General features: G+C 44.4%; 2 long non-coding RNA genes across 6 annotated transcripts; one reads left to right on the top strand and one right to left on the bottom strand.

Moving 5' to 3' along the window:
• Positions 1–22055: 22055 nt before the first annotated feature.
• LOC310698676 lies at positions 22056–27430 on the bottom strand. 3 transcript variants are annotated; one of them, XR_014521688.1, is made up of 3 exons: positions 26838–27430; positions 25848–25903; positions 22056–22303 (listed from the first exon to the last, which is right to left on the bottom strand). It is a non-coding gene; the product is annotated as an uncharacterized lncRNA (long non-coding RNA). The 3 variants fall into 3 exon arrangements; XR_014521689.1 differs by having other exon boundaries at positions 25848–25925; positions 27008–27430; XR_014521690.1 differs by having other exon boundaries at positions 25848–25908; positions 27008–27430.
• A 5831-nt stretch (positions 27431–33261) lies between these two features.
• LOC310698644 lies at positions 33262–65707 on the top strand. 3 transcript variants are annotated; one of them, XR_014521652.1, is made up of 5 exons: positions 33262–33481; positions 54827–54970; positions 58060–58141; positions 61028–61207; positions 61647–63038. It is a non-coding gene; the product is annotated as an uncharacterized lncRNA (long non-coding RNA). The 3 variants fall into 3 exon arrangements; XR_014521650.1 differs by lacking the exon at positions 61647–63038 and adding an exon at positions 64320–65707 and having other exon boundaries at positions 33263–33481; positions 61028–61141; XR_014521651.1 differs by lacking the exons at positions 54827–54970; positions 61647–63038 and adding an exon at positions 64320–65707 and having other exon boundaries at positions 33265–33481; positions 61028–61141.
• Positions 65708–72089: the final 6382 nt, after the last annotated feature.

Below are 72089 nucleotides of genomic sequence, written 5' to 3'. Positions count from 1 at the left end.
CCAAATTACCCTGGGAGGTTGAGAGAAGGGGTGGAGCAGCCAGCTTCTCTTCTGTTTCCCTGGCAACTGGTTGCTCCAGACCACTGTCTGGAACATAAGAACACCAGGAGAGCCCTGATGGATCAGCCCAACGACCCATCTAGTCCAGCATCCTGTTCTCATAATGGTCATCTGGACACCTGCACTCTCCACATTCACAGAAAGTGATATGCAGAAGCATAATGTCTCCAGACATAGAAGGAGAACATAACCATTTTGACTAGTAGCCACTGGCAGCTTCTAAATTGGTGGCCATTTTTATTTTAATTTTTTATTTTAGAGTGAATTCCATAGTTGGCTTTAAAGCTGGAAGGCTTTTTGATTCAATCAGTGGTGGATAAGGCTACCTATGGCTACCAGCCATTATGGCTATGTTCTCCCCATACTGTCAGAGGCATTATGGCCCTGATACCACACATTTTTGTATGTCCCCCCCCCAATATTTGCATTTTGATGTACAGTTTCCTCTAACATATGCTTTTTCTGTACCTATTACTTGGCTGGAGAACTGCATTGCAAAATCTGGAAAACTGAATTTCAAAGGAAGGCTGTGTTGTGGTTCATGTAATGGTTCAATGAAGAAGAAATAATTATTCAGTTGCATTTAATGGCAAACCTACCTTTAAATGTCATTCATTGGAGTTTTTAAAAGCAGAGGTTTGGTGGCCACCTGTCATGGATGCTTTTAACTGAGATTCCTGCATTGCAGCAGGTTGGAGTAGATAACCCTCAGGGCCCCTTCCAAATCTACAAACTCCATATCTAAATCTTATATACACTTTTGTTTTGCTGCATTTATGAAATTCTCCATCACTTTTGAACACTGAATCTGTTTCTTTGTATATCCATTGTTTTTATGTATATATTGAAAACCACCTAGGGAACTTGGGCCACATTCACACAATACATTAAAAATACTATGATACCTCTTTAAACAGGCATGGCTCCTCCCAAAGACATCTGAGACCTGTAGTTTGTTAAGAGTGTTAAGAGTTGTTAGGGGTGCTTGGACATCAAACTTTAAAATGCAGGACCATACCTGGAAAGAGTGGAGGAAAGGTAAGTGTGGATAAGCTCAAAGCTACAATTCCCAGAATGGTTCATCAATCAATTCCTCTTCATAGGCAAATCTGGAAATTGTAGCTCTAGAGAGGGAACTCCTAGCAACACTTGGAACCTTTAACAAGGTGCCAATTCCCAATTTGGGGGAAACCATGACTGCTTAAAGTGATATCATAGTGCTTTACATGCATGATGTGAATGTAGTCATTCATTCATAAATACTTTCTTTAAGTTGTGTAAAACAACACCACTGCAATAAATTCAATTTGGTTCTCATTTCATTGTGAACATACCTACTTTATATTTCTTGGAAAAGGATGTGAACACACATACATGCTTCAAAAATTGCACTTCTCTGAATTTTAAGTTGCAGTTTGCCTACCAAAAAAAGTATCCAGAATTGCATATGTTAGGAGAAAGTGTGCATATAGTGCATATATTATGGGAAATCACAAATGTATTAGAGGAAATAGCTTATAGAAATGCATGTTTTGAGCTACACTGCATATAAAAAATGTGCAGATTAGAAAAGTTGTGGGGTTTTTTTAATTGTCACACATTGATTTGGATCTGTGGTGAACTGAATTTAAGAGTCAGACAGGGAGAGAAACTGAAATTGACAGATATACCCATCTTTAGATATCACTTGCTGTTCTTTTCCATTTGGGGGGAAACACAGATACTGGAGAGTCGCATAGGGGCAATTTTGTTTGCAGAAAATAACCAAGAAGGGCTCTAAATGCTGGTCCTCCAAATATTGTTGAACTGCAACTTCCTTTATCTCCAGCCAACATGCCCAATGACCAGGGATGATATAGCCCAGTCGCTAAAAGACCTGTTTTCTTTCTCACTGCATTGAGCACTGGCTGTGAGTTTCCTCCTCTGTGGTCCCAATGTTACCCCTTGTAGAACACAGCAGGAAGGAGGAGGATATGGGCAAAATTAAAATTACTTTGCTCAACCTCTCATTGGTTCTCTGCTGTCTGCCCTACCAGTCCCAATGGGCACCTGCCACCACTGAAGATGCCTAGTAGTTTAGCCCTTAGCTGGGGCAAAAATACAGGCCACAGAGAGCTGGGAACTTATCTCGACCCTGCTGATACCCGTGCTTTTAGCTACAGATTGCAAGCTGCCCTTCCTTGGACCTTCCAGGGCACTACTGGATGTGACCTTTGGTTGGGAATATTATTGCCGTTATAACCCAAGGTTGTGTACTTGTGGCCCTTTACGTCTGCAACTTCCATCACCACCCCTGTCATGGACTCATTGGATGCAGAGGAATGGTAAGAGGAAGCAGCTGGAGAACCACCAAGGGAAGAAGGCTCAGAGCCTAGAGAGTGGTGGTGGGACAACGACAAGTGGTTGGAGAGAGAAGAGTGGAAAGAGGAGTCAGCAGCTGAAGGAGTAACAGGGCTTAGTGAGACAGAGGGGTCTGTGGCAGAGGGAAGTCCAGAATCCAAGGCAGAAGCTGGCAAGTGTCAGAAGGGAGGTCAAAAAACAGAGATGAGTCTGCTTGGTGAGGGTGTCTGCCCCTCCTGCTGTGACAAGCTCCCCTCCATCCTGTCTCCTAGAACCAGGAGAGGCATGCAATGGGCAGAGGAGAGACTGGCCACATACCAGCACAGTCTCTGATTGCTTGGGGAAAGCCCTAGAGAGAAGGAGACATAGGCAGATGTGAGGAAGCAGGGACCTTTGGTCTCAGCAACTGATTTCACAGAAATCGGTTTTCTATGAAACCGATTCCATAGAATTCCATAGAAATTTCCACGGGGAACGAGCTGCTGTGCTCATTAGGCCTGACACTCAGCCAAGTCTGTGGAGATTGTGTTTTTGCTACTAAAGAGTTAATTCCAACCTTGAGCTAAATGATGTACTGTCTGACATACTCTGCGACAACCCCTAACCATTGATGATCTTGGGTAGCACTGATAGGAGTTGGAGTTCACAATCTGGAGGGCCACAATTTCCTCATCTCTGCCCTAGTCTCTATAGCCTACAAACTCCATGATGCAGGGATGGGAGACCTGTGGCCATTGGCCCTCAAGATGTTGCTGGGATCCAGCTCCAATAACCACTGATCACTGGCCATGCTGGCTGAGGCTGATGGGAGATGGAGTCCAACAACACCTGAAGGTCCACAGGTTCTCCACCTGTGGTGTTAAAATGTTTACTGAGCTGGGTGGACTAATGGTCTTGATCAATAGAAAGCCAATTCCTATGTTCCTTCCTGTGTCTATCCCAGGTTAGGACCTCCCCATCCTTTTACCCTTTTACCTCCCTATACGCAGGTTCAGGGCCTGTAGAAAATAAGTTTCTATCATCATGACTGGAAGTGGATGCTTTACACAATCCCCTGTAGCTCCATAGCTGACTCCCCCGGCACATCAACCCTTACTAGGACTAAACTGTTGTGATCCAAACAAGCCAGATTCCCAGACAGCTGCACTGACCATATCCCAAATCCCAGCCCCAAACCTTGGATCGGATCGAGCAATATACAGAAGTTCTTTTGTTTGTTGTCCTGTTTGTCTTGTATGCAGCTGCCTCTGGGCTACAAACTTCTCCTCTAACAACTCAAACTGAAAGGGATACAGTATGTACAGCTCAAAAAGACAATGCCCCCCTAACAAACAAATTTCTAGACTTCCCGAAGTGGTTAAAAGACAACATTTTCTGCATATCGTTGTCTCCTCCTCCAAACCCTGTCTTCATCCCTGCTTCTTCTTTCTCTCTGCCTTTCTCTATTTAACTTTTCCCTTTGGAGAGAAGAATAAATTGAGCTGCAAGATTCTCAGACTCTCTGTTTTACTGATCTGTGAACTTCTTCCTTCTCCTGGATGACACATTCAGAGCTGATGAGGTGGGCAGGGTGAGGGATAAATTTTAGAAATGGGGGCCTCCAGCATGAAGCACCGAGGACTCTGCAAAGGCCAAGAAAATGCTTGCAGCACATGGGGCCAAGCAATGTACAGCCTTAGACAGATGCGCTGAGGCAAGAGGGTGGGGTCAAAAGAGTTCCCCCTTCCATCAGTATGGAGGGCAGCCAAACCGGCAGAATGGACCCTTTTCTGGACCTCAACTGTTAGGGAGAGCCCCAGAGGCTGTCTTGGCCATAAAGTAACACACACACACACATGCACACACGCGCGCGCACACGCACACCAGAACACTTCAGCAGCAATCAGAACCCAGGAGACGCAACACTTTTGTCTTAATTCAGAGCATATTTTAGGCTGCAGTTTGTGTGCACACACACATAACCCATGTACTTTTTTTCAAGCCAAGCAAACTGTGTTGGGGAGGGGTGGATGAGAGGGAATTGAATGTGGAGAGGAGTGAAAGTATTGCCCCCAAATGAAATGCTGAAACAGCTAAGTTTGCAAAGGGGGGGGGGGCAGAGAAGTCTCTCACCACCCACATATTTTTAGGAGTCTCATGCTAGCTTTGAAGAAAGGGTAGGTTTGGCAGCCCCCAAATGCATCAGCAAAAGTGGGGATGAAAGAAGGCACAGGTTTGGCAAAATTCTGCATGTGCTCATTTATAGGTGAAAATTTAGAAATAATGCAGGCAATTTAAATAGAACTCTGCAGTACACAACAGTGAGAAAGACTTTTGACCAAGTGAACTGTGTGCCACTCCAGTCTGATGTCCAGGTGCAAACTGGATGGGCAGCTTGAAGGACCCTGATGTTCTCTCACTTCTGATGGTAATTTATTTTTAAATCAGATGAACTAAGCAGGTATGGGAAACCTTTGGCCTACAAAACATTGCTGTGCGACAATGCCCATCATCCTTGGCACTTGGCCATGCTTGGTGGGGCTCATGCGAGCTGTAGTTTAGCAACATCTGGAGGGCCAAAGGTGCCCCACTTCTGAAATAAAGGATGCCTTCAGGGGGGACTGTCTTCTGATGGCCCTACGAAGAGAGGCTAGTCCTCTGTACAGTATGACATACTGTGGTTACCCTAGGGGAGTGGGGGAATGGGGGGGAAACCACTCAAATAATGACAATGGAGAGGAAACAAATATCACCATCCAAAGCTAAATTGAGTTGAAGCTAAATTCCAAGATGATGAAGGAAGGTGCTTTGATTAATAATGTGCCATCATTGTCCATGTCCTTTACGTTGCAACATGCATATAGTGCCTTTAATTTACAAACAAATGCCTTTAATTTACAAGCAAATATTAAGATGGGATATATTTTAATTTTTTTAAAGAACTAATTATAGGTTGTAGCCAACTAAATTTTACCCAGAGTAGACCACTGGAAATTATTTCACCTGATGCAGTCATGTTCATTAATTTCAATGGGTCTACTCAGAGTATGACTAACACTAACACATCTCATTGTTATCCCACTTTTCTTCCAAGAAAGATCATATGCTTCAAGGATAGTCAACACAGTGCTCTCCAGATGTTTCTAGACTCTAATTTCCATAATCACTGGCCATTGGCTATGTTGACTAGGGTTGATGGTAGCTGTAGTGGCTAGCCTTGGCATTCAATGTCTGTCCTCTCCACCCCTCCACATAATTTATCCTCAAAATAACCCTGTGATGTAAATGAGGCTAATAATTCACAGTCACTCAGTCTGTGCCTAACACTAACCACAGCATCACACCAGCTCACAAGAACTTGGTAAGGGTAATTAGGGGAAGATTACATAATTGATATCTAACCACAGGGTTTTTTGGGGGGCTGTCTTTTTATTGAGCAAAGAGCATCCCTGTATAAATAAAGTTTCTTCTTCAGTAAAATGTTTAAAATTCATTTCCTTGAGTAGAAGTGCCAAGACAGAGAACATAGATGTTCTTATATGCAACACCAGGGACAAATATACACTACCAATAGGTTTCACTACTGACATCTAATTACACCATGACTTCAGGGTTTGTGATGAAATTTGTAATTTCACAGCGATCATTTTACATTTCCACAAATGAAAACAATTATCAGTGTCTGTTAACATTATGGCAGACTCTTTCTTTCTTTCTTGTCTGCTTTGTCATTAACATTGACATGAGTGCTATTAAAACAAACATTTTAATCATTTTTAATAACTAGGGATCTTTTCCCAGTTGTTGCATTCCCTTCTGTGCACCTAGGGAAAGATATCAGAGCAAATGGGGTACTACTCCACCAGGCTCAGTCTGTCTTCAGCTAGCCACCATCTCGGCTAGCATCCACCTCCCTGCCTTTTTCCCCACTTACAATCAGCCCAGAGGCTCTGGCTATCAGTTTCTTCCTCCTTAGTCTCAGATTTGCACTTGTTGAAGAACTCTGCAGGGTTGAGAAGGGAACAAAATCAGGATTAGTTAGCTCCTTCTGTCATTGGCTCTGACTCCACCAATCATTGACTCTGACTCCACCTACTGTTGGCCTCTCTGTCTACCACATTATCAGTACCAGTGGGCACTAGCCACCACTGCCTGCACTAATACCCATCATAAACTTATTATTATTTGCTTTAGAGGCAGGGGTGCGGAATCGTCAGCCACAGGACTTCATTGTATAGTGCTTAAAAAAGGGATCAACAAGACCTGACAATCTAAGGTCACCTGGTGTCATTGTGATGACAGGTGATATGACACGTGGCTGGCTTCACTTGCCTACCAAATGGCTGAGGGAGATAACAGTTAGTCTCACCAGCCAGATCTGGTTCACCTCTCCTGCTTTAAAGGTATTCATGGCTTGACCCACCTTAGTTACTTACTCATTTTTAAAATTTCTATTCTGCTCTTCCTCCCAAAAGAGCCCAAACAACAAACGAACAAGAAGATACAATTTTTAAAAAATGCAAATATATTTAAAACCTCTAAAATGTAATTAAGAACATCTAAAAATACCTAGGTAGGGGTGGCGCTGTGGTTTAAATCACAGAGGCTCTTGCCGATCAGAAAGTTGGCGGTTCGAATCCCCGCAACGGGGTGAGCTCCTGTTGCTTGGTCCCTGCTCCTGCCAACCTAGCAGTTCGAAAGCATGTCAAAGTGCAAGTAGATAAATAGGTACCACTCCGGCAGGAAGGTAAAAAAGTATTTCCGTGTGCTGCTCTGGTTTGCCAGAACCGGCTTAGTCATGCTGGCCACGTGACACGGAAACTGTCTGCCGACAAACGCCGGCTCCCTCGGCCAGTAAAGCGAGATAAGCGCCGCAACCCCAGAGTCGTCTACAACTGGACTTAACTGTCAGGGGTCCTTTACCTTTACCTTTTTAAAAAATACCTAAAAACAATCACATACCCTCCCATCTGAAAATTTCAAGGTTACTAGGGACAATATTGAATACCTGGATGAATAGTAATGTTTTTAGATTTCTTCTTAAAGTTAACAATGAGGGAGCCAGATGCATGTCACAAGGGAAGACATTCTACAGATAGGGAACCACTACCAAGAAGGCCAGGTCACAGGTCAGTTCCTTGCCACACCACCAAGATACCTTGACCCATATTGCCAGCTAAATTCATGACACCTCTGCCCCTCCACATCTGTCCCTCTCTACTAACCAGAATGTGACTGCCCGTTCTCTCTAGCTGCTCTTCATGACCTGATTAGGAAACATGAGACACTTACAGCTTTATGCTTGGTTATATTATTGGTCTGTATACTTTCAAAGGCAGCAGCCCTCTAGAGCCAACAGCAAAGAATGGTGCTCCTCATCAACTGATACCTGATTCAGAGTTGCCAGGGATTGAAGTTGGGACCTCCTAAAGTTGACAAGCTACCACTAAGCTAGAATTCTCTCTCTGAAAAATGCACAAAGCATCATCTCTGCCTCCAAAGCCCTCTTTAAAAAACCCATAACCCTTTTCACGATGCCTGTGGCTTAGCTCCACAAAGCAGGAGTTCTTTTGAACGTGAGGGCTTCATTACCTTTTGGGAGTGGTAGTTACATGCTAATGGTGGGTGAGGCTAGAGGAAAAGTGGGTGGCGCAAGACAATAAACTTTACAATTGTACAGTAGCCTAGTTTCTACGCCCACTTGCACACCACTCTTTATCTACCATCCAGACAAGCAGGAGGCATGATCACAGTTCAAGGGCTCATTCTCATTGGTCAAAAGCACTCAGGGTGTGCAGCCAGTACAGTGAAGAGTGTAGCCTGCATAGAGAGGTCAGAGAGGCCTGGGGTGCCACATTCAGCCATCAACCCCCGGGCCTGAGGTTCCTCAGTCCTACTTAGCAGGAAATGTTGAGAATTGAACCTGGAACCTTATACATGGAAATTCTTTGATCTCCTGCTGAATGATGACTCATCTAGGCCAGTGTTGTCTCATCTGATCTCCAGAGTAAATCTCCAAAGACTTCGGCAGAGAGGGGACTTTTTCAAAATCTCAGGCAGGAGGACTGAAGGAGCCTCCAGAGAAGAGCCTCTGGGCATGGGAATGAACAATTGTTGTCTAGGTGGATAAACAGTCCTGCTTTCCTATGTTCTTGTATGCCCAGATGGCATAAGCACAGCCTGCTGAAAGTGCTTTCAGGGGTTAGATTTCAGGGAAAGAAGGATTTTCTTTTGCTGGCTTTCCAACACCAAAAGTGCAATTGCCATGGGAAGATGAATGATTGCATCATTTTGCTTCCAGAAATAGCTCTCAGGCCATTAAACACACACACCAAGAAAACAAAATATGCACTGAGGAATTAGTTGAAATGTAAGCTGGGCAAAAAATGTTAAAGCTTCCCAAGATACCAACCCAAAGCCAAAGTGTGAAGGTGGCTTCGTTTGTTATAAAAAATCGGGGGAAGAATGCATTTGTAAGGCTGGTCTCTAAAATGTCCACATCTTATGATTGCACAGCTGGGTTTTTGAGTATGAAAGCAAAAATAAAATAAAAAGTACAATTGAAGGAAGGAAGGAAGGAAGGAAGGAAGGAAGGAAGGAAGGAACTGGGGTGGGCGGGGAGGAAGTGTATGGAATCACAGATTAATTTCTGAAAGCAAGTCCCTCTCTTTACTTAAGCCAAAGTTGGCAAGCCTTTGACACTGCAGATGTTGTTGACCTACAAGTTCCACCAGCCCCTGCCCATAGGCCATGCTGGCTAGGGCTGATGGGAGCTGGAGTCCAAGAATTTCTCTTGCAACATAGGCTTCCTACCCTTGTTTTATATTGAAATAATAATACTTTAATATGAACATTACTACTAACAATTTGTAATATGAAGTTAAACAAAGTTAGTAAGAAGGAAAAGAGGACAGTGAAGAATGTGAAGGAAAACATTATAGTGTTTCTCCATAGAACAAAAGTGGGGTGAACCTTTGGCTCTTTAGATGTTGATGGACTACACCTCCCATTGATCATTGGCCATGCTGGCTGGGGTCTGGAACCTATCCAAGGGTTTTGGAACTTATCCAAGAGTTTTGGAACTTCCAAGATTTAGAAGTGGCTGTGAAGTAACCCATGGCCTACATCCATCTATCATCTATCTATCTATCTATCTATCTATCTATCTATCTATCTATCATCTATCATCTATCATCTATCATCTATCATCTATCATCTATCATCTATCATCTATCATCTATCATCTATCATCTATCATCTATCATCTATCATCTATCATCTATCTATCTAACATCTAGTGTGGGAAAATGAACCCCTCAGGATGTTACTGAACTACAACTCCCATATGCCCCAGAAAGAAGGGCCAATGGGTAGGGATTATGGAAGCTGTAGTTCAGCAATATATGGAGGGCCCAAGGTTCCCCATCTCTTATCTGTTAGGTTGAAATTGACACTTCTAATTTGCCACTTTGTACATAGGGGGAAACTGCAGACAGGCATTTGTGGGGGGGGGGGCATGAATCAACCCGAATTGACCATTCACATTGCATATTGGTTTAGTAAAGGTGGTTGGGAATTTACAGAGAGCTTTGTGGTTGGGATGAGCAGTCTTGGGGCTTTTTTTAAAAAAGGAGGGACCATGCAGCCCCCACCCTCTGCAAGAAAAACCTTCCAACCACTTCATCTACTCAAAAAATTCTACTCTCTTGCAAACTTTGGTGAAATTCAGTCTTTGAGAACATTTCTCTCTCTTTCTGCCACTGTCTGCATTTAAAACAGCATCGTGCCACTTTGAATAGGCTCAGCTTCCCTACAGAATCCTGGGACCTGTAGTTTGTTTAGGGTGCTGTGAGGAGTCTGGGGGGCTTAGGAGACACCCCTGTCACCCTCATAGAGCTACAATTTCAGAGTTTGCTGGCAAGAGGGATTGATTGTCTAACCACTCTGAGAACTGTAGGGGAATAAGAGTCTCTTAACAACTCAGTGGTCTGATAACTGCTTTGAATGTATAGCACAAATGGGGCCTTACTTCCCCCACTAGAGGTCAATGGACAAAATAAGCTGCATTGAAAGGTTTGTCCTAACTCTAGCACTTGTTTAGTATTAAGAGTACAATATAAACCTCAAAAGCCACAGCACAGGAACCATCAGGCTGTGCACTCTGGGTTATCTGAATGATTTTGTGCCCTTAAATGCCCTTAAATACATGCACACAGGAAACAAGAGCTTAAATCAAAGTAAGTTATACTCAGAATAGTCCTGCTGAAATTCACTGACATAGTTAGAGCAATATATGTAAATTCTAGTGGGCCTAGTCTTAGCAGGACTAATGTTGGATGCAACCCAAGATGTTGGATGCAGAAAAGGGATGTTCTCTGGTAAATCAGGTAAATTCTCTGGTAATTTGGTAAATCTTGGAAATTCTGCGGTAAATTAGGTTGGGTTTTTTTAAGGGTCTGTCAGGATCTCAGGAAGGCTTTCCAAGCTCTGCTAACTAATATCTTTCTAGCTAGAGATTGTAGAAATAGAACATGGTGCATGTAAGGCAAGGATGGGGAACCTCTGGCCTGCCATTCCCATTGGCCTGCAATTCCCATTGGCCCTGCCCATTGACCACACACAGTGTTCCCTCAGGACAGAGGAAGAACCATTTTGTAACAGCCCAAAAAATCCATCTAATCGAGCATCTTGTTGTCCCTATTAGAAGCCCACAAGCAGGATCTGCAATAACACTCTATGCACTTGCATTTCCCAGAAGCTGGTATTCTCATGCATACTGCCTCTGATACTGGTAAAACATATCCACTGTGGCTGATAGCTTTATTCCTCATGAATGTGTCTGTTGGCATCTGTCTGTCTCGAGAGACAATGGTGTGTGCCTCCGGGGGTGACAATCACAGCGGCCACTATGGCTGCAGAGAACAGTAACACATAATTGCTGTCTCCCACGTTGTTTTTGTTGCCCTCTCTGGGGTGCAATCCTAGGCAGCATGTTTGGAGATTCTGGGCTGCTGAGATGACAAGACCCTGCTCTCAGCCTTGCTGATATGGTCCAAAGGAAAGGAAAGCAATACATTTGGCACCAGCTTGGCTGGAAGGAGTTGCCGGAAGGAGGCATACCAGATGCCAGCCAACTGCCATAGGGATTCCAATCCAGATTTGTGTAGGGTTTACTCCTTAGCCTTTTCATCTCCTGAAGATGTCCCACAAGGCAGCAGGTACAGATTTTTCCTCAGGGTTTACTCTCAAAGCCTTTCTCATGAATGTGTATAACCACAAAGCCGAGGAGGTTTAGGATCAGAGTTTTCCTTCTCCTATATGGAGAAGCCCACCTGCTCCTCACTTCCTTCTACAGCATGAGGAGAAACCATGTTCTTGAATCTGTCTAATCCTCTTTTACAGCCAGTCAAGGTGGTGGCCATCGTTACTAATTCTATTGGAATCAAATGTTTGTTTGTTTCTCCTGAGTCTTTCAGCATTCAGCTTCTTTGGATGACAAGGGGTGCCATCTAGGGGGGCTGGGGTCCGCAAAAATTTCAAGGAGGGTACCAGGCCCCATCAAAATTCCACTGCAGCCATGCATGAATGCCATGGGGCATGCTTGCGTCACATGCACAAGTCGCATGACATGTGCATGACACATCAGAACGCCCTGCAGCATGCACAAGTGACATCAGTGCCGCTCCTTGCATTTTCTCTTAACTAAAAAGCCCCAAACGTGTAACCTTTCCTCACAGAGGAATTTCTCTAGCACCTTGATCATTTTGGTTGCCCCTATCTGAAGCTTTTTCAGCTGTGCAACATCCTTCTTAGGGTGAGGTGATCAGAACTGTATGCAGCATTCCACAATTCTAACCCTGAGCCATGGCTTTCCACAAGTTATAGGCCTATCTGGCCTATCTCCACTAGCTGTTAAGTGCTAATATGACACCTAGGCTGTTCTTGAGCTGTTTTTGCACCAAGCAGCGGTTGGGACCCAATTGTCCAAAAAGACCCCTTCTAAATCCCTCCATGATTGTCAGTTGCTCTTCAGAGTAAAGAAACAGGGAAGTTTGAGCAGATTTAACAGAGTTACAAGTCTGGCCTTGCTCAGAAGACACAGATTATGTAAGCCTCCAGAGATGAAGGCCTACAAACAGATTCAACATCTGTGCATGACTCTTTCTGTGTGTGCGTGTGTACATGCAGACCCAGCACCACAAAAGGCAATTTTCAAAGTCTCGTTTGCTCAGCGTATGCGTTCTACGTGCAAATATCTCCCACAAAAAAGTACAGTTCCCCACAACAGGGCCCAAGGTATAGCATGGGTTGCCAGATGTTGCGTCTGTAGAGTGGGGGTGGGTAACACTACTGCATCAGCAAGTGCTGCAGTTGATAGATGCGAGACAGGAGCATCATACAGTTGTACACATAATCACAAACAAGAAGATACGGAGCTGCACACTTGCTACTGAGGGTCAAGAAAGGTGAGCTCCTAGTTACCTGGGATCAAGGAATCAATTAAGTATCAACTAAGTTTTACTCAGAGCAGACCCACCAAAATCAAAAAGCATAACTGAGTTTATTCCATTAATTTCAGTAGGTCCATTCAGAGTAAACTTTTGTTGACTACTGCCCTAGAGTTTGAGAAGGCCTTGTAGACCATCAACTCCCAATTTGATGGTGGAAACTAGAGAATCCTCAAAAGACACTAATTTAGCATTTGTCCGAAGACCTCTATAGAATATTCCACCGGTCCTCTTAGTCAAGTAAGGGAACCTCAGGCCCAGATCCCAAATACAGTCCTCTTGGCCTCTTTATCAGTTTGGTTTTTTATTTTTGTTTTTGGATCTCCCCAGGCCACACCCTTTACTGGCTTCACACCCTCCCTGAGTACCTTGCCTGTCTTGAATCTGCCCTTGAATCCTGATAAAGACTCATTTGCCTAGAACAGGAACAGAGAAGGTATGTTAGTGTGTGCAAAAACTAGTCTACTGCACAAAGGTAAAATTCACATTCATTGCTCTGCCCACTTTTGCCTCTGGCCCTGCCCCCCCCGGGCTGTGGCCCCCATAAGGTTGGCAAGATAAGAATGTGGCCCCGGAGCTGAAAATGGTTCCCTACACCTATACTTGGTAAAGGTCTGCTTTGTTGAACTGCTCTTACTATTGAAGATGTTTAGCATCTTTTTGACTATGGCGAAGATCTTACAGAGGTAATGAGCCTGCCCCTGGGCTGTATCATTTCCTGGGCAGATGGATGGAGACACACACAACTGAATGCTGCTCCATGATAACAAAGGCATAAAATCAATGCACATTAAAACAACAACAATGATAATGTCAGGGAGAAAATTTCAGTCTAGCCTTCTCCATGACCAATGGTGACTGTTGCCCACTGGGACTGGTAGGGCAATGAGCAAAGAGGCCAACAGTAGGTGGTGCCAGAGCCAATGGAAGGCAGAGCCAGCTCATTCTAGTTCTATAATGGCAGCACTGAGGGCTCATCCACACTTTCACTTGACCCCTATTTTGATAATATTTTGTACATTGCTGATTATTCCCCCTGGGTCTGAGAACTTCTCTGCAGCTGTGCCTTGCAAAAAACCAATCTTACCAACTTCAAATGTTGTTATCTATCATTAAGGATCAGGCACATGTACTATAAAACAAAGAACTTTATTTACTCCTAACTCTCTGGCCCTCCTGCTGCCTCCACATGCTTTTTGTGCTGAATCACTTTCTGGTAGCTGCTCCCTTAACCAGTGCCTTCCCTCTGTGTCACTAAGTTTCTCTTCCTGACCATTGTCCTAAGCTCTTACTTAGTTCCACATACATTAACCGTTCCTTTTATAACTTTAATAAAAACGAAACAAGAACAAAAAACTGGCTATTAAGTTGACTATATAGTTTCAAAAGTCTGTGTGCCCACTTGAATTTAGACAGAGTCTCAGGCAGTGGTATTTTTCTAGAAAAAAATAGGTGCAAGAACTCACCATGAACACCTCCCTTGTTCTCCTGTAAAGGCAATGGCACCCACCTGAGAGGTGCCGGAACCGAGTTCCCTCAAGTTCTGGCTTGAAAAAAGCCATGGTCTTAGATGATGGGGTTTCTATACTAGTTAACCTGTCAGAGTCTTTATCTGTTTTGCTGCAGGTGACATAATTATTTCCCGGCGGTGATTGCAATATGTGGTATCCAAACAGGATTGAGGTGAGTGTGAGCAGTAGCGGACCTTGGGCTCTCAAATTTCAGTGTGAAGCCAAAACTTCGACACACCACCGTTCTAAGTCTTAGTTGCAGCATCCCCTATGGAGCCCCTGAGACGCTGCGCCCGGTGTGACTGAATCAGTCATGCTCCCCTAAATCCACCTCTGGTGTGAGCTGTCATTCACTTGTGCAGGAGAAGCTGGGCACTCTCCAGGATATGGGTTTTCACTATTACTATGGCTCTTCTGGCTCCTGAAGATGCCTCTCCTCCATCATCCATCAGTTCTGAGTCTATGGGCTGCCCCTTAACCCATGGCTTCCTTCTATGTCACTAAGTTTCTGTCCTAACCCTCTTACTTAGTTCTATATACACTGATACATTACTCATTACTCATCTGAGGCTCATTTAAGCAAAATATCCCTTTGAATTTTCTGTGCACCTGAGAAGATCCAATTCAGCAGGTAAGATTGGATTTTCACAAGGCACAGCTGTGGAACAACAGTTAAAATGCTCAAACCCTGAATAATTATTCGCTACACAATATGAGCAAAATACAGGTCAAGTGAAAGGGTGGATAAGTCCTGAGACTTACACCCCCTGTACGCAAGTAAGGTAGGCAGATGGAGATGCCTGAAGGCAGACCTGAGGTTGATGGGGCAGCTCTCCATTTGCCCTAACAGTCCAGCCTCCACAGTGGACCATGGCGCACTATCAAAGTGCGCAGGAATTGGTTTGTCTGTCTTAGAGAGAAGTGGAGGTGTGCACCTAGGTGTTAGACCAGATGTTCTGATTAAAACCAACTGCTTCATTCCCAGGAACTGGAAGGCTAGATTGTGAAATATCTTTACCTGAGGCCTTGGAAATCAGTTGCTAGTAACTGTAGCTGGACTGGGCCAGACAGGACAATGCTTTGACTGAAAATCAGGCATCTCATTATGCATCCCTCAAGATTTTCCCTCCGAAGCGTTTGGCACGTGCAACATGTTCTGCAAACTATAATGGTAAAGGGTGCCAGAGCATCATCTGTGGGGGCAACATCTGGCAACATAGCAGTCTTTAGGAGGGCTGTACTTTTAAAACATGTGGTATTTGCACGTAAAATTCATATGCTGAGCAAATGAAAATCCAAATTTGGACTTCACAGGGCTCTTCACAGGCAGACTCCTATGTCTTTTACTAGCAACATTATAGGTTACTGCAGTTTTCTGACTACCGATACTAATTTTTTTATTTAAAACACTAAGTTTGCAATCTTATTAGGCATGGGCAAAACTGTTAGTTTCAGTTTCGCTCAGTTTCTCAGTTTTCCACATTTTTATTTTTTTAAATTATCATGAAAATTTATCAGCATTTCAGTACTATTTTCTCTTAATTTGCAATTTTTGTATACAATTTCCCCATACATACTCATTTCTGCAAAGCAGATTTTGCTAATATGATATGTTTTTGCATGCTATTAATATTAATAGAGGGTTGTAGTGGTGGGAAGCCCCAACAGCAAACTTAAAGCAAGCTCCATGTAGGGGTGGAGGGTTTGACTTGGTTAAGAAAAGGGAGGGAAAGAATCTGCCCTTCGCAATTACATCTTTCTTCATTTTCGTCTGATTTTGAACCTCTTCCTTTAGAAGATAAATACCAGCAGCTGGAGCCTTGTTAAGTAAAATCATAATCAAAGTCTCTTGTATATAAACTGAACTTTTGGAATAATGAATTGATGTCAAACTTTTCTGTGTGGGAGAGATGTGGGGGAACAGGGCTGGGATGGGGGATATGCTGTATCTCCCTACCACTTTCCCCCTGTGTGTATGTTTTATTTAATAAGTTCAAAAGCCAAGCCTTCAAGATATGCACAGGCATGTCTGAACATGCCTGAACTTGCCCGGAGTGGATAAAAGCCATAGAAACAACTGACTCCTCTTATTTAAGGCAAGAGTTAGCTGTACTGTGTAAACTGGAGTGGTGATATCAGAGGAAATGAAAGTTTAAATACAGGGTGGGGTGTCAGAGTGCTTCTAAATCAGTAAAGAGGCTTACATTTTGCTACCTACAGTGATACAGCCCTAACACCATCACTAGATCTAATGGCATCGCTTCCCCCCTCCCCAGAGTTTCTCTGGACATTTTTTTTTTGGGGGGGGGAGGTTATTCCGTAACATGTCATTGATTCAATAATAGGGCATTAGTGGTGAATTTATACTGGTGCATCCACATCATTCCACTTTGTTAGTTATTCTGAGATGCTTCCCCAGTGTTATTTATTGTGGTCATGCACATCAAAAGCAGGACAACATACACACCAGGAACATTTGTGGTGTTATAAGTTACAGGATTGCAGTAGGAAGTCATGGCATACATGCCGCCTGCAACTTGTGTGACTATAAGGCATTGTGTCCAGCAATGGCTACTAGCCACAATGGCTATATTCTACACCCGCTGTTGGAGGGAGTATGCCTCTGAATTCAAATTGCTTATTTTACCTCCACTTCACAGGTGGGGAGATGTCAGGGAATGGTCTGAAGATGAGTACTGGGGAATGCATTCAATGGCAGACCAGCTTCTCTCCGATGGAAGAATCGCCCCCCTTGCCCACAATGTATTCAGAAGCGGAGAGAGAGGCAGAAACTGAACAGCTTTGAGGGGAGTTACCCAGTTATGAGATAATGACAACAGAACCAGAAGGGAGGCAGCAGCTAGCTGAGACATCTCTTCAGAGCGTGGAGGACCTCCCCTTCCCTTGGACTCAGAGGTCTGAACGTATCAGAGAACAATGGAGTCAGAGGGAGGGAGGAACTTCCTGTTGGTGCTCAAAATGCTGCGGAAGTCGGAAGGATGATTAGACCAGGCAACCATTCTCATTGCAGACAGCTGTGTATTTGTGCTTGCAACATGACGCTGCAATAAAGGGACTATAAATCTATGAACTGCTTGTTAATTCTTACCTGTGAAGTTACCGAAGGGAGGGAAGGACTCCCCATGCTTGACAGGAGAGCACTGTTGCACTCAAGTTCTGCTTGTAGGGTTCCCAAAGGTATCTGGTTCGCCATGGTGAGGACAGGATGCTAGACTAGATGGCTTTTGGCCTAATCTAACAGAGTTCTTCTTCTGTTCTTAGGGTGACTTCTGGAAGACATGCCTCAGCCTTTATCTCATTAAGCCTTATTTGAAGCCAACAAAACTTCAGGACTGTCTATGTAAGTTTTATTAAAGGCCGTTTTCAAAGCAGCAGGAATGCCGGTACACTTCACGTACAGATATCACATATTGCACAGCTATTTTAGCTATTGCTCTCTGTGAGAGAGAGAGAGAGAGGGAGGGAGGGAGGGAAAGAAACATAGGCCATAATTCTATATCCGGTGAAGCAACTTTTTGGAGGCAGCGATGACACCAAATTTCTATATACACACATATATAAATAAAAAAAATGTTGAAGGTGTGATTATATATAACTGCCCTGAAACCATCACGAGAAGAAATAATCATGAAAGCACAATAAAAAGAACACCTGGAGAGCCCTATCACATGAATTCACCATCTGCCAAAGGGGATTAGGATAGTTCATACAACAGTTTTATCCCACACTTCCTGCTGCATTTTTCCATCATCTTCCTTATCAATTTTTATATTATGATGATTATTGTTATGATTATTATGCTGTATTTTTGTGCAAGATCTCCCAGACAATCTTAACTGTGCAAGCTTCATTTGCTGGTGTGTAACTGAATTCCACCTGAAAATAGTTACAGTGTTGAAAAATATGTAAAGCCTGTGGACCCTCTGGACCAAGACTGAACCATCTAAATTGTTGAAGGGCAGAACATGATCCATAGCAAGGGTCCATGGTGCACTCCATGGTGAAACTACAGCTCTCACTATCCCTATGATTGACAATGGTGGCTGAGGTCGATGGGAATTGTGGTTCACCAACATCTGGAGGGCACCATGTTGGCTACCCTTGATCTATAAGAAGAGACCTCTTGTCCACTTGTTGGAGAAAGCGCCAGTAGAGCTGAGTCACAGCCTGCAAGCCCAACATACGTATATATATTATTTTATGGTTCATTATTGTTTATATTTTAAATTAGGTATGTATGATGGCAATAAAATCTTTTAAGTGCTTACGTCCTCTAAAGGTCTTAATATAGTCCTAGGTCAACTATTTGTGTACACAGATAGTACATTCACTGAATATAATGTGTGGACACCCTGTTGTGTCATGGTTTTCAAGAGAGCAGAGTTCTGAAGTAAAAGTGACAGGAAACAGAGAGAAAGACTGCAGTGGCTGGGAAGGAGAGAGGTAAGGTAAGAATTGTATAAACCTTGAGCTTTTGAATGCCTTAATTCCATTATTATCCTTCTCTTCTTTCTTTCTTTCTTTCTTTCTTTCTTTCTTTCTTTCTTTCTTTCTTTCTTTCTTTCTTTCTTTCTTTTAAAGCTTTGTTGACTTCAGTAGTTCTAAGATGAGTTAAGCTCATAGCCCTCAAAGCACTTACTCACGAGTTGTCCTGTCAATTCCACAATTAAGTCATCTGCATTAAGTGGCTTTAGGACTGCTGCCAAGCTGAGGCAATAGCTCCCTGCTGGATATGAAAAATAGAGGAGATCAAATATGTAAACCTTTTCCCACTCAAGCTACTTTGATGAACAGGCTGTAACTTTGACTAAAGGCCTTCTGTATTTACAGTTGGCTAATGACCTGTATAAACAAAGCATCTGTATGCTAATTGTGCTAGTCACACAAAACTGTTTTGCTTAGAGAGTCTTGTAAAGAATTCCTTGCGGCTTGATTATCAGCACTGTAGACTGGAAAATGCCACAGGTGGAAAACTGGGGGGGCCAGTGGCATGACTGGTGCCCACTGGGACTGGTCGGGGAAGGCAAGGAAACTAGCAGCAGGTGGAACTGTAGCGAATGACAGGCAGAGCCAGCTAATTCTAGCTCTGTTCTACAAGGGCAATCTTGGGATTAAGGAGGAAGAAGTTGACAGGCAGTGCCATCCCTCCAGTGGTTGCAAGTAAGAAGGCAGGTAATGCTGGTGGGGCAGTGCCCCATTCACTCTAACAGAGAACCTTTCACTGTGGGAGACCTGCCATAGGATTTCTTTGTGAATCCTTTTCTTGCTGTGTATATGCCTATTTTATTGCTATGACTGTATTAGAACATGTTTCACTGAGTGGGGATATGATAGCAGTCTTTATATATCTGAAGGGCTGTCACAAGGAAGATGGAACAAGCTTGTCTTCTGCTGCTCCAGAGGATAGTACCTGTACCAATGGATTTGAATTACAAGAAAGGTGATTCTGACTAAACATTAGGAAGAACTTTCTGGTGGTAAGAGCAGTTCGAGAATGGAATGGGCCATGTTGGAAGGTGGTGGGCTCTCCTTCATTGGAGGATTGTAAAAAAAGAAGTTGGATGGCCACCTATCAGGAATTATTCAGATGCAATTCCTGAATTGCAGGGGTGAACTAGATGGCCCCTGGTGTCCCTTCCAACTCTACTGTTCTATGATGTATATTTATCTTATAAGTTTCATTATATGTTTTTGGCACTAGGACAGAGGGCGGGCATTCATGTGAATAAGGAATGGGCCGCCCAGATTGGGCCTGACTCTCAGGAACCTACGGGTATCACAAACAGGGCAAGAGCCATTGTATGGCGAAGGGGCCAGCATTAGGGTTGTGCCCCTCAACAGTTTTGGAAGAACTAATCAGTTTCGGAAGAACGTATTCTGAGCTTCAGAAAATGCCATGGAAATTTATATGCTTAATACTCAATCCAGCATGGGGCGATGATGCTGCGCCCCCAGCGCACTCGCCAATACACAGGGCCCCAAGGAAGGCCAAAGAATATGCAGCTTGGAATAACTGGACTTCAAAACTGGACCAACAAATACTGCACAACTTGCCCCAAATCAGCTGCAAAGTCTTGACAGTAATAGACTTTCTTGTGTCTGGCAACACCAGGTGCACATGACGCCAGCCAGTGATTAGCTTTTTTATGTGAAAGGTATTACAGGGATCAGGTATCCAAAGACGTTTGCTAAAATAAGAGATAGCCGCCCTGTGGAGGCTCATGGTGTTGATTGTCAAGCCTTTCCATTTAACGAAAACCAGGTGTTTTAGAACGTCAGATTCCATAGCGGAATGCCTGTGAGATGAGCAGAACTGGGCTCTGAACCCTTCAAAGGATGACCATGCTCTTGTGTAAGCCCGCATTGTGGAGGGTGCAAGGACCTGCAATAGTCCCTGTGTCACTTCTCTTGTTCAATTTCCCAAGGCTCCTTCAGGAAGGCATCTGGTAGCTGGGAAGCCTGGGGTGCCAGGTCGCAAAAATGTTCCATCTGGAAACAAGACAAGGCATCCACAATGACATTATTAAGGCCAGGAACAAACATAGCTAAGAAGGAAATGTTACCTCGAAGGCATTCTAACACAGAGGCAAAGCACCCGGATAACTTGTTCCAGTTTGGTTGACTGCTTGGCTATTATTTTTACCACTATCTGGTTGTCAGACCAGAAACAAACCCTGTTGTTCTTGAACTGATGGCCCAAGTGTGACTAAAATTGGGGGGGGGGGGGACTCAAGAAAAGTTAGATCATGTGTGATGTCTCCAGAATGCCACAATGCTTGCCATGGATGGGCACACTAGTGGCCCCTGAAGTAGACTCCAAAACCGCAGTGAGCGGAGGCATCAGAGTGTGATTAATGACTCCTGCCAAAATGAGCCCAATAATTATTGAGGAACGTCAACCATATCTTGAGATCCTCTTTTATGCTGTGTGTCACCCTAATATGATGGTGAGGAACAACTCCCCCCGCCATGAGATGCGCAAGAGAGGCACAGAAAGCTCTACCAGGCCAATGACCTAACATGTAAAATTGAGGTGCCCTAGAAGGGACTGCACCTGACACAGGGTGGTCTTTTTGAGAGAAATCATGGAATTTAACAAACACCTAAGAGTATCTAACTTAGCTTGTGGTAAACGAGATGTTTAGGCTCAATGCCCAAGTATGACAAATTGCTGGCCAGACCCTCTATTTTTTCTGCTGATAAGGGTATGCCAAAATCGGTAGCAATTTTGATAAATGAAGCTAATGCCCCAGAGCAAGCATCTGAGTCCGGAGGACCCATTATCTAGCAGTCATCCAAGTACTGAATAACATAGGGGCAGCCTGACTTTACCTTCATAGCCCAGTCAACAAATGTGCTAAAAGTCTCAAAGTTGGCACACACTATGGAACAATCCATGGGCACGGCCTTGTCAAAATACCACTGATCCTGAAACTTGAAACCCAGCAACCAGAAGTCATCCAGGTGAACCGGGAGTAGTCTGCGGAATGCAGATTCAATGTCACAATTTGCCAAGATGGCGCCAGGGCCACACTCTTTAATTTATTTGATTGCATGATCCAATGATGCATATTTAACAGAACACTTCTCTTGCGAGATGATGTTGTTTACTGAACCACCTTTTGGGTAAGAATCATGCGGAATTCACCCAGGACCTTTTGGGGTATAATCCTGAGGAGTGACACTATAAATTTGTTAAAAGGCGGATTTGGAAACAGATCTGTGACCCTGCCAAGGTCGCACTCCTTTTCAGTCTTCTTCTGAGTGATGTGTAGCATTTCCCTCACTGACTTCTGATTTGGTGGGTTAGTCGTAATCAGAGTACTTTCCGCTGGGATATGAAAGCCTTCACGAAATCTCTCTTCCAGGTATCTCACCGCCTTCCTGCTGGGGTATACGCGCCAGAGAGGTAACATAGCTGCAAGAGAGACTGGGGAGGGGGCTAGGGAGAAAAGCATGTCATTTTTGAGCAGATCCTTTTGCTGACTAGGAACCCAAAGTACCAGCAGCCACTCTAAACCCCTTCTCTCCTGAGGTGAGTCCTGAGTTCCAGAAGCTATGAAAAGAGGTCCTGGCATGAAAACATTTAGAACAGGGATGTGAACCACCACAGCACTCACATTCATGAGGTCTCCGCAGCAACCAAAGGGAGGGGAGGGGAGAAGCAATGGCCACCGAACGGCATGGATTCGGGAAGATGGCCACCACTCGGACCTGGTGAGCTGGCATTATTGATATGTCATTGGGATCTAAATATTCTGAGCAGGTATGAATAGTATCGTATTTATTATTAACATTAGAAAGAGACCACACATTTATTTTATATCCCATGTATAGATTTTTAACTGGTCCAACCCTCATGGGAGGGAGGATTTTTCACTGGGGCCCAAACCCAGGCACTCCCACACACAATTTTTTAAGCAGGACACTCTTTGCATCCTCCTGACGTGTGGCATCCCTTAACAGCTCCTCTTCTCTCCTAATGTCTTTGCAGTGCATCAGGCAAGCTGGGGAGCCATACACAGATTGGCCATGCCAGCTGAGTTCCCTTCACAAAGAGAAAGTGAGAGAAACCAAAACTGAGATCATTTCTTCCCTAGCTGGGACTTCATTCATTTCCTATGGGTCTCCTGAATTACTAAGGTTGTGTTTCCAGTAGATAGCTGGGTGACAGCAATGAATATTATATGGTGGTGGTTCTTCCAAGTCATTGTTCCATTCCAACGTCTTTTTTCTCCCCCCCCCCCCCAGATCATAGAATCTCTTAGTTATTTTCAGTGTAAGACAATGTTGTATCTAGAATAGGATTTAAGGAGAAGAGAGGTGGGAGGTGAGAGTAGTGGAAACGGGGTGGTAAACTTGTATATTATTTTTACTTTTTTTCAAAATTGGTATATGATTTCCAGCAGTTTGTGCCAAAGTGATTCAGTAAATGGACCGGGCTATCAAATAATCCTTTAGCACTTAATACATTTTTTGTGATACCAGAATGATAATGTTTGGTTTAGGGTCTTTATTTTCCCTTATTTTAAAGCATTTATGTAAATCTTGAAAATTAGCATTTCATCTTTTGTATTTAGAGCCCCATCACAATCCGAGGTCCTGAACTAAAGCTTATTTAATTTGTGCATAAATACAGACCTGTATGTTGGTGAAACAGGATAGTTGACAATTAGATATATAATGATTACTTATTGCATTAACAGCCCAGCTTTCCTCTCTGAGGATCTCAAGGGAGCATACACTGTTTTCTCCCCCCCCATCATATTCAATCCCCACAACAACCCTATGAAGTAGGTCAATCTGGGAGGCAGTCACTGGCCCAAGGTCACTACTGCACCAGCACTGGCTATATATAAGAGGAGGAGAGGAGATAGTAACAATAGAGCAACTATAGAAACCAAACAGTTGGAGAACACGTGTTCCTCTCTTTCTCCTTTTCCCAGCTCTTATATTTTTCTCTAAAGGATGCCTATTGGCCTGGCTTTCTGTTTTAAACCAGGCCTGGAGTTTGGGGATCATATCATGTCTACTGAGGTGCAATTGGTGATGTAATGGTTTGACCTTCCCCAGAACCTTGGAAGCTAATGGAGGGTGTGGAGATGGGGAGAAAGAGACAAGATTCTTGTCTGTTGAAAAAGAACAGTCTGTTTCTGTGCTTATGAAGGGCACAGTGTACAACAGTTAAACACTTAAGTGCCATCCATTAAATTTGTAATAATCTCTAGTGGCCAGAGATCCAAGAAATGAATTTTCTGCAATACTCTCTGTTCTTAACACATTGTGATAGGTTAGTAGAAAGCTCTCCAGAGAGCAGACCACAAAGATTAAAATAGATAGGGATGTTTCCAAAATGATCCCAGTTTCTCCTGATGTTGTGGAGTTTTGAATTACCTAGACTTGTTTCCAAAGTGGAAATGATGCATTAAGCAAACCTCCATTTCATTTTTTTTTAAATGAAAAAACTACAAATTTGTTACAGCTGCATTGGGGAACTGGTGGTTCTCCTGATGTTGCTGGACTATAAGTCCCACAGTTCCTGACCAATTACAATTCTGGCTTAGGCTGATGGTACCTGTAGTCAAATAATGTTGATGTGAGACCAATTTGCTGCATCTTTCAATTCATTTGTGCTGGTTTATTCCACACACCCCTCCACTACTGTATCAATCTTCTTGCATCAACTGATGAAACATGTCACCTACCAAATCAAGCAACATGATGGTATGTGCATCGATAACATTTGCACACATTTTTTTATTCGGTATGTGAATCAGTAAAACAGGAATGGGGAACTTGTGGCAGTCCAGCTGCTGGACTCCAGCTCCCATCATCCCCAACCAGTATGATTAATGGTCAGAGATGAAGACCAACATCTAGCAACATCTTGAAGGTGACAGGTTACCCACTCCTGTACTAAAACACTGTACAAAATGAATCTTGATGAGTGATTACCCGTGTGTGTGTGTTTTATTCAGCAAACTAGTAATGTAGGTGTATGTAAATGAGGAGGGAATGATGCAGTGGAATGGAAAACCGTGCATGTGCCAAGTCTGGAATTAATCTTAGAAATTCTCCTATCTGAACTGGAATTTAAGAGGAGAAGAACCCCAGAAGAATAATCAAGGAAAGGAATAGGAGAAACCCACTGGTCCATTGAATTACAAATAAAGCCCCCTGCACCCCCAAGTTTACTGCTCCCTGTACCGATTATATATAGACACAGATCGCTATGGGTTTGGTTGGATTACCCAGAGGGATCTGGCAAGAAGGAGAGTCAGAATTTGTGTTTCCTACAAAGGTCTGAGACCTACCTGACCTTGCTTCTGGAAATGTCCAGGATTTGGGGGTTTCTTTTGGGGTTGGGGTTGGGCTGCTCCACAAGCCCCAGCCGCTGCCAGCCCAAGGAAGGAAAGAGGTGCATGGCTGTGGGTGCTCTGTATGCTTTGACCACTGCTAGCCTGAATCAAGGAAAGAGGCACATGGATACAACTGTGGTGGATCTGTGCGCTCATGCCTACATGCCTCTTTCCCTGGCTCAGGCTGTCCTCTTTTTTGCTCTTTAAGATATGGCAACCCGACATTCATGAGTACCATTAGGCAGTTCTGTCAAGCTATGTGTTTGCCCTCCAGAATCTCTCTAAGTGATGCTAGGTCAGGGCATTACACTGTTAAATCCATCCACCTATCCATGGCAAATCCACAATATGGGCAGGGAACAGTCTTGGCATCTGCCCAAGGATGCCAGGCATTGATGCCACTCGCAGCATGGAGAGCTATGCTTTGGGCTACACAAGCAACAACACTTGGAGAATTTTAGATCACTAGTAGTTATGAACTAGGTCACCAATGTGGCATCTGCACATGTGCCAATGTGCCAACCAATATCTCCTTTGGCACCTGAGAAAGGTCTCAGACAAAAACCGACCTGGGCTGAGAAACAGTTCACTCTTCTGGCTCAATTCCTGCTTCCATTGTCTCAGCCTTTCCTAAATTAAACACACACCTTAAAAAAGAGACAATGAATGTACTTTTGTAAACCAAGAAAATCTTTAATAATATTTTTATTTATTTATTTATTTATTTATTTGGTTATTTGGTTATTTTAAAAGGGCCAGGAAAAAACCCATCAGATGTTCCTTCTAATAAAGCATTGGAAAATGAATCAGAAAATAAAGAACCAGTCATTGTAATATAAAGAAAAAGTGTACACATTTCTCCACGTGTCAGGATTGGACACGTATTCGAAACAGGGGAGGTGCAAAGAGAGTCTCTCTCTGAAAAAGTGTAGCAGTTGGCAGGGCCATCTTAAGCATATCCAGCGCCGTGGTGCAAAGCTCCCTCCGACACCCCCCCCCCCATTTCCCAGAGTGTTTTAGGGAGGACGGCGCTGGAGGAGGCAGGCAGAGGCTGGACGCGGCTCTTCCCAGCTCAGCTGGCCACTTCGTGCCGTGGTGGCAATGGCAGGCAGAGGCTCTGGGCGCAGCACTGCTTTGGCGCAGCATGGCAGAGGTGGGCGAGGGCAGCGAGCTGATGCCGGGAGGTGCTGCGTCCAGCCTCTGCCTCTTCCCTGGCACCCTCCAGAACTTGGTGCCCTGGCGCCCCGTGCCACTATCCTCTATGGGTAAGACGCCCCTGGCAGTTGGAAATGTAGATAAGAATAGCTGGTGAGGGTGAAGAATATTGTTTACACTCTTTTTTCAAAACCCCTTTTAGATGTGGCAGTCATTCTGTGTTATGCTATGTACCCGACAGCAGCCACTTTGTGACTGGCACCCACAGCACTTCCACAACATTCCAAATGTTCCCAATGGCCTCAAAAAATTGGCAGCTCCTGCTGCCTCCTGATATAGCTCCACAGACAAGTATCATGGCATGCGTCTTCTGCTTTTCCAAGGAAGCAACAGAAGAGGCCCACCCACCTGAGAAAATGTATGATCCTGAAAAGAGCCTGCAGACGTTTGTGTTTTATGACTTCATTGTAGTGCTGTTGTAATGCCAGATGACACTGATTCACAGTGAACCAGTAAATGAATAAGTAAAGTATTTTGTAAATGTAATGAAGTCCTAAGAAATACGAGATCTTACTGAAGTGAGTTGACTGTTAAATCTGTGTCGGGAAGCTGTCTTCTTCTGCCAGAATCTTGGGGGATAACAGTTATTAGACTGGCAAACTGACAAAGTGGAGAGGAGTCAAAATCTATTACTCAGGTTCTGATTGCTTCTAGGTGGGCAACTAGAGGATGTGGGGGGGCTGGGAAGTACCCCTATAAATTCTATGTCACTATAAACACTGCAGCTCTGCTGATGCAACAGATGGAGGTCTTCCAATGGGGCACTTTAATTGGTCCCCCCATGCCCCCTGAGGTACAGATGGCCTGTACCAGAACCCAAGACTTTTGCGTGGCTGGCCCTGTGGAACTCCTAGCCAACAGAGGTTCAGCCGGAGCCTATCCCTGCTTCTTCTTAGTCATCTTCTTAACATGATATTGTTCAGATAGGCCTTTCAAACCTGAGATTATTTGATAACCATTTCGTATTGGTGTGTTTGGTGTACTTATTGTAACAGTGTGTTTTTTGACTGCATACTGCCTTGTGATATTTCATATGAAAGTATAGTTTACAAATATATAAATAAATATAATGGAATTCCGGAGGGTTGGAGGCACCCCAGAACAGATTTTGGCAGAGACACTGGGGGTGGGGAGGAAATGTGTCAGTGAAACTATGTGCAAGGGGCACTGGATATATAGCACATTGTTTTGTGCGCCCATGCACAAGCTGACAGTGTGTGGGGAAATTAATAGAGGTAATGGGGTTTAGAGAGAATTTGAGTAAAGGAATTAAGGCAATATATTTGGAACAATTTGCAAATGTTATAGTAAATGATAATCTTACTGAAAAGTGTTCAGTTTTGAAAGGTGCAATACAAGGTTGCCCATTATCGCAATTGTTGTTTATGTTGGTATTAGATGTATTGACAAGACGAATAAGAGAGAATTGTAAGAAAAACACTGGGGCCTAATTTGAATAGTAGAGTGCCTGGTATCTGGTGGGCGGGGCTTGTGTGCTTTGCTCCAGAATCAGCCCCTCTCTTCAGGGCGTGTTCAGTTGAGAGTGTCAGTTATGAGGGACAAACTGCCTCTTCTTGTTTCTTGCCTCAGACTTGCCTCATGCTATATTTAGCTCCTCATTTCATGTTATTTTGTTGTAGTTTTCTTTATTACTAAAGCTTAGTTTACATTTACATGAGTGACTTATTTTTCTCAAAGAGAAAGAAACTGCTGAGGAAAGGTGTGGAATGTCCTAAATTGCACGACTGAGGTGATATACCCAGTTTGCCAGGAGGATTGATTTTGTTAATCATCCCCCGCTGCACAACAATTGGGTTATGGGCCCCGTCTGGCAGAGAGAAAAGAAATTATGGCCACGTATATAAAAGCTGTGGAAGCCCTAGAGCCTGCTGTGCCTGTTCTCACTTCAAGTAAGTATCCTTTATGGAAATCTAGAATGGAGAATGAGGTGGTGAAGAAGGATTTGTGGGAAACAATTGAAAAATCTCCACCAGCAGAAGAGGCAGAGAAAGTGAAGTGGGAAAAGCAGGACAGAAATGCTAGGGCAGACAGTTCAACTCATGTGAGTGACTTACACCACATAAGCAATTTTAAGATTGCCATGGAGTTGTGGCAAGGTCTGAAAGAGTTGTATGAGAGGAACACTCTGAATGAGAGACTGTATTTATCAAGAAAGCTGTTTAGTATTAAATTGAAAGAAAATGGAGATTTAGAAAAGTCAAGTGATAGAGTTGATGGATCATTTAAATACTATAGGCAAGAAATTTGAAGAAGAGGACAAAGTGATTTTAATTCTGCAAGTCTGCCTGAAAGTTACAATTCTTTGATATATGCACTAGAGACTAAAGATAAACTTGGCATAAAAGTACGTTGTATCAAGACTTAAAGAGGAGGCTGCTAGGAGAGCAGAAAAGGCAGGAGAGGGTGAAACGCAAGTATTTGCTGTACAAAAGATTGGTAAGTATAATTTTAAAAATAAAAGTGCTTTTCAAGGCGCAGACAAAAAAGAAACAACCGGATGTTTCTCATGTGAGAAAATGGGACATTTTGCACAGAATTGTACAAAACAAAGTGGCACTAATAAAGATAGGTTCCAGGGTGGTACTATCAGAACTATCTAGCAATCTCAGGTTATAGGAAAACAGATGCTATTAACAGTAACTCCTCTAGTTGGTTAATTGATTCAGTATCTTCATTGTACATGACGTGTGATGCTAATTTTTTCAGAGAGTTAAATGAAAACGCATCAGAAACAGTTACAGTTGCAAAATTTCTGTGCAAGGAAAAGGAGCAGGTTCGGATAAGTGTGTTGAAGGCAGAAAAACTGTTTGTAATGAAGTGAGAGATGTAGTTTACTTGCCAGAATTAACAGACAGTTTGCTGAGTGTGTCAACTCTGACCAAGCATGGTTTTGATGGAAATTTTAATCACAACAGATGTGCAATTACCAAAGATGGAGTTCTGTATGCACAATATTTTGAAAAGAATGGAATCTTTGTGCTAGATATAGGTCAAGAAAGGGTGAATATGGTCAAAAAGAATTCAAGTGCAACCTGTATTCCTCAATGGCAGAAAATGCTGGGACATAGAAACTTCAAGATTATTGCAGACCTGCCAAAGAAAGGTTTGGTGAGAGGAATGGAAATTAAACCTTGTAAAGTTGACCTGAATTAGTGAAGTATGTGAAAGTTGTTTGCTGGAGAACAATACCTTCTTTCCCCAAGCAAAACTAGAGAAGCTCAGCAGAGCCTTTGCAACTTATTCATACTGATATATATATATCTGGTCCAATTCAACCGATGTCTCATGGGAAAAATAAGTATATCTTAACATTTATTGACGATTATTCCAGATACTACACAACTTATCTTTTAAAGGACAAATCAGAAACTGTAGAAAAATTGAAGATGTTTGTTGCAAGCGTTAAAAATCAATTCAGAAGGAAGCCACAAGCAATACTTTCAGACAGCGGTGATGTTAAACATTTGCACACTACCCCATTTACCCCAGAACAAAGTGGAATAGCAGAGAGAAAGAATTGCTCTCTGATGGAGATGGTCAGATGTATGCAGAACAGACTGCCAACAAAAGCTGCAAATAAAGCAGCATTTGAACTTTGGTTTGGAAGAGTACCGAACATTAGTCACATTAGAGTCTTTGGAACAAAAGCTTTTGCATATGTGCCAGCACAAAGACATACCAAACTTAGCACCGGGACTGAGTTAGGAATATTTGTCTGCTTTGAGAAGGGGTGCAAAGGTTACATAATTCTTAATCCAAGGACAGGAGAAGTGAAAGTGAGTAGTGTATTTTAGAGAAGGAGAGCAATCTTGTGCATGTGTTCCTAATCAGAACAATTTTAAAGAGAAACAGACTAATGCTGATTTGGTAACTGAAGAGGTTCCAGTAAAACTGATCACAGAAGTTGAAAGAACAGAGAAAACTAGTCCAAGTAAGATACCGTACTTTACCAGGGGAAACAGAGTCAGGACAAGAAGCTGCGTGTGATGATATGGATGAACAATTAGAACCTTTAATCAGACACTCATCATGAGTTAACAAAGGTGTGCCAGCAGAGCAACTATCATACATCACAAAAGCAGTGCCTGTGTTGACCACAGCAAACTATGGCAAGTTCTTAAAGAAATGGGAGTGCCTGATCACCTCATCTGTCTCCTGAGAAATCTCTATGTGGGACAAGAAGCTACAGTTCCCTAGCCGGAATTAAGATTACCGGAAGAAATATCAACAACCTCAGATATGCAGATGACACAACCTTGATGGCAGAAAGTGAGGAGGAATTAAAGAACCTTTTATTGAGGGTGAAAGAGGAGAGCGCAAAATATGGCCTGAAGCTCAACATCAAAAAAACAAAGATCATGGCCACTGGTCCCATCACCTCCTGGCAAATAGAAGGGGAAGAAATGGAGGCAGTGAGAGATTTTAATTTCTTGGGCTCCATGATCACTGCAGATGGTGACAGCAGCCACGAAATTAAGAGACGCCTGCTTCTTGGGAGAAAAGCAATGACAAACCTAGACAGCATCTTAAAAAGTAGAGACATCACATTGCCAACAAAGGTCCGTATAGTAAAAGCTATGGTTTTTCCAGTAGTGATGTATGGAAGTGAGAGCTGGACCATAAAGAAGGCTGATCGCCGAAGAATTGATGCTTTTGAATTATGGTGCTGGAGGAGACTCTTGAGAGTCCCATGGACTGCAAGAGGATCAAATGTATCCATTCTGAAGGAAATCAGCCCTGAGTGCTCACTGGAAGGACAGATCGTGAAGCTGAGGCTCCAATACTTTGGCCACCTCATGAGAAGAGAAGACTCCCTGGAAAAAACCCTGATGTTGGGAAAGATGGAGGGCACAAGGAGAAGGGGACGACAAAGGACAAGATGGTTGGATAGTGTTCTTGAAGCTACCAGCATGAGTTTGACCAAACTGCGGGAGGCAGTGGAAGACAGAAGTGCCTGGCGTGCTCTGGTCCATGGGGTCACGAAGAGTCGGACATGACTAAACGACTAAACAACAACAACAACAATGGTGAACCTGACACATGGAAAGAAATTGACAAACTTCCTGCAGAAGAAGCTGATAAGTTGATAGAAGCAGACAAGGAAGAAATTGAGCGTTGAATAAAACAACACTTGGACACTTACTAAATTGCCAAAGGGTAAAAAGGCTATAGGGTGCAAATGGGTGTTTAAGGAAAAGTTAAATGAGAATGGAAATGTACAAAGTATAAAGCAAGGCTAGTAGCAAAGGATAGACACAAAAATATGTTGAAGATTATGATGAGACATTCACGCCTGTAGTTAAATATAGTACAATTAGAATTTTACAAATATACAAATATAGTACAATTAGAATTTTACTTAGTGTTGCAGCATCCAAGCAACTTGTGTTGAACAACTGGATGTAAAGTCTGCTTTCTTAAATTGGGAAATTGAAGAGGAATTGTATATGATTCAGCCAGAAATATTTGAAAGAGATGAAGGGCTGGTTTGTAAACTGCGGAAGGGAATGTATGGTTTAAGAAAGGCTGAGAGAGCATGGAATGAAAAGTTAAATAATCTGCTTTTAAAATGAGGTTTTTTAGAAAGTAAAGTAGATCCATGTCTCTATACAAGATAATGAATTGAAAAAAGAATTATTTTGCTTGTATATTTAGATGATATAATTTTGGTTACTGAAAACAAACAAGAATATACAAGAATTGAACGTCTGGCTTTTTCTACTAAGAGCAACACCCAGATGCACAGATGCGAGTTGTGTTCTCTTCTGGATGCGAATGGGGCTCCAGAATGGATCCTGTTCGCATCCAGAGGTACCACTGTAGAAATTAAAAGACTAGGAAACGTATCTTATTTTTTTGGGCATGCAAGAAGAGAGGGAGGAAGATGGTAGTTTTCTTCTTAATCAAAGGCAGGAAATAATTGACAATATAATTTTTCGGTTTGAAAGAAGCACATTCTGGGTCAACTCCAATGTACTAATTTTCTTTCCGGAGAGGTTGAGTGTGAATATTTATGTAATAATGAATTGTGCAGAACTGTAATAGGTAAATTATTTGTAGCTACTACATGCAGGCTTGATATTGCCTCAGCAATGGGTATACTATGCAGAAAGGTGAGTTCACCTACCCAAAGAGACTGGACTGCATTGAAAAGTAAGATATTTAAAGGGAAAGGTTGATCTTAAATTAAAATTGTCAGCTGCAAAGGATCCCAAATTAGTGGGATACTCAGATGCAGACTGGGTTAGAGACAGAGAATGAAGCTGTAAGTTAGGCAAGTCATAAACAAAGTTCAGTAGCTCACTCTTCAACAAAGCAGGGTATGTTTCTGCTGCAAAAGTGTGCAAAGAAGCACAATGGCTTAACCAAATTTTAGAGGATTTGGGAATGCCAGATTCTAAGCCCATTAAGCTTATGAAAGACAATCAGAGTTGCCTGAAATTGGTGCAATCAGAGAAAATAAATTGATGTACCAAACATATAGACATAAAATGTCATGCAAGAAGAGATTTGAGCCAGAAGGGATTTATAGAAATGCAATATTGTCCAACAATATAAATGACAGCTGACATTTTAACAAAGCCTTTGTCTAAAGAAAGTTTTGAAAAATTACGTGCTAAATTAAATTTGATTAATTCCCATTAGGCTCAGGGAGAGGGGATTGTAAGAAAAACACTGGGGCCCAATTTGATCAGTAGAATATTTGGTATCTGGTGGGCAGGGCTTGTGTGTTCTGCTCCAGAATTAGCCCTTCCCTTCAGGGTGTATTCAGTTGAGAGTGTCAGTTATGAGGAACCAACTGCCTCTTGTTTCTTGCCTCAGACTTGCCTCATGTTGTATTTAGCTTCTCTCATGTTATTTTGTTGTAGCTTTATTTTTTATTAAAACTTAGTTTAAGGGAGCCACTTATTTTTCTCAAAGAAAGAGAAACTCTGCTGAAGAAAGGTGTGGAATATCCTCAACGTAGGTGAGTGAAGGGATATTCCCAGTTTGCCAGAAGAATTGATTTTGTTAATCATCCCCACACTTCCACAACAAGCATAAAGAGGTACAATGAATCCAATTGAGGCAATAAAGTTATAAACTGAAGGCATTTGCATTTGCAGATGATGTTGTATCAATGTTAGAGAACCCAGGGGGAAATGTACCAAATATAGGGTTGCCATATTTCAAAAAGTGAAAATCTAGAAACACACTCTCTCTCTCTCTCTCTCTCTCTCTCTCTCTCTCTCTATATATATATATAAGCTTTTTTGACAAAATCACAAAAAAGTCATTTTTGAACTATGTTTTAAGAAAATCAGCAAAAACTACACAGCCGGCATGGGGTTGCCATATATCTGTATTATTCTGGTCAGTATTCCAGGTATGTCCTGGAAATTCCAGCCATATGGTAACTCTAAACAAAGGTGTTGGAAATGATAAAACAATATGGGGACCTGGCAGGCTTTTATGTAAATTAGAATAAAAGTAAAATGTTAGCTAAGAATATAGACGTGCAAGGAAAATAAGCTTTACAAGAAATAAGCGGAATTAAGGTGGTGAAGACTGTAAAATATGTATTTGGTTAACCACTAACAATCTGCATTTATTTCATGATAATTATGTCAAAGTATAGACTGAAGTAAAAAAAAGATTTTGAAAGATGGGGGAGAATGAAACTCTCTGCAATTAAAATGGACCCTTTTATAAGAGGTCTTTTATAGAGAATGGGGGAATGGGCTTGATCTAGTAGGGTTCTTCTTACATTCTCAAAGCTCAGTCATAGTGCCTATGGTTTGGATGTAGGACACCCTGTCTTCACATCTTGGCATCTCCAGTTAAAAGCATTTGAACTAGAAGGTGACTGGAAAGACCCTTTTAAGCTTGAGCCACAGCATCCAGAGTAGGCCATGCTGAGCAAGATGGAACAATTGGATCATATGCAGCAGCTTCTGAATGCATTTTTTAAAAAATAACCAAGTTAAATTTCTTCATGTAAAGGCAAGTCTGAAGAAGGCATTTCTGTCCTATTCATCTTCTAAGACATGCCTTTCAAGGACTCAGATTGAAGGCCCTCAGATGACGAAGGACATCTACTTTGGTCTCAGTGGTAGAGCCCTGTATTCTTTGTATATGGAAAGTCCTTGGTCAAATTCCCGGCATCACCAGGTAGGGATGGGAGAGACCCCTGCCTGTAATAACGGAGAGCTGCTGCTTGTGAGTTTAGACAATACTGGGCTAGATCTACTAGGCTGAGTCTTAAGGCCACTTCCTATGTTCATTCCAATATGTGTGTAGCTGCTCCATGTGGTGAGCCAGAGAAGTACAAGTTGCTGCATCTGCATAACATCTTCCTGAATTTTCATGCCCTCTGCCCCTCCCGTTACTTGAGTACCTTGAAAGGAAAGGGGAAAATCTGAGCATATTCAAAAGCCTGGCTATGCCATGTTTTGGGTGAAGTCAGACTTCATAAAATGATTTTTAGAGGGGAAACCTTAGCTTCTTGAAATGCCACCTATGTTCACCGTAATTTCAGAATCCTCCTTGCTGGGAGGGGATGCTTCTTGGTATGGCATTTCAAAGCACTGCCTGTTCAGCAAGGGCATTCATTGCAAGCACACCTGAGACTCACCATTTCCTATTTTTAAATGAATATGAAAGGGGATAGCAGTACAGTTCAAGGTGATGGACTGGGCCATTAGCAGAGGGGATCCATTTACACTCAGCAAAACACTCCTGTAAAGGATTTACCTGCTGGCAAAAAGTGTTAACTTATCACTTGCTTGAAAAGGCATAAGCAGAACTAGAGAGAATCTCCAGGATTCCAAATGACCTTGGGCTGGTTTCTAACTTGATCTGAAACTGAAAACAGACTGTTGATGCCAGCAGTACTAGGTGGCCAATTTCTGAAAACAGTTCCTCATTTATATCCCACTGGTCTAGGGGTTAGCCAATTTTTCATCATAAGGACCCTGTGAAGAAGGCTTCCAATGCATTTCTGTGGACAGCTTAGAAGTGTGGATATTTACTAAGTTCAAGATGAAAACGGTCACAGCTATTATTTTTGTGATTTTCAACGGAGGGATTCAGGCTCCTGAATATGGGAAAGGTTCACTGAGGGTTTTGTTTTCGTTTTTTGGTGGTGGGATGGTAGCAAGCTGCTAGTTGCCCAATAGGCAACAGTTCATCCTTGTCCTGGGATTAATGTAGATGTATAAAATGACCTCCCCTGCAGGATCAGACTAATCAGGGAGACCTATAGCTCAGTGGTAGATCATGCTCAATCCCAGGCTCAATTCTCAGTTTCTCTGGATCTCAGGTAACAGGTGATGGGAAAAGTCTCAGACTCTGGAGAATCTTTGTCAGTGAAGAGTAGACAGTGCTACTGGAGAACTAGGGTGGTGCAGTGGTTAGAGCATTGGATTAGGATCTGAAAGACCAAGGTTCAAATTCCCACTCAGCCGTGAAACACACTGAGTGACCTTGGATCCATGGGCATAGCCGGGGGGGCAGGGGGCAGCTGCCCCCCCTAAAATCAATAAAAATCAATAAAAATACATTGTAAACTGAGGTTTGCCCCCCCAGAGAAGGCCTGCCCCCCCCCAAGGCCTGTCCCCCTAACAAAAATCCTCACTATGCCCATGCTTGGATCTGCCATGGGTTCTCAGCGCTGCCTACTATTGAACAGGATTGTTGTGAGAACAAAATAAGGACTGGGGAAAGCCACATACACCTCCTGGAGCTCTTGCAGGGAAAGGTGGGATATGTGTGCGTGTGTGTCTGTGTACTGGTAGTATAGATGGACAGAACTATAGCTGCGCTGTAGCATTACATTAGTCTGATCTTGCAAATTTGGGTTCAGATTGACTGGAGGTGCTTCTGTCTCAATGAAGTTGTCCACTTCTGTCCGAGCTGCATGATTTGGGACTCAAGGTAGGAGCTCATAGGATAGGATGCTCCTCCATAGAAAATGAAAATGATACCATGCATGTAGAAAACTTACATCTAGCCTAGGCCTCTCCCTGACATGCTGGTATTTTAAGTACAGAGGAGCACTCCACCATGTGGGCCTCCACCTAAACTTGCATGCATGCAGTCTGAAGTGGTATAGCCCAGAGACAGGTTGACTTGGAAAATAAACAGGTTTTACTTACTAGGCCACAGTATAAAATGATTGCTGAACATCACCTGAGACACCTTTGCCTATATTTGCCCAGAGTTTCACACTGCTTTGGAAAGGAGACAAGGAAGTTTCCTCCTTATGTGGTGAACAAGAAATGGACAGTTAATTTTCTCTCTCGAAAGGCTGCATAACAAAAACAGCAAAAAGCTATTTGAGGGCATCTGGTGAGAAAAGTGGAGCGCTGCTGCCAATGCATTGCAATGTGTGCACAAAGCTTTACCCGACACCACCTTTTCTGTATCCATGCGCAAGCAAACATGCTTGCATGTATCTAAGCTCCACCCATCATATCACATGCACCATTTATTAAGACCTCATTGTAAAGCTCTGGAAAAGGGATGATGGTGACACCCCCACCCCTCACTTCATTGTGGCGTGTCAAAGTCACATATAGAGTAACTGACATCTGCAGATTTTGCATGCCAGGGTGACTGTAACTTGAACTGACAATATAAATTGCTGTTCGCATGCTCCCAATGACTTTGCTGTGTCCCCAGAGCCTGACGCCTTTTTTCAATTAAAAGCACACATCCCATCCTTTCACAGGGTTGCAGATGTACTGTAAGCGGCTGGCAGAAGGGGTGGGGGGAGGCTGACATTCACAGCTGGAAGTGGGAACTGAGAAAAAGCTCCCGGCATACGCACGAAGAAATGTGCTTCTGGCTACGGATAAGAAGAAGGGATTCCATTGCCTGTGGGTGGTTTGTGTGCCTTTCAGGGGTGCCGACTAGCCCCCACATCTGGGGAGCATGTCATGTGACACATCATGTGATGTATTGTGCCCTGCCCAGTGCACGAGTACTTGCACACCAGGCTGGGCCAGGCTGCATGGGCATCGTGCCCCTGCCGCCATGATGCCAGTGCTTGCATATGAGGTAGGGAATGGGACATTGTGTGGGGATGCACCAAGTGGGGGCGGGATCTTCAACCTCACGCGTCCCAGCTCCCTCCCAGCTCCTGGGCTCCCCAGCAGAGGTGGGGGGCATGTTGAGGGCTACCGGCTGTGGGGGATGTCAGCTCCCTCAATTTTGGGGGTGCTGGGCCTCCTGCTTCAAAATATTGAGGGGGCTGATGCCCCTTGTGTCCCCATATCTGGTGCCTCTGGTGCCTCCCCCCCCCATGACACCATATGTGCTATCAAGTCTAGCACTCCATATCAGGGGAATGCTTTGGGTGTAGTGTATGTTAATTTCAGTAAGGCTTTTGACAAAGTCCCCCATGGTATTCTCATGAGGAAGCTGGTTAAATGTGGATCGGATGAGATAACAGGTGGATTTGTAGCTGGTTGGCTGACCAAACCCAAAGAGTGCTCACTAATGGTTCCTCATCATCCTGGAAAAAACTGACAAGTGAGGTGCCACAGAATTCTGTCCTGGTCAACATCTCCATAAATGACTTGGATGAAGGAATTGAGGGGATGCTCGTCAAATTTGCAGATGGCACCAAACTGGGAGAGGTAGCTAATGCCACAGAAGACAGAATCAGAATTCAAAATCACCATAACAGATTGGAGAACTGGGCAAAACTAACAAAATAAATGCCAGCAGGGACAAAGGTATGGTACTGAACTTAGGCAGGACAAACCTGCTGCACCAATATAAGATGGAGGACACCTGAAAAGGATCTTGAGGTCTTAGTAGAATACAAGTTTATCATGAGTCAAGAGTGTGATGCGGCAGCAAAAAAAGAGAATGATATTCTAGGCTTTATCAACAGAAGTATAGTGTACTAATCAAGGGAAGTACCGGTAATAGTCCCGCTCTATTCTTCCTTGGTCAGAACACACCTGGAACATACCTGGAATACTGTGTCCAGTTCTGAGTGTCATGATTAGAGAAGGATGTTGACAGGCTAGAATGTGTGTAGAGGAGGTCAAGCAAAATGACCAAGGGCCTGGAAACTAAATCTTATGAGGAATGGTTGAAGGTATTGTGTATGTTTAGCCTGGATAAGAGGAAATGGAGACTGATAGCTATCTTCAAATATCTAAAGGGTTGTTACATGGAAGATGGAGCATGCTTGTTTTCTTCTGTTCTGGAGGATAGGACCCGAGCCCATGGCTTCAAGTTAGAAGAAAGGAGATTCTGACTAAACACCAGAAAGAAATTTCTGACAGTAAGAGTTGCTCAACTATGGAACAGTCTCCCTCAGGAGGTGGTGGACTCTCCTTCCTTGGAGGTTTTTAAGCAGATGTTGGATGGCCATCTGTCATGAGATTTAAATGAGATTCCTGCATGGACTAAAAGACCCTTCGGTTCCTTTCCAGCTCTACAACTTCTTTGATTCTTTGATTCTATGATATGTGCTTAAATATTCTCTTCCAGTTGAGTTTAGGCAGGTCTCCTCCATGTTGAACTTCCGACTTCTGATTTGTTTTTGAATTATTTATTGTCGTTCATTTGGCATGCTCAGGAAACATGGCATAGAAATAGACTAATGATTATTTCCATTTATTTCGGTTTGGGAGATCCATTTTTATTAACCGGCCAATCAAATCAAATTAAATCACATCACATAAATTCCGAATTACAAAGCCGAATTTTAAATTTTGTTGGGGGAACCCATATTTCAAGATCCGAAGGGGGATTCTGATCATCTTCTTGCTACTGCATTAATGTCCAAATCAGTCCAAATCAGTCCAAACAGAGTTCATAATTCTATTCAGTCTTATCTTGCTGTTTCCACATCACATCTTGTTTATATATTTTCTCTTTTTTCTTTATGATCTCTTCTGAGAGTCTCCTTAAGCCGATAAACACCAATAATAATAATAATCCTGTGTGAATTTTCCATTCTTCCATTCCTCAAATCGAGATGGTTTCCATATATCATCGCCTTCATAGATAACATCGCTCTTTCCATCTCGCAAAACTGTCGCTCTTAAGTCCCTCTGAGGAGTTTCACCCACAATATATAAACAGCTCTATTTCTCTATTTCTCCTCCCAGACTCAAGACCTCCAACAGAACTTCCCAATATGGCGACGGCATTTTTAACTGCGTCATTCCCAAGCTCTTATACATTCCTCGCTCTTCTTAAAACATGCTTTGGTTCGAAAGTTTATCTCCATACAGTCTTAAATCCACAGCTTAAGTCCTTAAAACGACATTTCTGACTCGTGTCTCGCGAGGGGAGGGGATTCTTGTTAATCACATAAGAAAAGAAAGGAAAGTTTTTTTTCCCTCCCCCATCAGTCATTTGCCATACCGTGTCTTGGCGTATCTTCTCATGTTTTATTCTTGTCTTGTTTTATCAGAGATCTCTTCTATAGCAGTCTTTACTCCCCCTCCTTCCTTAAAATATGTGCATTCCTTCATCCAAATTGTTTTCTTTTGAAGTTCTTGCAGCTAGTGGTGCGAATCAGGGACGGCGTCCAGGAGCGCCGGAATCCCACAGGAGGGCTTTGTGCCTAGTGCCCCCATCCCCACAAGTTCGGGGGTGGTATAGGGCACAGCAGGCAAGGGCAGTCCCCCCCACCATCCTGGGGGGGGGGGGGTTAGAGAGGCTAATTACTCCCATCATAGCCTCCAAATTACCTCGTGTGGGTTGGAGAGATGTTATTGTCAGCCATCTTCCGATGCGTAGGGCCATTTATTTCCAAGTGTCATATTCAACTAAGTTTTGCTCAGAGTACATTCAATAATTTCAGAGGGTCTACTATGAGTAAAACCTAGCTGAATTATGGAAAAATAGTGAGTATCACTCAATGCTAGTCCTATTCAAAGTAGAACCATTGAAAATGATGGACTAACTTAGTTTCAGTGAGTATACTCTGAGTGTCTAGTTAAAACATGATGGGTTGGAGCCAATATTAGTCCTATTCAGAGTAGAGGCACTGACATCAATGGACATGAGTAATTTGGGTTAATAATTTCAATGTGTCTTCTCTGAGTATAACTAAATGTCAGCCCAATCGTACCTTAGACCCCAAATGCCTTGCAAGTCGAACATGTTGGCTCCCAAATGCCGCAAAACCAGAAGTGAGTGTTCCAGTTTGGGTTCCAGTTCTTTGGAACCCAAACATCCGATGTGGCTTCCAAGGCTTCCGATTGAGTGCAGGAAGCCCCTGCAGCCAATCGGAAGCCGTGCCTTGGTTTCCGAACATTTTTGGAAGTCGAATGGACTTCCGGAACTGATTCCGTTCAACAACCAAAGGATGACTGTACAGTGAAACAAGAATTGTGTTACAGTTGTAATTTATACCTCTGAATTGGAAGGAAATGGATAGTTCAGAATAACTTTTTTTTTTAAGCACTACAAATAATTAGTGATATCTTCTGTCACTGCTTTAAAACCATTATATCAATAGCATAGCAAAGACAAAGGTTAACTAGGAAACCATTACAAGTTTGCAGGCTGTATCCAATGCTAATCCTACCCAGATTAGACCCACTGAAATCGATGAACATGACTAAGGTAGGTCCATTAATTTAAATGGATCTGCTCTGAGTAAAATATAGTTGGAGACAACCCTAGATTCCTAGCCAAGTGAGAGTAAGTTTAGGCAACATGGCTATAACAGACAGAATATTAGCCTGTCAGTGTAGACAGTACTGAGCTAGAAGGATCAATGGTCTCATAGAATCACAGAATTCTAGAGCTGGAAGGGACCCGAGACTCATCCAAACCCACTGAGCTGAGTGAGCCTTTTGGGGAACAATAAACCCCATGTGAGGAAATTCTTCTGGTTAAGCTACTTTAGATGATTCAGAATCAAGTAATTAATTAAGAGTGGCAATTTAATTTATATTGCCAGATTAAGCCTATTCTTTGATTTAATTGGGTGTTTGATAGGTAGATAAAGAAAATCTGTGTTTTGGAAAGGACACATAAGAAGGCAGAGGGTTGTTTTCAATTGTCAATCACGAGAAATCACACCCCTCTATATTACTTTGATGAAGTAATGAAATGAGATATAATCCGGAGATCTTTTCAACAACTCTACTACAGTGCATTCCTCCTACATTCAGCTTCACAAGAAAATTTGTATTTTCTTTCTGTTTAATGGGTTGTAGTTTTTTCTTGGCTATATTGTGAGTGGTTTCCTGCATATGGTGTAATATGAGTCTGTTTCACATATGTTTTTATGTACTATTGCCATAGCCTCTTTTGGACAGACATTACTTGGCCGTGGTACTCCATGCTCTAGTAACTTCCAAATTGGATTACTGCAATGCACTCTATGTGAGACTGCTCATGAAGAAGACTGGGAAATCTGAACTGGTCCGAAATGCAGGTTGGGGTTGCCTTTAAAACTCTTATAATCTTGGTTCTGAAACAGCTGCATTAGCTGTCACTTCAGATCCAGGCCCAATTCAAGCTTCAGATGTTCAAGGAGGGAATGGTGGCCCAGAAGAAAGACTTCTCTGTGTCAACCCCCAAATTGTTTTCAAGACCCACCCTGCTCCTGTAACTGTAATTTTTTTAAACTGTTTTTATTTCTGTTTATCATTCACATGCCTATTAAGGACAATTATTATTGTTGTTGTTAATAGCATGTTGTTATTTCTACTAATTACATTGATGACCTATTAGAAAACTGACTCCAACTGACTGCCTTCACTCAGAGTTGGCTTCAGGTAAGGCGTGCTCTGGTCCATGGGGTCACGAAGAGTTGGACACGACTAAACAACAACAACATCATCATAAGCAGTGCTTTTTTTCTAGAAAAATAGATGCCGGTACTCACCATGAAGTTGTTACAGTAAGTGTCATACTTTTTAACACCCCCCCCCAAAAAAAACCCCGGATGCCAGTACTGCATATACTTGAGTACCCCATGAAAAAAGTACTGATCTTAAGAAATAAAGCAATAGACAAAGTCAATAGGACACATAAACATAAGGGTTTTACCCAACTATATCATATTCAGGGTAGACCTATTTAAATCAATGGACATGACTAAATTGAGCCATTGCTTTCAATGGGTCTACTCTGAATATGACTTACTTGGATACAACCAATACGTGTTATTGTTGCTGTTTTTTTATAGTTATGTTTATTTATGTACCACTTTTTTCCCTACTGGAACTCAAGGCAGGGGTGGAGCTACCTGCCCTGGCACCCGGAGCGGTGCAGGGGTGGGGCTAGCCGGCCCGGGGGGGGGCTAGCTGGCAGCACAGCAAGTGTCCTTAGCCACCCGCTTCCCATGTGGTGACCATGGGGGGGCACCGCTTGCCTCCCGCATGGTGAGCTTCCCTAGCCGCCTGCCGCTTGCACGGCTAGTGTCGGGAGGAGTGCTGCTAGCCGCCCGCACGACGAGCGTCGGCAGTGCCGCTAGCCGCCTGTGGCAGTATCATCCCTAGTGGCCCACCGCCTGCGTGGCGAGTGTCCAGGTGTGCTGCCCATGCAGCAAGCAGGGGTGGGGGTGGTGCGGCGATGTCACCCGCCCTCACGGCTGACACCTGGTCGCACCGCACCCCCCACACCTGCCTTCCTCTGCCAGTGACTCAAGGCAGCTTACAGATAAAAATAAGAACAGCTAAAAGTGTAGAAAAAACAATCATTACAAAACAATTGAACAATTGATAGAATTAAACCTATATACATATATGGGACACAGGTGGCACTGTAGGTTAAACCACAAAGTCTAGGACTTGCCTATCAGAAGGTCGGCGGTTCAAATCCCCGTGACGGGGTGAGCTCCCGTTGCTCAGTCCCAGCTTCTGCCAACCTAGCAGTTCAAAAGCATGTCAAAGTGCATGTCAGTGGCATAGCATATGCCTATGCTGCCCCGGGGCAGGGGCAGGGGCAGGGGCAGGGTCACGCCTCCAAGGGGGGCAGGGGCACCCTGCGCATGCCACAGTTCGGGGTAGGAGAGGGGCGGAGAAACTGCCACCTGACCTGGGGTAGAGCTGTACTAAGCACAAGTGCTGCAACCAAGACACAGTTCCTTCTTGCACAGAGCCGGGCTCCAATGAAGGAGCCTGCTGTGGGGGCGCCTGTTTGTGTCCACTTACAAAATTGCACCCAGGGCCACAGTCCCCATGCCTCCCCACTACACCTCTGCATCCAGTTTAGGGAACCGCCCACTAACAATGCCTCTATCTTATCTGGACTGAGCTACAGTTTATTGGCTCTCATCCAGTCCATTACCAAGGCAAGACACCAGTCCAACACATCCACTGTCACACCTGTAGATATTAAGGGGAAAGAGAACTGTGTGTCATCATCGTACTGCTGACAGCATATTCCAAAACTCTTGATGTCTCTACTCAGTGGCTTCATACAGATATTAAGCAACACAGGGGATAGAATTGAACACTGAGGGACCCCACATTGAAAGCCCCATGGTGGAAAACACACACACAACAACAACCCTCCTCAACCATCAGCCATCAGATGACCATCCGAGTAGGACCTGAACCACTGCAAAGCAGTGCCGCCCATCCCCAACTTGGATAGCCTCTCCAAGAGAATAAAGTGGTCAATGGTACTGAAAACCACTGAGGAGGCAAGGAGAATTAACAGGGACACATTACCCTGTCTCTTTCCCAACTGAGGTCATCACATAAAGTGACTAGGACCAGTTTATGTGCCAAAGCCAGGCCCAAACCCCAGTTGAAATGGATGTAGGTCAGCAACCACCTCCTCAAGAACCTTGCTCAAAAAAGGGAAGTTGGTGGGAACTTCCGGGAGAGATGCATGGCAGTTCAGAGATCATACTGGTAGCTTCAGCTGACTGAAGATAATTACATGGTGACTGATAATAGCCAGACAGATAGTCTGGATCTATTAATCACTCTGGAGATACCTCAAGATGCTTGGATCAAAGCCATATTTCTGCTGTCTATGCTTTACGGTTTGGACAGGAATTATAACAAACTGGCAAGCCAAGGAGAATGATATGGTACTTAAACGCCATGCAGTCACCTGAAAACAGGTAATAAGAATTACACCCTCTTTTTTCCTTTTTTTTTTTTAAAAAAAAACCTTTAAAACATATTTGGGACAAGGAAGAGACCCCTCCTCCATCTGCTGGGAAAAATCTGAGTACCACCTTCTGTTGCTGAAAAAAATTGTTAAAAGTAGCTAGAGCAAGGTGGAAAGCTTGGACAAGAAAGATTAAAATGGATGATAGGAATACTAGTATCGTTTTCTTTATCTGGAGCAAATTCAGAGAATGTTGCTATTAAAGTTATGGTATTACCTCTGGAGAAAGACTGGGGAAAAAATGAAAATGGAATGTCGTAGAGGAGATCAGGATACTATTGTAAGCACAACAGGAAATGGAATACAGCAGGTCATGGAACTGAATATATGAAACTGGACATGAATGAGCAGCTATATAATGAGAAAAAAATGGAATACTAAGGAGACTTTAATATGGACATGGATGGAAGAATTTAGTATTATTATATATTGCATAATGGTGTTGGGAATTAATAGAGGTAAAATTAAAAGGGGAAAAATGGTTAATAAATAACAATTAGGGAACCTACCTTGGACTTTATGTAGGAAAAGGAAATGAATTATTCTGAGACACTTTAACTTAAAATAAATATTGTTTAACAGAAAGTGAAGTTGGATGTTCCCATGGACCGAAAGTTTTAACTAATCATATTTTCTTCTTTTCTGTAAAGATGGAAAATTTGAAGTTCCTCTTTGGTATTTTTTACTAATCTTTCCTTCCCTTTCTTTATTTTATCTTTCTATTTCTTTCCTCTCTTTTTCTATTGTCCCTTTATTATATTCTTCCGTTTTTCACCTTTGTTTTGTAGCTGCAATTTTACTGTATTATGGGAAAATCTCAATTAAAAATCATGAATTTGTGTGTGTGTGTGTGTGTGTGTGTATTGGCAACTGACCTGTGGTTACCTAAGTTCTCGGAATCTATAGAATGGTTTTGTCACTGCCTCCTTTGAACAGGCAGAGACCAACCCCCTCTTGTAAAGATGCATTGGCCATGTCTCTGGCCCAGACAGCTGTCTCCTCTCTGCTGGATTTTATCAGCCAAGAGGGGCAAGGGTCCAGATTACAGGTAGTAACCCAAATCAATCCAAGTGCCTTGTCCACATCCTTGAGCTGCATCAACTGAAACTCATCCAATACAACAGGACTAGACAGTGCTCTGGGCACCCCATGAGAATGACCTGCTATAACAGCAGAATCAATGTCTTAATGAATGCAAGTGATTTCATCCTCAAAATGCTTGGCAAACAAATCACAGTGAGTGACCATTGGTTCCACTACTTTTGGGGGGGGCACTCTGCAAAAGGCCCCACACTACCTGGAAAAGCTCTGCTGGGTGGCATAGTGAGGTGGTAGCAAAGTATGCCTTCTTTGCTGTCTTCACTGCCACTGAGTAAGCTTGAAAATACACACTACCAGGGTTCGGTTGTATTCATCTGGAGTTTTCCTGACATGCATTCGAGCTTTCTCCTAGATTGCTTCTTTACCCCAAGCTTGGAAATATACGGGCTCTATGAAATGGGTAAGGGTGTTCAGGGGTAATTGTGTCTGCAGCCTGAACCATTGGATGTTCCACAGATCGTCCAGGGCTTTGACCAGCTATATCGGCTGGATTAAACCCCAGAGCTGTTTGGAAACCACTCGGATTCATCAACCTCCAAGGGCAGACCATCCTAAAAGGTTCCCCTGTCTCTGCATAGTGGAAATGGTGCTGTAACATTTCAAACCCACATAGCAGGAGCCACATATCTAAAGTGCTCCAAGTGGCTCCAGTTTCAGTGCCTGGCAATACATGCTGCATGGCATGCATGGCTCTGGGAACCCACAATTTGGCACTCATGGTAATGCCTGTTCATCAAGCAGGCTTCAGGGATTGTGAGGCTCTAGGTTTGAAAGGGGCTGGTTCTGCTGGAGAATCTGGCTCGGAGCATGCATTCTCCAGGGATCCCAGTTTCTCATGACTGACAGGCTCTACTGACAGCCTGTGAACACAGTGATCAAGTTTTATTGGCTGGGGTCAGTTGTTTTAGGGGGAGCTCTAACAAAAGCAAAGTGCAGAGCAAACTTGCTAGTTGTTGCTGGACTTCTTTTCTTCTTTTGCAACCCACAAGGCTCCAGAATGTGGGGTCAAAAATTGCCTTCACTCTGATTTGGCTTCATAATGATGTCATGGAATGACAACTGAAGCCAGGTCTTGGTGGAGGCAAGTTTTGTATTTATTCTGCAGCTTTGTAGGTTACAGGAAATTGGCAGCCAGGAGCATTGCTGCTGCCACTGACAGGACCATAATAAACAGCTGGAACATGCATTGGGACATGCATTGGGATATTCACACAACTATTTTCACCCCTCCCACCCACCAGTTCTCAAAAAGGATGTATGATGACTGAAGTATGATAGGTTGTTTGAAGTAACCAACTCTTGTATGCCATTAATGCAAGGGGAAGAACTCCACCACCTCTACCTTTCCTTTCCCTTCCTTATGCTTTTCCTTGTCTGCTTCCCTCCTTGCTTGCTTGCTTGCTTGTGCTATTTTCCCTTAAATCCACAATGCCATCTTGTGGCGGCAAGCAATGAAAACATCTAAAGGACCAAGTCATGGCAACAATACTCAGGCACTTTCATTTGACTCTGAATGCAGCCGTGTGTGTGCTTGTGGGGTAGGGGAAGCATTTGGCGACAAATGCTAAGCAAATAGATCTTCAACCATAGAGAAGCAGGGGTAGAGTGATTCATTCTATAAAATCATAAGATAGGCACTTATGGATCAGACCAGCATCCCATCTACTCCAACATCCTATTCTCTCTCTCTCTCTCTCTCTCTTTTGGATATATTTTTAATTTGCTTTTCTGTTTTGTCATATCATCAAAGCATACTGTATTATATACAGGATAATAAGAAAAAATAAGGGACACAGGAGGTGCTGTGGTCTAAACCACTGAGCCTAGGGCTTGCTGATCAGAAGGTTGGCGGTTCGAATTCCCACAACGGGGTGAGCTCCCGTTGTTCGGTCCCTGCTCCTGCCAACCTAGCAGTTCGAAAGCACATCAAAGTGCAAGTAGATAAATAGGTACCGCTCCAGCGGGATGGTAAACGTTTCCGTGCACCGCTCTGGTTCTCCAGAAGCGGCTTAGTCATGCTGGCCACATGACCTGGATAAACTGTCTGTGGACAAATGTCAGCTCCCTTGGCCTATAGAGCGAGATGAGCGCCACAACCCCAGAGTCATCCGCGACTGAACCTAATGGTCAGGGGTACCTTTACCTTTAAGAAAAAATAACATAAATATAAGACATATGTCAGAGCTGCTTGAAGATCCTAGCTCACAGAGGATCACGCTAGCCAGCGATCATTAAGTAAAAGTCTTTATTGAGTTACAGTTTCCATTCTCACGCTGCTGCGCGCAACTCTACGTCTAGTAGCTAGATCGGCGAAGCTCCGTCTGAGTCTCCGCCCCGTGTGCACCAACTTAATACCCTAGCCCGGCTCCACCTTTTCCGCCTGACTGTCCTCCTCTGGGTCCCTCTACCCCCCGGGGTCTCTTCCTTCCGGGATTCTTCTGACGCTGACCCCCCGGACCCTCCTGTCTCCTTGCGCCGGGCTTTAGGACCTGGCTCCCTTTCCGGGCTGCTTACTGCGCCACCTTCCTCTGCATTTGAACTTGGCGCGCGAGCCCAACCTTCCACTTTCCGCTTAACCGTTTCTTCGCTCCCCGATGGAGGTGTGGCCACTCCTGACTCGTGCCCTCCCTCCTGTGGTGAGCTGCCAGCGCTTGCCCCCTGGCTCCTTTCCTCTTCCCTGCTCTCTGGCGGTGACGCTGGTCCCGATTTCCAACTGCTCTCCTCTGAGTCCCCTCTGGCTCTATCTTCCTGGGGTGCCCCCCTAGACTCCCCCCTTGCCCTGGCCACTGGTGCTCCTTTCTGTGAATCCTCTGATTCACTGGAAAGACTCGGAGATCTCGGGTCGTCGTCATCACTCATCTTTTCTTCTGCCTCCTCCCCTTCGCTCTCTGTTTCATCCCTTGCCCTTGCCTCTGCTCCTAAACCCCTGACAACATATATAAATGAATATTAGTAGTAACATAACTTACTCCTCCGATTTGTTTGACTCTCATAAACCTTACTTTTGACTCCCCTTCCACTCTTTCCTTAGTTTCCTAACTGCTATCTTTTCAACTGCATTTTCTTACTCTACTAAGTTTTTTTCATTACCTTATATAACCTCTACTGCTGAGTATTTTTTGGCAGCCTGTCATGCTTATTTTTTTGTTCTAATGTTTTTCCATATAATCTATATAAAATGTCCAACCCTCTTTTAATTTTTTGTTGTCTTTGTTTCTGAATCTATTTGTTATGCTGGCAAGTTCTATATATTCTAATAATTTAAGGTGCCGTTCTTCATGTGGCAGTACTTCATCTGTTCTCCACTTTTGAGCTACCAGAATTCTGGTAGCTGTGGCCGCATACATCCATAGAGTAATTTGATTTCGTGCGAGTTCTGTTGTTATTATTCCCAGAAGGAAAGCTTCTGGGTTTGGGGTAAACATTCTTCTAAACATTTTCTTAAGTTCATTATACAGCATCTCCCAAAATTCTTTTATTATTCCACAAGACCACCATGAATGATAAAATGTGCTGCTTGTTTCTTTGCACTTCCAGCATAGATCACCTTTAGAACTAGGCATTTTGGCTAATTTGCTTGGTGTCAACTATCACCTGTGGCTACCACCTGATTCTTGCAACGTCCATTTTCACTGGGGACCTGAGCATTGCAGTAATGCAGTGTGGGCATTATTGTGGCATGGATAACGGGCAGATCATCTCCTTAAGTTCATAAGAAGAGCTCTAATGGATCAGGCAAAAGGCCCATCTAGTCCAGCATCCTGTTCCCTCAGTGTCCAATCAGATGCCTCAATGGCAAACTGACAAGCAGGACCTGGCTGCATCAGCAATTTCCTCATTTGTGTTTCACAGCAGCTGGCATTCAGAGGCAAACTGTTTTGGATACTGGGAAGCCTGGGAGGGTATCACCACTCTTCCAGAAGGCAGGACTCCATCCTACAGGTTTATATTACCAGGAAGTTTTCTATCTCTCTCTTTGTAGCAGCCATTTACTGTAGGTGTTTGCAGAAGGTTTTGATGTCCTCCCTCCCTGCTTTACCTGACCTTGAAAGCCACTTTCTGGGGCTATTAATCAGCCAAACAAAAAGCATGGGAAATCCAAGCCATCAACCCACATCACCTAAAGGCTGAGGTTTTGTTTTGTTTTTAAAGACCCACCCTACGTTCTTTTGTCTCTCGGTGAATTTTTGTGCCCAGTTTCAAGAGCCCTGAGGTATTGCCAGGCTCAAGCGTTGGCAAGGTGAGATGGACAAGGATGGAGAACAGAAGGCTGACATGTGTTGGAGGGGGTTGAGACTAGGGAACAGAGGCTGGAGGAGGCAGTTACTTCCCTCTCCCAGGATGTGCCTACTCTGGTTGGAGAATCCACCCCAGCTAGAGATTAATGGGAATACAATCTGGGGAGGGAATCAACCAGTATGCTGTAGTGGTTAGAGTGGTAGACTAGGACCTGGGAGACCAGGGTTCAAATCCTTAGTTGACCATGGAGCTGACTGGGTGACCTCACAGGTTTGTTGTAAGGATAAAATGAAGAGGAGAACTATGTGTGCCACCTTGAACTCCTTGGAGGAAAGGTGGGACACAAATATAACAAACAAACAATCAAACAAAATTAAACCAATTGCTAGTAGTGGGTGAATGAGAGTCAGAAGGGGGTGGGTCACAGACTGGTTGTCTAGGACTCAGTGAATTGTCACATTCCCCTGTGATGTAGTGAGCACTTGCATGCTTAACAGTCTCAAAATGCTTGGCAGGTGGGCATGTTAACTCATTGGGATGCCACTGCTTCCATACACCTCTGAATTCTTCGCCCTGATCTTGCATTCCATCAGCTGGAAGTGCTACTTCTGGCCTGCCTAGTCTTGCCTTTCTAGTCACTAACCTGAGCATAATGGCTGCTGAGACTTGCTAACTGTTGCTGAGCTTGTAATTCTACTCTATCTCAATAAAGATATATGCCTTAATCTCAAGTAAGAGTCACTGTTGTGGGATCCAGGACACCATAGCCATTTTGAAATCTGACCACAGGCAGTTTTGATTCTTTTATTCCCCCCTTCTCTGTTTAATTGCATTGGCAGTCAGTTAAGGTCCTTTTTGGCTGGAATGGAATTTGGATAAGCATTTGCTGATACTTCAGTAAAAGTGAAGCTCTGATCAATACCCTGTCTTCCCTATTTCCCTCTAGAGTAGATGAGGATGGGACATTTTTCATCCCAAGGGCCGCATTTCCTTTGGGGCAACTTTTGCGAGGCCACATACCAGTGGGGCCAGAGATGAAAGTGGGGGGGGCAACAAATGTCAGTGTTACCTTTGCATTAGTTTCTACACACATTCTCCCACCCCTTTCCATCCTCAACCCAGGTGAAATAGAGGCATTATCAGAGTTAAATGACTCATTTCAGCCAGGAGAAAGCACTCAAGGTGGATGCAAAGCAGAAGCACCAAGGGCCATGGGCTGGGTAGAAGAGTGGCTAGCGAGGACCTGTAGCATGTGAAGAGCCTCAAAGGACAGACAGAGAGGCTACAAGAACCACATTTGCCCCCTGGGGTTGAGGTTCCCCACCCCTGTTCTTCATTGTCTGCCAGTAAGAGTACACATTCAGGATAGTGACTGGCAGTAGTTCTCTAGGTGTTCAGACAGGGAGTCTCTCCCAACTCTGCCTGGAGGTGTTGGGGATTAAACCTGTGGCCTTCTGCATGCAAAGCAGGTGTTTTACCACTGAGCTATAGCCCTTCCCCGATGCTGTAGCAGTGGATTTCCTGCATTTGCTGGGGCCTAGACTAGATGACCATTGGTGCTCACTCTGACTCTACAGTTCTGTGATTCTAATGTACGCACATATTTATCAGTCAGCTGATAAATGAGTCTTTTTAAATCCACACTCCCATCTTCCCATTTTCTCCCCACTGCTAATGGTTCCCCATGTCTGGCACAGGATGCCTATGGTACCCTTGTCACAAACATCTGGAGGGATGCATGGCATGAGAAAACATAGATTTTGACAAGGGTGCTGAGCAGGCAAGTGGGAATGAGGCTCCACATTATGGGCTTAAAGGTAAAGGTAAAGGGACCCCTGACCATTAGGTCCAGTCGCGGACGACTCTGGGGTTGCACGCTCATCTTGCTTTATTGGCCGAGGGAGCCAGCGTACAGCTTCCAAGTCATGTGGCAAACAAGGGCAGCACACGGAAATGCCGTTTACCTTCCCGCTGGAGCGGTACCTATTTATTTACTTGCACTTCGTGCTTTCAGACTGCTAGGTTGGCAGGAGCAGGGACCAAGCGACGGGAGCTCACCCCATCACGGGGATTCGAACTGCCGACCTTCTGATTGGCAAGTCCTAGGCTCTGTGGTATAACCCACAGCACCACCCGCATCCCACTTTTTTATTATGGGCTTTCATATGGTTAAATGTGTGTGCAGGGGCTGGGGGGTCCGCCAGTGTCAGTGAAGAAGACCCAGATTGAATCCATGGCATTTCCAGGGTTTTTTGTTTTTAAAAAAGAACAGGTAGCAGGGTGATGGGGAAAGCTCTCTGAAACCATTGAAGAGCTGCTGACAATTGGAGTAGAGAATCTGTGGTGATTGGACAGATAGCATGACATAGTGTTAAGGCACCTTCCTATGCCTCTGCTTCACATGAAATGAGAAGACAGGAACGTTAAGATGTCCCTAGTACCTGGAAAACCTTGAGGGCTGGGTGAATGGCACGCTGTGTGATAATCAACTTAAACTCCCTAGTATATTACAACATATGAACCAAAGAGAAGTCTTGCTGGATCAAGCCAGTGGCAGCATCCTTTTATCACAGTGGCAAACCAGATGCCTTTGAGGAACCTGGAAGCAGGACCCAAGTGCAACAACATTCCCCTACTGTGGTTTCCAGCAACTGGTAATCAGAAACATTATTACCTCCAACTGTGGAGGCAAAGCAAATGGACTGGCAACCACTGATAGCCTTTACCTCCATGAATTTGTCTAATCCTTTTTTAAAGCTACCCAGGTTGGTGGCCATCATTGCCTCATACTATGCATGGTATTAAGAAGCACTTCCTTTCGTTTGTCCTGAATCCTCCAACACAGCCAAAAGCTAATCACCGTATTCCCCAAACCTGTGTTCTTGGTGGGCTGCAGCTCCCATCATTACTATTTGTTATGCTGGCTGAGACTGATAGGAGTTGGAGTCCAATAACACATCAAGGGCACCTATGATGTAGATGTCTGAGTTACCAGATTCAGTAAAGAGAAGGTTTGGAGAGCTCTCATACTCTTCCCAAACCCCATTCTCAACTATTAAGTTTCAAATTCTGCCTGCAGCCTACTCACCATCAGAGCTGCTCCCTGCCCCCCACAAGCCCTCACAAGCTGCTTTTTCTGGCAAAGAAATAGAAAGACCTGATGTGAAGTTAGTCTTATTCACCCACTATGGCAACTAGGGCCTCATTGGGCAGGAGATGGGTGGGGGGTAGAGGGCTTAGGGGAGGCATTAGCACCCTGGAGGATTGCCTTCTTTCCCCCACAAGCTGGTTCCTCAATCAATGTGTCTTGGTCACACTCCAGTGTGACGTGAAATTATCAGAACTGACTGTTATAGTCACTGATATGATCCTGGCACCCAATCCGTTGTTCACTGGGCAAGACAGATTATGGGTCAGATTGAATACCACTGTTCTTATGGTAAAAACAGATCTTGCCCCATTCCAAACAAAACATTTCTCATCTTTCTTAAATTGTTAGAAAATCTATTTTGTTTTGTTCTTTAAAAAAAAAAGAGAGAGAGAAAGAAGGGGAAATATATCAGAGAAACACCAGAAACCAACTGCCTTTTTTCATCTGCTGCTTGATAAAGTAGAGGCTTCAACCTGGGGACAAATCAGGCAGCTCGGGGCCTTGAATACAAAATCCAGGGCTGTGTTATTTGCCCCCAAATCCAGCTGTTCTTGCTGAAGTGTCAGAAAAGTTCATCTGAGGATATGCAAACATCTTTACATTAAACAGATGCCTCAGCATCCTATACAGAGAAGGAGGATATGAAAAACAGTGCAAATTCCAGGGGACAATCAACATTTGTATGTGTGCATTGTGGAGGGTTGAACTGGTGAACTTTGAAGTGGAGAAAGTGTTATTTATTCAGAGCTGTAGCGGGTTTGGTGGCCTCCCCCAGATACCTAAAGGACTTGTTGAGATAAGGCAGGCAGCCCTCTGCCTTCTGTAGCAGACTGTGGTGCAGACTCCTCTGCCATTAGATGTGCCTCTTGCCAGGAAAGCAGTGCAATAGATTCCCTTGTCAGTTACATTGCCTCTGATTAATACAAATGTACAAGGCGGTTGATCCCAGAGAGTACCCTGTGGATTTATTTGCATAATTACAGCAGAATGTGCCCCTCCTGGTGACTTGGTCGCATGATACATATTTATTTGTGCATTTTTGTGCTGCCAACCAAGCCTAATTATATTCTTTCTCCTCTCTTCTTTCTGGAAAGAACCATAACTGCTCCAATGAGACATTATTTCAAGATGACACTGGCATTTGCAAAAGGACAACTGAGCAAGGCCTGTTTTCATAGCAGGCCCAGTGCTGGTGGTCAACATAATTAGGGGACTTACTCAGGGCCAGTGTCATGGACATAGCTTCCCACAGTCCAGAGGAACAGTCCAAGCAGGGGGGAAGGCAGGCAGTCAGAAGGGGGAGATAGAGACGTGCCTTTCTCTCAGCCAGCCAAAAGCAGTGGGTTAGAGTCCCCCTTTCCAGAAGGAGGCGGGAATGTACCTTATGAATACAGTGAGATTGGGCTGGATGCAGGCCAACCCTCTGGCGAGCGGCCATTAGTCACCTCTCAGGGGAGGGGAGAATCTTCAGCAGAAGAAGGGGTGGGAGCTGACCCTGAAAGTCTAAGAGTTTGCAGAAGAACAAAGGTCAAAGAGAGGCATCAATCAAAAAGGAGGAGGGGTGGACACTTTCCTGTTTCCTCTCGGAGATGCGATGATGGCTCAGATGCTTCAATTGAATTGCGATGGATAGTTGCTAGTGTGTGTGGCTCTGAGGCTAATGACTATATACAATAAATCTTATTGTAATTACCACCACTGTGTGCTGTTTATCTATGCCAATAGCCTGCCAGCTCCTGCCAGCTTGAAGCATCTCCACTCTCCACATCAGATGGCCAGGAAAGAGTCGGGATGTCCGAAGAGCAAGGAGCAGCTGGAGGCGCGCTGAGGGGGGCAGGGGTGACGGGCACTGAAGCTGACCCCTATATGGTAACAATATTTGAAACTTAAATCACAGCTCGATCATCTAGCAGGAGCTTTTGGGGAGCAGAACAAGCAGTTAGCTCAAGAACAGGACTTGCAAATGTCTAAGTCTCTAGTTGGCCCTCCCCCCAAGTTTCCTGGGGAAAATTTGGACTATTTATCGTTCAGGGTGGGATTTCTTTGGTTCATGAAGATTAAAGGTAAAGGTACCCCTGACCGTTAGGTCCAGTCACAGACAACTCTGGGGTTGCACTCTCATCTTGCTCTATAGGCCAAGGGACAGCTTCCGGGTCATGTGGCCAGCATGACTAAGCTGCTTCTGGCAAACCAGAGCAGTGCATGGAAACACTGTTTACCTTCCCGCCGTTGCAATTGCCTGTGAGCCAGAAAACGGAAGTTGACTTCCTGTTTTGTTTCCGTTTTCGCCAAATCAACTTTTTATTTTAAAAGCTTCCAATTTTCTCCTTAAATAAGATTTAGATCCAAAGACCTTGCTGGAAAATCTACTGCTTTCGGTGACAACTTGTGGCTTTGACTGTAGGGTTGTGGTGAAGCCGTGAGCAATCTCAACTGCTTTTCCTCCCCCGCTCCACTCACCTCGTGGCAGCAGCGGGTTCACAGGAGGTTGCGGGAGTATAATCGCTCCACTGGTCCTCTCAATGCTCCACTTCATCCATGGGGTTCTCTAGGGGGGTGCCTAGCCCTGGCACTCTCCCCTAATGCCCAAACAGCCTCAGAACGGTCTCCCTTTAATCAGACGACATGAGCTGCTCCACCATTTCCGATCCACAGCAGACCGGAAGTCCCCCAATTTTTTAAAAAGATTATGTTGCAATTCCACCACATGTGATAAAACATGCCTTCCTTCTCTTTACACTTCCAACATTTATTGGAGCCTGTTCTATACATTTTTGCCATTTTTATGGGCATGATATACCATCGATTTCCCTCAACTTCCTCTTCTGGTTCTTTACATAATAACTTCTCCTGCCTGTTTTATTATATCTTAATATTGCATTCTTTAGTTTGAACTTTGTTCCATTCTTGTAATTACCACCACTGTGTGCTGTTTATCTAGGCCGGCAGCCTTCCAGCTGCTGACAGCCAGACAAGCAAGCTAAGTAAGCTATGGCTTAGAGCAGGGTTAGCTCTGGAGGTCTGGAGCTCTCCATAGCTGACCTGAAGTATCCAGGTTTACCTGGCCCCCTCCAGGTTTGCCTGAATCTGCAGGTGGGTGAGAGTGGCTTAATTTTTTTATTTTTTATTTTTAAGAAGACTTATGTGTGCAGCATGCAAGCTTTAGCCTAATAGGAGCCAGCTGCAAATTATGGCTCTCTGGGGATCTGCCTTCCTCTGATCCTCATCCCCTCCCCCAATTAACCTCCATCTCCATGGCTCAGTAGTGGGACATCACCAAGACCGTCTCCCATGACATTCTTGATTCTGGTTTGGATCCTGAAATCTCAGAGTCTGGGATGCTCCTGATCAGGCAATCCTAGCTTAGAGCCTCAGATCATGAAGGTCCAGGTAGCAGCAGGGGAGGGCACCACTGTTTAGGAGGTCCCAAATTGAATTGACTACTGACATAGGGAATGAAACTAAAGAAGAGGTTGGATGATGCATTTTGTGGCTGCTGATTCTGATGCTGTTACCCTTCACTACCACTTCTGTCCGTGCTTCATTTCCTGAAGTCCCATAACCTTGAGATCAGATTCCTCTTCCTGAAGGGATAAGGCTGAAGTCTGGAGGAGTAGATGTGAGTCTTTTCTTATATTTGGGTTTTGTCACACATGTGGGGTTAAGCAGGGCATCTAGATTACCTGGTGCCACTTTGACTTAGATTTAAACTCTAGTGCATCTCCTATTTGGAAACCAGCTGCTTTTGTGAAGTCTGTTACATTTTGGGTGGCATGTATTTGGGGAAGAAGCTTCCTCATTTGTTCTTCTAATGAAACCTGCATGTTCCCCATAGGCATTAATGCCTTTGCAGTATTTGCAAAACCAAACAAGAAGGATTTCATGTGTCCAAGTGGGAAAGGAGACCTACCAAGGGAGAGGTCCAAGTTTAGGGTGATATAGTCAATAGAAGATTTTACCACATGTTGGCAACAGTTTCTTCAGTAAAACAGAAAAGCTGATATATGAGCCAATACATATTAATATTGTTTAAATTGTGCAAAACACACACACAGAGTAGCAACAGCCCTATAAGGTTTACATGAGTAAAAGAACAAGCCAACTAAAAGATGGTTTGGCTTTTATCAGAGGTTCTGCACTGTGTCTTTTCCCAGCTGTGAATTGATGGGGGAAAGCTGGTATGAAGGTATGGAAAGAACAATAAGCAATTCATTTCCTACTCTCCCCCCCCCCGCCACTGACTCAAAACACTATTTGAGGTTAAGCAACAAAATGTCCTGTGGAACCTTAAAGACTAACACATTTATCATGGCATATGCCTCCATGGACTAGAATTAGATGCATACGGTATAATTCTCATTGGCAAGTATATACAGTGGTACCTCTGGTTACATACTTAATTCGTTCCGGAGGTCTGTTCTTAACCTGAAACTGTTCTTAACCTGAGACACCACTTTAGCTAATGGGGCCTCCCACTGCTGCCGTGCCGCCGCCGCCCGATTTCTGCTCTCATCCTGAAGCAAAGTTCTTAACCCGAGGTACTATTTACCTTTATAATATATTTGAAACACAATAAAACAGACAGTGATGCAAATAGCCACTGCACCAGGGCAAATATATATGTGAGGCTCCCACCGTTTGTTCTCTGATGTTCCAGCAAATGCCATTCTGCTACTGAGTCTACTGGGACATGAGTCCATTGAGTGACGAAGAAGCTAGACCAGCCAGGAGTTCCTCCCTGGGTGGTGGCCATTGCTCCTGTCTCTCATAGCCCCAGCCCTGGTGGCAGATGCAGGAAGTGCTGGGGGAAATGAAGATAGTCCATGCCTCCCTCCCAGTTCTCAGATGCTTCAAGTGCCACCAAAGATGTCCACCATAGAGCATTCTGAGGGAATGAAATGTTTTCCTGCTGGCTTGTTTCTGATGCCAATTCTGTGCCCATTTCTTCCTTTGTATAGGAACTGATCTTCTAGTCCTATGCAGAATGGCAAAGGGATTTGCTGGCAGGTGACAGAATACATCACACTGGAAGATAAGCAGGTGGATTGATCTTTGGTGTTGCGGTCTACATTATTAGATGTTGCAATAGCAGTGCCCTAGTAAATGTAGGAAGAGAGTTAGCATATAGGTTTGTTTATGTTTGTCTCTATTATGTGGCTTTTTGAGTAGTTTAAACATGTGGTTTGCTGTAGCCTTCACTAACTCTGTCACTCGTTAATAAACCCACATGGCTTGAGCTGGTTGGATTTTGCATTATTATTTTTTTGGAGAAACTGTTGTTCTGTGGACCAAAAGAGAATCCTGGGATATTTTTAGGTAGCCCTTGGCGCTGGGCAACCTTCCAAGAGATGCATTCTGGTGGTGGGTGGTGCCAGAGGTAAAAATTGGGGAACTGGATGAGACTCTCATCTTTTGTACAGTGGGCTGCATTCCAGAATGTGTTCATGCAAAAGCCAAAAAAAAGCCGTTCATGCAGCACCCACCAACATGCACAAACATCTCTCAATCCTGGCAATCAACAAGCATTATCACAGTTCAAGGAGACATATATTCCAGGCAGGCAAAAGCACTTGAGGGGAGCACGGAGCAGGGCTGGCAAAGGGTTGAGGTTCCTCACCTCTGCTTTAAATCATCAACAAATGCCTGAGAAGGGGGGCCACCAGGTGGCACGTTGGAAGATGGCTGAGAATAACATCTCTCTGACCCATACGAGGTACTAAGGGGCTGCTATGGGAAGTATGCAGCCTTCCTAAGCCTCCCCAGGATGCGGGGGGCTTCTGCCCTGCCAGCAGTGTTCACAATGCACCCCCTGATACGAGTGATGGGGGTGCCGAACACTTGGCACAAGGCCCTCGGTGAAGTCAGATCTTCCTGACGCCGATTCCAATCAGCGTGTGCTGGTTGCTTCAGCTTGGAATTATAATTGGAAACATTGGAAATGAAGCTGAAAGCACATACATCAAGTAAAGCTCGAAGATAAGACTGCTGATTAATGGATCTCTGCGACCAGGAGTGACGGACGGATAAGTAAATCTTCTGATGAATTACCATAAGGAGACTATGTTTGGAATGAAGGGGGGGTGGAGGAAAAAACTCTTTTTTTTTCAGCATGATGTGACATAAATAACCCTTCACCCCAGATAGAAACAAGATCGTTGCATTTTTATGAATCACAGGCAGGATTTTAAGAACTATGTGGGATGGATTAAAACAGGAAAGAAGACTGGAGAATAGTGAGAAAAGTGGAAAATTCTTATGACGCAGTTAAAATATGGCGTCTCGCTAAGACAGGCTTGTCGGAGGAAGAAGGACTGGGGGAGGAGAATCAGGACTGTTTGAAAGAGAAGGAATGTTGGAATGCAAGTTTGACCTGACAGAGCCCCCAGACTCATTTGATTTATTCGAAAAATAAAGGACAGATCGGAGACTAATCTTGTGTATGGAAGCATTGTACAGAGGCTGTCCCGGATCGATATGATTTTTGGAAGAGTACAAAATCCACATAGAATGCCAGCTTTTAACCTGCTTGTGAAAATCATCAGCGATCGCAAAGAAAGGAATTTATGATAACAACAAGAAGAGAAAGGAAGTAATAAAGGACTATCCGGATCAAACTGGACAGAACTGTCTAATGAAAGCAGTAAGATAAGTGATGCTGTTTTGGACTCGAGCGGAGCTTGATGTATGGGCACCCCCAACAAAATTTAAAATTTGGCTGTATAATTTGGAATTAATGTGATATGATAATGTGATGTGATTGGCCTGTTAATAAAAATTATTAAAAGAAAACAAAAACAAATGCCTGAGAAAATTAACTGAGGAAGCTATCTTAATCTGAGTCAGACCACCTACCCAGCTGTTGCCAACACCGACTGGCATTGGCTCCCCAGGGTTTCAGACAGGAGTCTTCCTCTGCTTTAACCGGAGATGCTGATGGCTGAATCTGGGAATTGTCTTTTTCTGGCAAGCAAAGCCTGTGCCCTACCACTGACCCATGATGCCTTCCTACCTTCTTAAGATCCTAAGAACATGAGAAGCATAGTGCAGCATCCTGTTCTCACAATGGCCAACCAGATGCCTGTAGTCAACCAAGAAACAGGACTCAAGCACAAGAGCACTCCCCCTCACCCCCATGGTATCTCTGACTGTGGAGGGAGGCAGAACACAGCCGCCAATGGCTAGTAGCTGCTGATAGCCTTATCCTCCATGAATTTGTCCAATCCTCTTTCAAAGCTCTCCAAGCTGGCGACCATCCCTGCCTCCTGTGGGAGTGAGTTCCACAGTTTAACAATATCATGCATGAAGTTCTTCCTTTTGTCTATCCTGAATTCTCCAGCATCCAGCTTATTGGATGTCCATAAATTCTAGTGTTCTTTGCTTTTACACAGTTTGGGAAATCTTTTACCCTTTCATTTTTGTGTTGATTTGTGTGTGCAGAAATCAATAACCACCCATTACCTTCTTCATCTTCAAATGCAACATCACCTTTCGAACAAATCCTAATAAAAAGTGCTACTGGAACTCTTGACCCATCCTTTCACATCTCACATCACGTCCCTCTAATAGGCTTGCACATTCTACTACAAGCATAAAAACAATTGCTTCACTTGTATTACTTTGCCTCCCAACAATGTCTGGATGGCTGATGAATGCATGGTTTGAATTTTGTCAGGCATATCCAACACTGATCCAACATTTTAAAGAAATCCACTTGCATTACTGTGTTAATTAGACATGTAGGGCCAGTAATGCATATGTAATCACATTGGGACTAGGCTTTCCACCTTTTCCTTATTTCAAGGAAAGGGTCTTTATATAGTATTGAAATGCATGTGTTCTTTTTCAAGTTAATGGTAAAATGATACATGGCAAGAAATAATATGTTTTCTTATTAAGAACTTTTTTTTTTTCAACTCTCCTCTTCAGCTGAAAAGACTCCTAGATCAGCTGCCAAGGATCAGTGAAAAGACAGTCCCTGCGCTCAGGCTCACAGTTTAAAAGGGACAATACACAAGGAAATACACGAATAACCGCGACAGGGTGAGCTCCCGTTGCTCAGTCCCAGCTCCTGTCCACCTAGCAGTTCAAAAGCACGTCAAAATGCAAGTAGATCAATAGGTACTGCTCTGGCGGAAAGGTAAACGGCGTTTCCGTGCGCTTCTCTGGTTCACCAGAAGTGGCTTAGTCATGCTGGCCACATGACCCGGAAGCTGTCTGCGGACAAATGCAGGCTCCCTCGGCCAGTAGAGCGAGATGAGTGCCGCAACCCCAGAATTGTACACGACTGGACTTAACTGTCAGTTATACAAGGAATGGGGATTGTGAGGGAGGAGGGGATATGTTCATGCAGAAACCGAGGAAACGAGGTAATGCAAATGTTGCCGGTTAGAGCAGAACTGATAGAGTTGCCCTGTTTCCCTCCTATCTGTCTGCTGCAGCCTTAGTCCTCTGGCTGCAAAAGTAAATGCTGTCTTTCAGTCCTCAGGGCACAGTTCATTCGTTAATGTATCTTTTTTTCTGATTTGGCAACCTTCTTGTGGCACAGGAGAAGTCAACAGGCACGATTGGTGGAGACAACCTGGAAGAAGCTGCACTGATGCTGTTCACAAGAGGCAATGAGCAGCAGAAGTTTCTGACAAACTCCACCACTCAAATGACAGCTCATTTGATATCTTGCCTCCTTGCTCCTTCCCTTATCCCAATAACATTTTGCGACTCATTAGGAAATGATCTATGACTATCCATCCCTGTGTCTTCAAAGCTACAATTTATAGCCTCTTGTATAATTAAAAAAAACACACAATTTGGTTACAATTGGTGTAGTGCTGATATGCAAGTGGGATGAAGCCCTCTGAGCTTCCAGGGAAGAAAGTTCCAGTGTGAGAGGGTTATTTTCTGAATTGCTGTCTCTGGGCGGAATTAAATTGCCTTGACACAGATACCCATTTTAATCTTAATACAATGACTCTAATTTCTTTGTGCCACATTGCATCAGGGAAATGAATTCAAAGAGGAGGGGGAAATACGTTTTTCAAATGAGAGTCACATCCTCTTTTAGGTGTATTACCTCATTGCCAGGGAGATAACAATGAGTCATCTCATTCCTGCTTTTATTGATAAATTCCATCCAACCCAGCCAATCCAATGAAAAGGTGGATGAGCTCATAAGGGTTCCTCCCTAGAAGGATCCATTTTTAGAGTGCTAGTTTCATGGATGGCTTACTTCAAAGCACCATCTGGAGCTATCCCACTAGCATAGGAGCAAACTCCTAGGGGACCAGGGGGTATTCAGACCCCAAATAAAATATTTGAGGGGACGGTCCCCCCCCCAAAAAATTGATGGGCATTGCCATTGTAAAATTGGTGTCCATGTGCCATACCCCTCTCACAATATTTGAACTTGTGGACATCCAACAAAGCTGAGTGCTGGAAGATTCAAGATAGATAAAAGAAAGGATATCTTCATGCAGCTCATCGTTAAACTATGGAATGCCTCACATGAGGCACAGATGGCCACCAACCCCAATGACTTTAGAAGAGGATTAGACAAAAGCATGGAGGAGAGGGCTATTGACGGCTACTAGCAATGATGACTATGCTCTGCCTCCAAAGTCAGAGGCAGTGATGCTTCTGAATGCCAGCTGTTGGAACCAACAGGAGGGGAGAGTGCTCTTGTGCTCAAATCCTGTTTGCAGGTGCACCACTGTGAGAACAGGATGTTGGACTAGATGGGCCATTGGCTTGATCCAGCAAGCTCTTAGATTCTTATGCCTACCCTGTTCAGTCCCAATGGATCATGACCTGAAACAAAACAACGGTCCACTTTAGAATCCCCAGTCTAGTGGGTTATTTTACAAGGTGGCCTTGTAGGTTATGTGCTATATCCATAGCACCCCTCCTATTTCATTTCTAAAATAGGGTATACAGCTGCCCACAATCTGAGAGGCTAGTGCACAGGGCTCCTTGCTGTCATGTGCATTGAATGCGTGTAAGGCAAGGCCCCTAGGAGGAACTAGGTTGTGTTCTCAGAGGGAATTGTATGGGGAAAGAATGGCTGCCGCTGTCCCTCCCCCTGCTCCAGGTGTGATATTAGCAGTTTAGAAGGAAAAACTTTAATGGGGGTGGGGTGGGGATGGATGTCTTAGAATTTTTCATAAAAAACCTGCCTCAGATTTGCATGGGATGGAGTTAGTCCCATTATCTCTGAAAACTGAGATAGACCAGATCTTAATGGGTCCTTCTCTCCATCACTTGGCACTGATGATCTTTGAGAATTATTGGAGAACAAGTGAAGTCCCTGCAGACTAGAGGCAGGCAAATGTTGCTCCAATCTTCAAAAAAAAAGGGGGGGGGGGAGAGGACCCAGGTAACTACCGACTGGTAAACTTGACATCGATACCAGGAAAGGTTGTAGAGCAAATAATTCAACAGTTGGTCTGTGAGCAGTTAGAAAATAATGATGTGATTACTAAGACCCAAAACAGGTTTCTTAAAAACAAGTCATGTCAAACAAATCTCATTTCTTTTTTTTGATGGCATTACAAGTTTGGTGGATTACAGTAAGAGTTTTGACAAAATAAAATAATTCCTTCCAGTAGCACCTTAGAGACCAACTAAGTTTGTTATTGGTATGAGCTTTCATCTGCCATGATATTCTTGCAAGGAGGCTGGTAAAATGTGGGTTGAACAAGGTAACTTAGGTGAATTTGTGGCTGGTTGGCTGACCAAACCCAAGGATTATGGTACTCATTAATGGTTCCTCATCATCCTCAAAAAAAATTAGATGTGAGGTGCTGCAGGGTTCTGTCCTAGGCCCATTGTTCAACATCTCCATAAATGACTTGGATGAAGGAATTGAGGGGATGCTCATCAAATTTGCAGGTGACACCAAACTGGGAGAGGTAGCTAATGCCACAGAAGTCAGAATCAGGATTCAATATGACCTTAACGGATGTGAGAATTGGGCCAAAATTAACAAAATAAATGTCAGCAGCGACAAAGGTATGGTTCTGAACTTAGACAGGACAAACCAGCTGCACCATTATAAGATGGAGGACCACCTGAAAAGGATCTTGGGGTCTTAGAAGAACACAAGTTTATCATGAGTCAACAGTGTGATGCAGCAGCAAAAAAAGAATGCTATTCTAGGCTTTATCAACAGAAGTATAGTGTACCAATCAAGGGAAGTAATAGTCCCGCTCTATTCTTCCTTGGTCAGAACACATCTGGAGCACACCTGAAATACTGTGTCCAGTTCTGAGTGTCATGATTAGAGAAGGATGTTGACAGGCTAGAACGTGTGTAGAGAAGGGCAAGCAAGATGACCAACGGCCTGGAAACTAAGTCTTATGAGGAATGGTTGAGGGCATTGTGTATGTTTAGTGTGGATAAGAGGAAACTGAGACTGATAGCTAAGTCATTTAAGACATTAATGGAATGACTGAATAGAGCTTATACCTCACATTCCCTTGCTCTCTCTTCCCTGCTTCTTTTCATACCGTTTTGCCCTTACTAAGACTAAGAACATAAGAAGAGCCATGCTGAATTAGGAAAAAGACTCACCTAGTCCAACATCCGCCTCTCATAGTGGCTAACCAGATGCCCAAAAGGGAAGCCAACAAGTAGGACCAGAGCGCAACAGCACACTCCCCTTTCATGCTTCCTGGAAACTGGTATTCAGAGAGTAACTTGCCTCCAACAGTGGAGGTAGAGCATAGTCACCACTGCTAGTGTCCATTGATAGCCTTAACTGCCATAGATTTGTTTAATTCCATCCAAGTTGGTGGCCATCACTACCTCTTGGGAGAACAAATTCCATAGTTTAAGTGTGCTATGTGAAGAAGCACTTATAGAATCATAGAACTGTAGAGTTGGAAAGGACGCCAAGGATCATCTAGTCTAACCCCTGTAATGCAGGTAAAGAATCTCTGGCAGATGGCCATGAAGGAAAGTCCACCACTACCTGAGGGAGTGTGTTCCACTGTTGAACAGCTCTTATCATCAATAAGTTATTCCTAATGTTTAGTTGGAATCTCCTTTATTGTCACTTGAATCTGTTGGCTGGGGCCCTTGGAGCAGCAGAAAACAAAGCTTGCTCCATTTCCCATGTGACAGACTTCCTTTTGTCTGGCCAGAATCCAGGGGTACCAATGTTGCATATAGAGACCTTCAAGCCAGGCTATACTAATCTCGTACCATGGGCTGTTATCTTTGTCTTGCAAAAACACATTCCAGAGTGTCTGCATAAGAAAGGGAGATGTGCCTTGCTCCATGTCCTAAACTCCCTTAGGTAAACCCATATAAGAAAAGGAATGCAAAGGGATCACATGCAAAGTGCAGCCAGGTGCTGCTTAGAGAGAGTTCTTTGTGTGATTGCTTAATGTATATGCAATTAAGGAAAGACCATAAATGGTATGCTAATAGGGCGATGTAGCCTAGGATTGGAAGGATTTTGCTGCAGTTTATGCATATGTAGTGCCTTAAGAGATAACAGAAATGTATATATGAAGGAGCCGGTCCCTTTATTAGGGGGCTCGGACTTTGGAAACTGATTCCTCTAAGTCAGCTTGCTGGCTAGCCAGGCAATAAACCTTTTGTTGTTCTTCATTTGCTGCGTGGAGTTTTCCTTCAGCCCAGACACTGCTGTTTTGCAACACCAACTTGAGTAAAATATTGGGTGGTGGGCAAGTAAGCCCCACCCTGCATAATCGATCACATGATGCAGTGCCCCCCCCACCATTTGCATGGCAATGCCCATTAACTTGGGGGGGTCCCCCTCAAATATTTTAGGGGGGGTGAAGGGACTTTGGCCTCTAGGAGTTGGCTCCTATGCCAGAATCTCTCACCATTCTGTATCTCTCTAAAAATATCCCTGTAAAAGCTTTTCTTTCTTGTGACCCCCCCCCCGCCCAAAGAGAGTACACGAGGCACTTAACCTGAGGCAACTTTGTGTGTCAAACCCTCCAAGAACACTTTAAGAACACAGTGTCTTTCCCCCTAAGGTGTAGGCTTGCTCACAATTTATTTCCCATAGAGTTTCATGTAACATCTTAGATAGAGGCTCCCCCTGTATGATCATCTGGCAGGGCCCTGATACATGTTCTTTTGCTATGAATGGCCAGGACATTTGTGACAAGGAACATAGCCTTTCTAACCAGAATAGGCCCAATTATATTGGGCAAACTTCCCAGTAATCACTGGATCTACTGACAAGCACGGAATCTCAGTAGTCCCATTTTGGGCCTTGCATGTAGGACATCCCAAGTTCAAATTCCAACATGCCCAGTTAAAGAAACCCCCTTTATCATAGCTTCCTCCCAGATTCAAATAAAATCAACATATACAGCCACAGCAGGGAGTCTTTTTCAGTGTGAGGGCTGCCTTCCCTTTCAGTCCACCTGAAGGTGGACTGAAGCATCTGCGTTGGGCAGCAGAATCCCACAGAAACAAGATCACATGGAACTTTCACAAGATCTCACTGCTGCTGCTGCTGCTTTTCCTCACTTCTCCCATGGTGTGGGGGTGGGGTGGGGTGTCCTGCTTGCCCTCTGCCACTGGCACCAGAGAAGCAAGGAGGAGCAGCTGAGGCTTCTGGGTTCTGGCAACATCTCACAGACCTCTTGTGAGAACCTAAAAGCCTTAGTCATACAGTCTCAGTAAGCAAGACTACAATGGGGGGCAGGGGCAGTTGGGGGCAGCAGCAGTGCAGAACCTTCCTATACCCTCCAACTGACCTTTCCCAACCCCCCATTTCTGCCCTCCCCCTCGATCATTTCCTACCAGTAGGACAAGTGCCACCTCCAGTACATTAACAGGACACACACCCTTCTTTAGTAGATTTAGTAGATTTACATAAAAAGGAATAGACCCCAATGAATAAATAGAAAGGGGCAAAATTAGACATGGACACCTGAAGCATTTTTTTATTTTTTATTTTTTTAAAAAAAATCAAGATTGTTTGCGCTGTGCTCTGCTCCTCCTTTCTTCCCACCCAGCCCTCTGCCTGCCCCTCTGAGCCGGCATGTCACACAGAGCTGGCCTCTGCATTGCCAGCCTCTCCTCCTTGCCTGCTCTCCAGCAACCACAAGGAGCTTCCCAAGGGAGGAGACTGCCAGCAGTGGGCATGGAGAGGCCGTGGGTTGCTCGCTCGCAGCCATCATCACCACTGCTCAGGACAAGCCCAGGCTCATCCTCCTCTCTGAGCTCAGTGGCGGCAGCACTGGCAGGGGAAATAGGAACATTCTGGGATCGAATCAGAAGCCAGGATGGCTTTTATAATTCCAGGACTGTCCCTGGAAAATGAGGACACTTGGGGGATATGCCTTCCCATTTCACCTCAGGCATTGAAATAGGATGGGTGACTCCTGCTTGCAGGGGCATAGGCGCCGACTCCATGGGGCCTGAGGGGGCCCAAGCCCCCTGAAAAATTTGTTTGGGGGGCTCTGCCCCCCAATAATCTCGGGTGCCCCTCCAACAGAGCGCCGCCGCCGTCCCTTCCTCCGCCTCCGGCTCCTGGGGCTGGGGGCTTTCCCCGGCCGGCGGGGCGGAGCTTCCCAGGGCCCCACCCAGCGGCCGTGCCTGCAAAAGTTGCAGCCCGAAGCGGCAACAGCAACAGCCCGCGGAGCAGCAGAAGTTCTTCGGAGAGAGCCGCTGCTGCGCCACCACCAGCCCCAACGTCACCATGTGAGCCCCGTTTGCAGGCGGAGGGGGACCGATCCTGATCTGGGGGCGGTGGGCGGGTGTCGGGGCTCCCCGCTAGCCGCCCTGCTTGGGGCGGCGCCTCCCTGGCCTTAGGCCCCGGCCCGCAGCCCGGTTGCTCTCCCTCCCTTTCGCTTTTGCACCCCGGCGCGCTGGCCCGTCCCGTTGCTCCTGGCCGCCACGGAGGGTAGTGAAAGTCGGCCGGACACCCTCTCGTTTCTTTTCCCAGGCTTGCGTGGCGTGGGCAGAGGCGCGGCCTCTAGGCATAGGCAGAGTGCCTTCGGGGACGCGTCTCCACCGACGCACAGAACGGCTGCAGCCCTAAAGTGGCCCGCTGCCGAAGTTGCGTTCTCACGCCTCTCCAAGGCTAGTCCTCCTCGGAGTAGACGCTACTGGCTTAAGTGCATTAATTTCACTGTGCCTGCTCCAAGTAAAACTTTTTGGGCAGCAGCCCCATGTCTACTTGGCAGTAAATCGCCTTGAATTCCATGCTGGGTTAGGGCGGAAGCCTTAAAGGAAAGGGATGCACCCCCGCCTCCTCCCCACCTGCTCCCTCGCCAGCCAGCCAGCCAGCCAGCCACGCGCCCTAGCCGGAGAGCCCCGGACGTCCCCGTCGCGCAATTGGCTGGATCTCCCTTCAGCAGGCCGTGCTCACAACTCGGCCCAGGGACCCCACAGCAGCGGATCTCCGGCCCAGCTGAAGAATCCGGCAAGAAGCCCCCTCCTCCACAATCGCTCCGCCGAAATACGCTCCAAAACCCCCCAGATAGGCCGCCGGCCACCAAGTCTCGTGGCGCCCTGAGCGAGGGTCTCTCCCCAACACCGCCACCTCGAACTGCGTTCTCCTGGCTACCCGAGCGAACCAGCGGCAGGACCCCGGTATGGGCCCCCCCAATATTTTTTATAAGTCGGCGCCCTTGTGCAGGGGAGCATATAACAGTGGTGGGCACATAGTCAAGAGGGGTGGAGAAACTAATGTAAATTTGACCTCTGTATAGCAGTCAGTATAGCGTGGGTGGCGCTGTGGGTTAAACCACAGAGCCTAGGGCTTGCCAATCAGAAGGTCGGCGGTTTGATTCCCTGTGACGGGGTGAGCTCCCGTGGCTCGGTCCCTGCTCCTGCCAACCTAGCAGTTCGAAAGCACAACAAAGTACAAGTAGATAAATAGGTACCACTCTGGCGGGAAGGTAAACGGTGTTTCCGTGCGCTGCTCTGGTTCGCCAGAAACAGCTTTGTCATGCTGGCCACATGACCTGGAAGCTGTACACTGGCTCCCTCGGCCAATAAAGCGAGATGAGCGCCGCAACCCCAGAGTCAGCCACGACTGGACCTAATGATCAGGGTTCCCTTTACCCTTTACCTATAGCAGTCTAGTTTCTACACACACTCATACAGCCCTCTCTATCTTATCCATCTGGGGGAGAATGAAAGAAGATGCAGGGTGGGGCGAGTGAGTGGTGTGGTTTGGGGACAGTCTTGAGGGCTTGACAGAGAGCCCAGGTTTTATTTGGATGTTATCTTGAGGGAATCCTCTTGCAGCCACTTACCACAGCCTATGGGCACTGACTTTTTCTGGGTTTTTTGTTTTTTTGTGTGTGTGTGGATTGTGGTAAATATTTGACTCACTCCATCTTTAATCCATCAACACATCTGGGTCGAAGAACAACCTCAGTGACTTCTCCGATTTTAAACAATTGAGTAACAGAAAAAAGCAATCCCCACAGTAATCACACTTTAGCTTTCTAAGGACAATGGATGCAACCTTCTCAGAAAGTTGACATGACAGGCCTTGTAATCACATCCAAAAATAAACTTACAAATGCTAAGATAAGCAATTTGTCATCCTTTTAAGAACAGTGGAGTGGGAAGCCTGCATGGGGCAAAGCCAGCATTTTGTAGAATTTCCATCTGAGCTCCAATAGCAAATATTGTCCTGGAAGGCTTTTGGTTTCCCTCTTTGTCATTGTCCAAAATATATGAAATTAATTGTTTTTGAAGAAGAACACCATTCCCTCCATTTCACCCCCAATGTAAGCCTCTGTGTACATATTCTCTCTCTTTCTCTCTGTTTCTCTTTCCAAATAGTATTACTCTTGGCTGGGTACATAAATTTAGACTAAAATAAGAACAGGCTAGAACCATCAACCTGACTTGGAAACACCCTGACATTTCTCCCCAGCATCTCTACTCCAAGGTTCAAATGAGTTCATGAAACTTTTCTTTAGGTTTCCTTGTTAGATCGAGGAACACAAACTAGAAACATTGCAATCAATGTTATTTAATAAAGGTTAGGAACTTAGGAAGCTGCCCTGCACTGGGTCAGACCAATTATTTCATCTAGCTCAGTACTGCCAACACTGACTGGCAACTGTTCGCCAGAATTTCAGATGGAGGTTTCTCTCAGTCCCAGCTTACTGTACAATGGTACGATTTGAATACATTCCCCCCCGCACACCTATTTTGTCCCACCCACCACAAGGCATGTGACCATTGGAAGTTTGCCAAGAAAGGCATGCAGCTCCTGTGCTGAAAACATTTCCCCAATCCTCCTCTAAGTTGTGTATGTAATAAAATTATCAATAAAATGCAGCGAAAATCCACAAAACTGTTAGCACAAATAAATACAGTGGTACTTCTGGATGTGAACGGGATCCATTCTGGAGCCCCGTTCGCATCCTGAGTAGAACGCAACCTGCATCTGCGGGTCGCGATTTGCCGCTTCTGCGCATGCGCGTGATGTCATTTTGAGCGTTTGTGCATGCGCGAATGGCGAAACCCAGAAGTAACGCGTTCCATTACTCCCAGGTCGCCACAGAGCGTAACCTGAAAATGCTCAACCTGAAGCATATTCAACCCGAGGTATGACTGTAAGCATAAAATAATCATCAATATTCAGTAAATCTTTGAAACAGAAATATAGATAACTAAATTACAGTACTTTTCTGTGTATAAGACGAGGTTATTTTACTCTAAAAGAAGGTGTTTTCTTATGCGACGCGCACGATTGGCAGCATCGAGTAAGTTATTTTGGGGGCATTCCCCTCCCAAGAAAGCTCAACAACCTTGGCAATCCTCTCCCCATAAAGCTCAACAACTCTGAGCCATCTCCCCCCCCCCATTTTCTTAATTTGGGGTCCCCAAAAGTAGGGGGCGTCTTATACACGGGGGCATCTTATACATGGGAAAATATGGTACATGCCTGGGTAGGCCTGCTCAGTGAGTGGGGTGGCTTCCAAAGGATAGGAGCTGCACTTGTAGAAGTGCAAGTTCTACAGATCAAAGTGGTTAAACAGGCATGTATCAGACAAAGTAATCCATCAAATAAACTGGTCCCAAGCCATGAAGGGCTTTATATAAAGCCTTGAACTTGGCCTAGTAACAAATGAGCAGCCGGTACAGATACCTGAGCACAGATTTAATATGCCAACAGGATCTCACTCCTGCCAGCAATTGCGTGGCAACATTCTGAGGTACCCAGAGTTTCTAAGTCAACCTCAATGGAAGCTCCACGTGCAGTGCATTATAGTAGTCCAGTCTTGAAATTACCAATGCCTGAACTAATGTGATCAAGCGGTTCCAGCCCAGGAACAGTCACAACAGTCATAGCAGTCAAAGCTATAAAAAGGCACTCCTGGCCACCAAGGCTACCTAAGCCTTCAGTGACAAAGCTGGATCCAGGAGCCATCCCAGATGGCATACCTCCTCCTTCAGTGGGAGTGCTTCCTGCTTCAAACCAGGCAATTGGTTGATTTTTCAAAGTCCACTCATCTCTCTCTTGCCAGAATTCAAGCTTGGTTTACTTCCCTTTCTCCAGCTCACTGGTTCGTCAAGGCACTGGTGCAGGGATGATATGGAAAAACAGAGCTGAGTGCAAATCAGTACAGAGCTAGATGAACCAATGATCAATATTAGGCCTTTTCCTATGCTCTTTTTGGCACCCAAATATCCTAATGACCACCAACTTCATGTAGATGAAAAAACAGGAATGGGGATGAAATAGTGCTTTGTGGCACTCCATACCATAGCTGTCAGAGGGCCAAAAACCACACTCTGAACTTGACCCTGTAGATAGGAACAGGGCCACCGTAATGCAATACCCCTGCTGCCTATCCTACAGAGCTGTTCCAGGAGCACACCATGGTCAGTGATATCAAAAGCCACAGAGAGATCTGCACACATAAGATCTGATGTTCAATCCCCAGCATCTTCAGGTAGGGTTGAATATGTCCACTGTCCAGGGGCGCCGACTTATAAAAAATATTGGGGGGGGGGCATGCTGGTCAAGGAAGGC

The sequence above is a fragment of the Podarcis liolepis genome (genome assembly GCF_965112155.1).
Source record: "Podarcis liolepis genome assembly, chromosome: Z".
Lineage (NCBI taxonomy): Eukaryota > Metazoa > Chordata > Lepidosauria > Squamata > Lacertidae > Podarcis > Podarcis liolepis.
Note: the sequence above shows the minus strand (reverse complement) of the source record. Positions and strands in the feature narration are given on the sequence as shown.